Below are 72,089 nucleotides of genomic sequence, written 5' to 3' on the forward strand. Positions count from 1 at the left end.
GTTTAGGTTGTGTCGGCTAAAAACCGCTCGATCTAAAATTCGAGTTTTTAGTTGTCTACTGCTACGCCGAAACTTCGAAAAATCATAACTTCCTCATACGAAGTCAGATTTGGGCGTTCTTTTTATCGAACTTCTCGGTTTAACGAATACTACGACTTTCGTTTAGATTACTAAGGCTAAAAAGTAGTTTATCAAAAAATCACTTTTTACGACATTCAGCACCGTGCCGGTTTTGTCGCGAAACTTCGACAGGTCATAACTTCTTCGTTATAACTCAGATTTCGGTATTCTTTATATCCCCGAAATCCTTGTTTTGACCACTACAACTTTATGTAAAGATATCAGGCTTATCTCACACTTTAATTTTGACACTTATTTTTATTCTTAATTAATTAAGCCCGAATAATTAAGCATAAAACACATAATTCACATAAAATTCACATAACTCCTTTTCATTTCTTCAAAATGAGTTACAAAGGTTAACCTAGACTATCAACTCAATATAAATGCCTAGGCTAGAAACACGAGTGTTACAATTCTCTCCCCCTTAGGATGATTCCGTCCCCGGAATCACATATCACCAAACAACTGCGGGTAGCGACTCATCATGTCACTCTCCGTTTCCCAAGTGAGATTTGGACCATTCGTATGTTTCCAGCACACAAGCAGTAAATCGACCATCTTGCGTCGTAACTTCATAGTCTTACGGTCAACGATTGCTTCAGGTTCTTCGATCAACCTCTTGTTTTCATCCAACCTTAACTCAGAAATCGGAATTATGTCGGGCACATCTCCTGTGACCTTTCTCAAGTAACACACATGAAAGGTGTTATGAATACCTTCCAGTTCTTCCGGTAACTCTAGCTTGTATGCTTGATTCCCGATCCTCTGAAGAACTTTAAATGGTCCAATAAACCTTGGACTCAACTTCCCTCGTTTCCTAAATCTTATAAGTCCCTTCCACGGCGAGACTTTAAGTAAAACCAAATCTCCAACATCGAAGGATATCGGTTGTCATTTCTTGTCAGCATAACTCTTTTGTCGATCTTGAGCAGCTAACATCCTTTCCTTTATCACTTTCAACTTTTCAGCAGTCTCATGGACTATTTCAGGTCCCATAAACTGCTTTTCCCTAGCTTCCAACCAACATGATGGCGTTCGACACTTCTCCCCATACAAAACATGATAAGGTGCCATCTTAATGCTTGAGTGGAAACTATTATTATAGGAGAATTCTACTAAAGGTAAGTGTTCAACCCAGTTACCTTGGAATTCTAGGGTACATGCTCTCAGCATATCCTCCAATGTTTGAATCGTTCGCTCGCTCTGACCATCGGTTTGCGGATGGTAAGCTGTACTCAAACACAACTTGGTACCCAATTCCTCTTGTAGACTCCTCCAAAACCTTGAGGTAAAACGGCTATCACGATCGGACACAATTGTTAACGGAACACCGTGAAGCCTCACAATTTCCTTCACGTAAGAATTCGCAAGTTTATCCATAAACCATTTCTCTTTGGCCGCTATGAAATGCGCACTCTTAGTGAAGCGATCAACGACCACCCAAATCATGTAGTGACCGTTCCTTGTTCTGGGCAGTTTAGTCACAAAATCCATGGTGACGTCTTCCCATTTACCCATGGGTACGGGTAAAGGTTCTAAACTCCCATACGGTTTCTGATGTTGTGCCTTAACCCTAGCACAAGTTACACACTCGGCCACATACTTAGCAACATCGAGCTTCATCGTCGGCCACCAATAATAGGGTTTTAGATCCCTATACATTTTCATACTGCCGGGATGAATTGAGTACATGGTCTTGTGAGCTTCTTCCATCAGAAGATCTCTTATTCCGCCCGTCTTAGGTACCCAAATTCTATCTTGAAATACCTTCAACCCTTGGTTGTTTGTACCGAACACTAACGTTTTGCCCAAACGTTCTTCCTTTCGGTCATTTTTCTCTAAGGCTTCCTCTTGAGCTTTCTTTATACTTTCCACAATTGTCGAGACAACTTCAATTCTCAACGCTCTTGGCCTTTTCTTTTCAAGGTTTACCTTCCGACTGAGAGCATCGGCAACAACATTTGCTTTACCAGGGTGGTAAAGTATCTCACAGTCGTAGTCCTTGAGTAACTCTAGCCAGCGTCGTTGCCTCATGTTCAATTCCTTCTGATTAAAGAGATATTGGAGACTCTTATGATCAGTGAAAAGTTTACACTTGGTGCCATAAAGATAATGCCTCCAGATCTTCAAGGCAAATACTACCGCTGCCAACTCCAGATCATGAGTGGGGTAGTTCTTTTCATGTTCCTTCAATTGCCTCGATGCATACGCGATCACTTTATCCCTTTGGGTCAGAACACAACCTAACCCAACTCCGGATGCATCGCTATAAACTGCAAAGTCATCAACTCCTTCGGGCAATGAAAGAATCGGTGCTTCACACAATCTCTTCTTCAACTTCTCAAAGGCTTCCTTATGCTTCTCATTCCAAGCATAAGTGACTCCTTTGTGGGTCAAAGCTGTTAATGGAGTAGCAATCGAAGAAAAGCCTTGGATAAACCTTCGGTAATATCCAGCTAATCCTAAAAAGCTTCGAATCTCCGTAGGACTTTTTGGTTGTTCCCACTTCATTACAGCTTCAATCTTTGCTGGGTCGACCATTATCCCTTCTTGGTTAACCACATGACCTAAAAATTGGACTTCTTGAATCCAAAATTCACACTTGGAGAACTTTGCATACAGCTTCTCCTTTTTCAGGACTTCTAGCACTTCACGCAGATGCTTTTCATGCTCCTGCTTGCTTTTCGAATAAATCAAGATATCATCTATGAATACTATCACAAATTTATCTAAGAATGGTTTACAAACCCTATTCATCAAATCCATGAAAGCTGCTGGGGCATTGGTTAGTCCGAACGACATAACCAAAAATTCATAGTGTCCATATCTCGTTCTAAAAGCAGTCTTTTCGATATCCTGCTCTCTCACCTTTAGTTGATGGTATCCCGACCTAAGATCGATCTTCGAGAAATAGCTCGAACCCTGCAACTGGTCGAACAAGTCATCGATCCTTGGCAACGGGTACTTGTTCTTTATCGTCACTTTGTTCAGCTCTCTGTAATCGATGCACATTCTCATGCTTCCATCTTTCTTCTTTACAAATAACACAGGGGCTCCCCAGGGTGATGAACTAGGTCGAATGAAACCTTTGTCCAATAACTTCTGAAGTTGTGTCATAAGTTCTTTCATTTCGGTTGGCGCTAATCGATAAGGTGCTTTCGCTATCGGCGTCGTTCCTGGTAACAAGTCGATACGAAATTCTACTTTTCGATCAGGGGGCAATCCGGGAAGATCTTCGGGAAAGACTTCCGGATAATCACACACCACCGGAATATTCTGCACCTCCTTCTTTTCCATCTTGGCATCGATCACGAATGCTAGATATGATGTACATCCCTTGGCCAAACACTTTCTGGCTTTCATTAGGGAAATGATTCCAGAGTTTACTCCGCGTTTGTCTCCGTACACCATAAATGACTCTCTCCCTGGTGGGTTTACTTTTACTATCTTCTTTCTACATAGTATTTCTGCATTGTTGGCGCTAAGCCAATCCATTCCTAAAACTATGTCGAATCCATTTAACTCGATAGGCAATAATTCCTCTTGGAACTTATTCCCATCCAAGTCAATGAGGATGTTTTTCATACGATGGCTAACAGGTACAAACTTGCCACTAGCAATCTCGACTATTATAGCATTAACTAGCATATCTACAGGCAAAGCTAGCTTTCTACCAAATTCATGCGATATAAAGGAGTAATTGGCTCCAGAATCAAACAAAATTTGGGCAGGCAATTCGTTTACGAGAAAGGTACCTGAAGCGACATCGGCTTCTTCTTTCGCAGCTTCGAGCGTCATCTGGAAGGCTCTCGCCTTCAGCTTTGGTGGTAGATTGGGTTTTGCTGCGTCCTTCTTCTTCGGGCAGTCCCTCAAAATATGCCCTTCTTCATTGCACCCAAAACATACGTTTTTATTGAAGGTGCATTCATTGGCATAATGCCCTGGCCTTCCATATTTGTAACAAGTGACTTCCACGCTGCACTTCCCAGCATGTTTCTTCCTACACTTGTCACACCACTTGGCTTCGCTTCCTCCTCCAAACTTTCTCGAACCAGTCTTCGAGAATTTGTTCTTTTTATTGGAACCTGAAGTTCCTTCAAACTTTCTCTTTTCGCCAACTTTAACCTTGCTGGCGGCTCTCCCTTTTATCATATCTTCAACAGACTTGGCAGCCCAGATAGCTGCCTCCAAAGTAAGTGCCTGACGTACTGGCACCGCATACTCCCATGGAAGTCCCTTTGCGTACCTATCTATTTTTTCCAACTCATCTGGGACAATACGCAAAGCAAACTCCATTTTGTCTGTGAATTTATTTGTATATTCGTCAACGGTCATACTCCCCTTCTGCAACGTTAGAAATTGGTTTTCTAACTCAAGTACGTTTTGGGCCGAGCAGTACTTGCGCTTGAAGTGCACTAAGAACTCTGCCCAAGTTAATTGCAGTGGCTCATTAGGGCTTAGGGTTTTCCCCAAAGTGCTCCACCAACGAGCAGCACTACCCCTGAACTGACGTACTGCAAACGTAGTTTGTAACTTGCCTTGGCAATCACAAGTCATGAAAGCCAACTCCATTTCTGAGATCCAGTCCATTACTCCGACAGGATCTTCTTTTCCATTGAAGGTCGATGGCTTGCAAGTCATAAAGTCCTTATACTTGCACCCATTTCTCTCCACTCTACCCTCGTGGTTATTCCTCCCAACCACAAGTGGTTCACTATGACCCACCGATCTGCTATTGTTCCCTTCTTCAGATCGATCGTCATTTAGTTCATGTTGTTCAACAGGAACTGAAGGTTCATCCCTGTCGTTCAACAACATTTGCCTCAATTCCTCCCTCTGTTCAGCCAACATGGCCCGAATCATAGTTCGTACTCCAGCCATAGTGATGGGTTCGGGTGCAGCTCCTACTATAGGCACCTGTTCCACCACTGGAGGTTGAGGTTGTTGGTTTCTGTTTGCATTTCCAGCTCCACTCCGAGTTCTTGCCATTACAATCTATATACCGAATAAGGCGAAATTTAGGTCTTTATCCTTGTTAGACATGTCAATTCCCTTATCACTCCGAAACGTTTACATGTTAGTTCTAATCTCGTATTCATACACTTAGAATCCTACACACATAAGGTTTCCAGATCTGGTCAGCAACAGACCATAGATCCGAACAAATAATGGCACACATGGCAAACACATAGCATTTAGCACATAAGGGCATTTTAGGCATCTTCCCTAAAATAAACTAGTGCTCGTGTCCAAAATATGGTAGACACTCATCTCACAATCATCACTTAGCATTCTAAGTTCAAGTCTAGAAATTCTATAATTTCTTAGTTCGCTTAAACTAATGCTCTGATACCAACTGTGACATCCCCATATTTCTCGGCCAGAAAAGACCGATTTAATTTATGCTTTTTAAAATAAAATCAGAGAAATCTTTTTATAAGATATTGCGGAATTGGTCCCCAAACAATATATGATAAAAGTTTATCAAAATCCTTCATTAAGAAGGTATATATTTTCCATATATATATATCAAAACCTCGGGATGTCATGTTCCGATACAGATCAAAAGCATAAACAAGACATTATAAGCCTTTCAACAGTTATTTACAACTACTGGCCTATAATCCAAAAATCTCTCGTCGTCCTCCGACTATGCTCGGGGTCCACTACTTGTAATCATAAAACTGAGTGGGTCAGGCTTGGGAGCCTGGTGAGCATATAGGGTTTTCAACCCACAATAATAATATACTTATTAAGTTCACCAATCAACAATAACCCTGATTACCCATTCCCGTTGTCCTCACTTTACGTCCCTAAACACCTATCACAAGGGACCTAGCCTAAGGATTATCATCGGGATGGACACTACTGCTAAGGGGTTTCCTCAGCCATACATGTCCTTAAGGCAACCATGAGGGGGATGAAGTATGCCAATGAACATTTAATTCATCAACACCTACAAGTTGCGAACCTGCTAGTGTTCCACTGGACTATCTAGAAAGTCCGTGGTCGTCATCTATACTTTGCTAGATGACTACAACAACAACAACAACATCGACATCGAGGCCTCTCACCATTTTAACACACATCAACTATTTCATCTACCCATGTTTTACCCAACTAGATAAAAATCATATACAGTTTAAAACTTGTATAAAACATCAATTCAACAGTCACCTCGAATAAACAATTAGCATATTTACACATAACACGTATTTCAAGGTAAATACTTCATATCTATGTGTAAATTGAAAGTAACTACACACTCACATGATTTGATGATAATCGGGCAGCAATTCGTTTCCTAAAACGATCGTTTCTAATAAAACCGGGAGTTTTATTGAGAAACCGGGCTTTCTAAAAGTCGGGCTTCGAAACCGAAAAGATAAATTTTCCGGGCTTCTCGGGCACTTCGTGGGGTATTCCGGGCTTTACAATCGATACCGGGGCTTTGCGGGATGTTAATATGAAGAAAATATGGGTTTAGGGGCTAAATATGGCAAAATTCCAAAAATACCCGGGAGGTCTCGCACCCTTCTATTTATAGGGGCGAGGCTTCTGATCGGATGGTCAGGAGGGAGGCACGCGTCGCAGATCCGAAGCTCGTAGAGGGGGATGGCTCGGACATGGCTCGCACATGGTCTGCGCATGCGAGGGCTCGCTGGCAGCTTCCGATTGGACCGCGGCTTACTGGCGCACATGCGAGGTTCGGAGTTAGGTGCGAGGCTTGGAGCTAGGTGCGAGGCTCGGACACACGCGGCAGCTGGGCGAAGCTTCGGCTGGGGAGCTGGCTGCTTCGGATTGGGCCTCCTCCTCGGTCGAATCAGAAGAGGACACGGGGCAGTCTCGCATGCGAGGGAAGGCAACACGTCTTGCCAGGTGGCTTCGGTGACTCAGCAGGTTCCGGATACGTGGCACATGCGAAGCGAGGACACGTGGCACTTCCGGGTGAAGCCTATTTATGTGAAATTTCTCGAATTTTGTGCCAAAACCTTCTAAAATTCATAACTTTCGCATACGAGCTCCGTTTTTGACGTTCTTTATATGCACGCGTAGCTAAAATTACGATCTACAACTTCCGTTTAGACTTCGTCGGCAAATTTTGACTTTAAATTTTATATTATTATTTTTAACAGACCGGGACAGGAAATCCGTTAAAAATTCATAACTTCTTCATCCGACGTCCGTTTTCGTCAGACTTTTTACCATTGTGCTCCTAATGACGAGACCTTCAATTCTCGTTTAGGTTGTGTCGGCTAAAAACCGCTTGATCTAAAATTCGAGTTTTTAGGTGTCTACTGCTACGCTGAAACTTCGAAAAATCATAACTTCCTCATACGAAGTCAGATTTGGGCGTTCTTTTTATCGAACTTCTCGGTTTAACGAATACTACGACTTTCGTTTACATTACTAAGGCTAAAAAGTAGTTTATCAAAAACTCACTTTTTACGACATTCAGCACCGTGCCGGTTTTGTCGCGAAACTTCGACAGGTCATAACTTCTTCGTTATAACTCGGATTTTGGTATTCTTTATATCCCCGAAATCCTTGTTTCGACCACTACAACTTTATGTAAAGATATCGGGCTTATCTCATACTTTAATTTTGACGCTTATTTTTATTCTTAATTAATTAAGCCCGAATAATTAAGCATAAAACACATAATTCACATAAAATTCACATAACTCCTTTTCATTTCTTCAAAATGAGTTACAAAGGTTAACCTAGACTATCAACTCAATATAAATGCCTAGGCTAGAAACACGAGTGTTACAACAAGATCAAAATCACACAAGGATGAGGAATGTTAGGCTTTCTAGGGTTTATGAGTTTGAGGGACTGGTAAACAGGCTAGGTTTTAGGACATAATGATGTATTTATATGACTTAAACCCTAAAAATTAGGGTTTTGGGTCAGCTCGTGTATGCTGTGCGTACACACATCAACCCCCCACATCCAATGTTGTCACTACGCCATGCGTACGCCAAGCTTACGCCTAGTGTATGTCCTCATTCAAACCACTCACTAACGGACCAACTCAATAAGGTCCAACTCAAATAGTCCAACATTACTCTCATAGTCCAACAATTAATTACAAAAAAATAAATTATTTAGCATTACCTCGAACCACGGATTTTACAGGTTTTCTCCCTCACTATTTGGAGTCATTATTTGTATGGGGTTAGGTGCACTATTTATACTAATCACAAGATTCTGAGATATCTGATGGATTAGCCAAACCTGAACATGTGACAATGGATGTGGTTGGATGTGGTGAAGGATTATGATTACGAGATCTTGTATCACCCTGGGAAGGCCAATGTTGTGGTTGACGCCTTGAGTCACAAGGCTACAAGTACACCTATCGGAGATTTGTGTTTGAGAATAGTCATTGTTTCACCACTGTTGGATATGATCAAGGAAGCTTAAGTGGAAGGGTTGAAAAAAGGAAAATTGGAAGGAAGAAAGGATTAAGGGTTCGATTCCATTATTTTTTAAGGATAGTCGTGGGTTATTGACTCAGTGTGGCAGGGTTTGGGTCGTGGTCGCTGGTGAAGTTAGGCAAACATTACTGGAGGAAGCTCATAAATCAAAGTTCTTGATCCATCCGAGGGCCACAAATATCTATAGAAATTGGAGATTGAGCTACTGGTGACCCTGTATGAAGAAGGAAATAACATGGTTTGTAGATCGGTGCTTGAATTGTTGGAAAGTCAAGGCTAAACATCATATACCCCACGACAAGATGCAGTCGTTACCCATTCCCATGTAGAAATGGGAAGAGATTACTATTGATTTTATCACGAAGTTTCCTAGGATGGTGCGATGGGTAGCTTCTATCGGGATGATTGTTGATAGATTGACTAAAACTCATTTTATACCAATTACTGAGAGTATTTTTGCCGAGAAATTGGCGGACATTTACATCAAGGAGGTGGTTGTTCCTCATGGGGTTCCAGTTTCTAAGGTCTCTGACCGCGAAGTCTGTTTCACCTCCAAATTTTGGTGGAAGGTGCATGAGGAGTTGGGTACTCAGCTGCATTTCAGCATATCATACTACCCCCAGACCGACAAGCAGAGTAAGTGAACTATTCAGACTCTTGAGGATATGCTTAGGGCATGTGTGTTAGATTTTAGCGGGAGTTGAGATACCTACCTTCCATTGGTCGAGTTCTCCTACAACAACAGTTATCACGCCAGTATCAATCAACCTCCTTTCGAGATGCTTTATGGGAGGAAATGTTGGACCCATGTTTGTTAGGGTGACGTCGGGCATCGAGTTATGGGGAGTACTAAGGTAGTGCTTAAGACCACCGAGTTGATACAGTAGGTGTGCGGACGGCTGTAGACCATATAGAGTCGCCAGAAGAGTTATGCCAACTAGAAGCGTTTCAACCTTGAGTTCTAGGTTGGGGATTTTGTGCTTATGAAGGTGTCACCTTCGAAAGGGTCATTCGGTGTAACATCCAGATTCTCAGGTATATTATTTTAATCTTTTATTTTTGGAGGTTGTGAGGGGACTCGGCGAGTTGGTGCTTAGATTCGCCGAGTAGGGTCGCGGATTCTATCCGGGTTCATGGTTGGACTCGGTGAGTTCATGAGGTGGACTCAGCGAGTCCACACTGTTTAATGAAACCCTAATTTCCTGGGTTTGGGACCTATTTAAAGGCCCTTAGGGCCGTCATTTGCGGCTACGAAACCCCAGAGAGAAACCCTAAAGGAGCTAGAGCGTTTGTGAGAGAATAGGAGCCATTTCTTGATCTTTGTGGTTGATTCTTGCAAAAAGGAGGTGTTTCCAGCTTAGAGGAGACCAAGGAGGTTGTGCATCTGTGGATTTCGAGCAAGAGACTTCATCTTTGAGGTATTATATCACCCCTTTATCTGTTTTGTGGAAGGAATCCATAGATGTAGAGTTTTATGACCTTTATTGGGAGAAGATTGTGAGGATATGGCCCTATTCACTTTGATACTTCAGATCTGGACCCATAGTGGTCTATAGAGCTTATCTCAGCTTGCTTTATGTTGAGATATGGAGGTGTTGAGCTAAGAATATTACTTTTGGGGCTAAATCATCAAGTGAAGCCTCCTAGACGTCCCATGAGTGTCAAGATTCGAACTTTACGTGTTTATCATGCTTGGGAAGGTCAAATCTATGGATTCAAGGAACAGATCTGACCTCAGGAGGCCATTTGAGTTTGTGAATGGCATGAACTCGCCGAGTGCAAGGGTAGACTCGACAAGTAGGGTTAGGGTTTCCCGTGAATCACTCAGTGAGTGGACTTGCCGAGTTGGGGGAATAACTTAGTGAGTCAGTGGGGGATTAGAGGACTAGAGTTCAAAGTGGAACTCGCCGAGTTGATCTTGAGACTCAGCGAGTTGAGTCGGGGTGGCCCCGCGATTCATGCCAGGTGTGACTTGTCGAGCAAGGGGAGGAACTCGACGTGCCAAGCGATACTATAGAGTTAGTGGACACGTGTAGACTCGCCGAGTCGCCCAAGTGCACTCGACGAGTCGGGTCAAAGTTTGACCGTTGACTTTTGTTGACTTCTAGGATTTGGTCAATAATGTGGCCTTTGAGTCAAAGAGGGGTAAAATGGTCTTTTGCCCTTCTGAGGGTGCCAAGAGAGGATTGAGTCTAGTCCCGAGAGATATATTTATGAGAGTATTTACTTTATGTGATTAGGCGGAGGCTAGATCGCATTTCTACCGAGTCAGAGATTTACCGAGACAACTGAGGTGAGTCTTCTCACTATACTGTACCTGGAAGGGTACCTATGTGTGACCAGAAGGTCTGGTATGCTATGAGATGTATGTATCGTATGCTATGAGTTTCCTGTTTTGTATGCACTATGTATGTGATATGGATGCTATGCTTGATATGGGACGGAAGGCATTATGATGTGGACCGGAAGGTCAGGGAATTATGGACCGGAAGGTCGACACAAGTAGGACCGGAAGGTTTACCAGGTTGGGACGGAAGTCCCCTGAGACACATGGACCGGAAGGTCGTGTGGAGTATGGCCTGGAAAGGCGTATGTGTGTAAGTGGTATATTGGGGAACTCACTAAGCTTCTGGCTTATAGTGTTATGTGTAATGTGTTTCAGGTACTAGTGAGGACCGTGGGAAGGCGCCGGCATGACTCGTACACACACACATATGCGGACTGGATATGTTTGATCTTGGGATTTGATATGTTTTGTATTATGACCATGTTACATTAGATTTTATGGTTTGTCTTAAATGAAATTATGTTTAAAGAAATGAAAAATTGTTTTGAAAATTTACGTTGTTACATTCGGTCTCGGAAGTGGGGCAAGTTGGGCCCCAGGTACATTGGTCCTTTCAGGATTATCGCTCGGGTGGGCGAGGTTGCATACCGATTGGACCTACCTGACAAGCTCAACCAGATCCATAACACCTTCCATGTCTCTCAACTGCAAAAGTGCCTAGCAGATGATTTTGTAGTAGTTTCATTGGATAATATTTAGGTGGATGAGCATCTGAACTACGTGGAGAGACCAGTTGCGATACTTGACAGGAACACGAAGACCTTACACAACAATGTGGTGGGATTGGTGAAGGTGCAATGGCAGAACCGGAAGGGTTCCAAATGGGCATGGGAACCCGAGGAGGAAATGAGGGAGCATTACCCCCGAGTTATTTCCAACAGCGAACTTCAAGGATGAATTCTAATTCAAGTGAGGGAGAGTTGTAACATCTGTATCCTTTGAAGTATTCTTATTTTATTTATATAAATTAAATGTTAAGTATGAGTTGCCACGGCGTGGTGGAAGCACCACCACGGCGTGGCATGTTTGGAATGTTCGTAGGTCTTAAGTTGGTTCCAACGACGTGGAAACATGTTGGCCATTACCTGGTGACCATCTGATGATAAAACCCTATTTTTTGGGTATTTAAAGGAAAGTATGGGCTAGTGTTTGTTTACCCTCAGCCTCCATCACTCTCAAACCTCATAACCCTAACCCTAATCCCTTTTGGTGATCTTTGAATTCATATTGGTGATTCTTAAGTTCTGTTTGGTGTATTGGTACATTTTGAAGGAAGTAGAGGATGGTTTTGTAGCAAGAAGCCAGCAAGCAACACTGCCTAATCTCTGAAAGTACCTTGCTGGACTATTTGTATGGTTTCTTGTTCTAATATTTTAGTTCCTTCTTAGTGTATTTAAGGTTTTTTTTTGCATTTAGAACCCCTTGGTGGATTTTGAGTGAAGCAAAGAGATAAAGTTTACAACTTTATGATTTCTCTAAGTCCCAAAAACATTATATCTCATAGATCTAGGAATTTGTTGTGGTTTGTAAAACATGCATGAGTTTGAGTCCTTTTCACCCACATCTTTGACCTAAAATGGAAGAGGCATGCAAGGACACGTATGTCCATATATCACCAATCTTTATGACCAATTAGGTGAAGGAAAACCTTATGGAAAGTTTAGAGGAGTGTCTTTGGTGATTAAGGGCTTAATGGCTAGGTCTTGCTTCTTAAAGCCTTTAAGGGCCTCGGTTTAGAGATATTGTCTTATTGAGATGTCTTAACGGATAAAGTTAGAAACTTTATCCATCAAGACCATGGTAAGGATCAAACTTGGGTTTTGGAGCCCTTGGAATTAGCAGAAAGCAGCATTACTCAATTAAGTTGTTCAGACCAATTGCCACGACGTGGCGACTGGGGGATTAGTCGACTATTTTGTCATTTTGTGCCCACGACATGGCCACTAGGAGGCCACAATGTGGAGTATTGATTTTGGAAATTTTGACTTCGACTTGACCGTTGACTTTGAGGGTTGAAATTTTGACCTAGTTGACTCTTGGTCAAATTGCTTGTTTTGATGGATAGACTGAGGATTCATCTTGTGTGGTTATCTAGGTGGCGTTTAGAACCTATTTCCTGATTTTCTGATCCGTTGACTTTTGACTGCAATTGTGAGGTGGGTCTTCTTACTATACTATGTAGGATGCTATCTATCTTTGTGATACTTGCATGATAGACCCTGAGGTAGTCTGTGGCATTTTCATGAAATACCATGAGGGTAGCCCATGGAAATGGTATGAAAGACCATGGGTGTAGCCATGACTCTTGTATGCAAGACCTTGGGGTAGCCCATGTAAATGTATGTATGATATGTGGTATCTTGGGGAACTCACTAAACTCCATGCATCTGGTTTTGTGGTTTAACATTTGTAAGTACTTCCAGTTCTATAGGGAAGGGTCTGCCTGACATGACTGCACAACATCCTCCTTATGATTTCTGCATTGGTGGTTAGTTTACTCTGGTGATTTTGATACATTGTACTATAATTGGTTTGAAACACATGATGTATGTTTTTGATGCTTTTATAAATGAAAATTTTTATCAGTATTTTTGGGATGTTACACCTCCCTATAGCAATGCTAAAAGGAGTAAATGATTCTTTTAGAAAGAATACATACATGGATATCATACACATTTAGAAAAGGCTTGTAATAAAAGGACTTTCTCATACCCATGTCATTAACTATGGTCCTTATCATACTTATTACATTAACTATGATCAAACCTTTTAACGAGTAGCTATGATTAGATCAACAAGGATATTATTTACTATAACTTCATATTCTTAATATGAGGTATAGCTAATAGATTTCAGGAAAGACCGTTTTTCTGAATAGACATTTACTAGAAGATATTTATATAGCTTAACCCAGAGGTTTTCTTAATCCATATTATCCTAACAAAATGTGTAATGCTTAAGATCCACTTGTGGATATAAAGCAAACATCTGAAGGTTGGAATCATCATTTTAGTATGAAAACACAAGGTATGCTTTTATATCAAATTGAAGATAACATTTATGTTTACTAAGAACTAGTGGGAGCATAGTAATATTCCTAATATTGTATGAATGAGACATACTTAATCATGAGGAATTACATTCTGACCATGCCAGGCTTTTTCACCTTGACTTAGAATGTATTTCTAAGATGAAAGACTTAGGAATGACAAACATTCTTGGAATGTAAAATCTACACAGATAGATAAAGATGAATGTTTATGTAACACCTCAAATTTCAAGACAAACTTTTCATTTTTAATTCTCAAAATATTACTCATAAATTCAAGTCATCACATAAATTGTAAGTTATTATCAAAACAATATTAGAGTATCCCAAAATCCTCCAATCTCCATAAGCCGACGGATATGTACAATCATGCCTCCGCCTTTACGAAATCTACAGAAGTACCTGAAACACATTTAAATCAACATGGTAAGCACGAAGCTTATTGAGTTCCCCAAAATACCACATACACAAATAATAAGCCTCTCATGGCTATATCTCGGTACGGACCCTCCTGTCATGTGTCTCAGTGAGGACCCTCCGGTCTCACGGCTCGGTATGGACCCTCCGGTCATGTGTCTCAGTGAAGACCCTCCGGTCTCACAGCTCGGTATGGACCCTCCAGTTATAGCTCAACATATATACAGAATAATATAATAGCATTAGTCATAAACACAAAATGCATAATAACACATAAAGCAGATAAGACCCTCCAGTCAGTAATACAAATAATACCCTTCGGTCGATAATATAAATAAGACCCTCCGGTTAACAACATAGATAAGACCCTCTGGTCAATAACACAAATAAGACCCTCCGGTCACTCATGCATTACCACACATGTAAGAATAGTGAGAAAATACACCTCAATGCTTCACGATTAATCCTACATTGTCGTTGCTGCTGCTAACCACTCCCGATCTGAGCCAAACACCCAACGCCATGTATCTCTTCTTTTACTAGCCAAAAACCACGAAATTGTGGACTTCCCATCTCCATATTTTCTCTAGTTTTTGTCTCTTGTAGTGTTAAGATCAAAGTAGGAAGCATTTGATACTTTACTTGAACTCTCCTTTAGAACAAAACCTTTGTTTTGTTCTTAAAGGCTTAAGAGATTATTTTATTACAAGATATAGACTAACATCTTATCAAGTTTCCTAAATGTTGGTGGATATTTCTAGAAAGCTTCTTCCTTGTAGATTAAAGCCATCTTCATTAACTTCCTGATTTCCAAAAGGAACCAAAGTCTTCAAAGGTTGTTTCATTTCTTCTTCTTTGGTTATGTTTAATCTCTCTAAGTTCTTGCAAAATGATCTTCTGGTGGGAATAAAACTCGTTTTAATTGTACCCATAATACTAGAAAGTGAGTTAACCCCCCAACCCACCCACCCACACACAAATAAATCCATCTCTCAAAGCATGTTCTTAGTTCAAAAGGACGTCCCCAACTAATAAACTATCATAACGATAAAAAGTAACATATATTTTTAAATAATATACATATGTATAACATAGCACAAAAGGGAAAACACAAGTATAATACTCATTTTGGCGACAATTGTTCCAAGGTATGTGTATTCACCTTAAGTCATAAGCTTACAATCACCAAATATATTCTAATCTCGAGCTCTAACACTTCCAACTCCAAAACCTCCCAATCAACCACCTAATATCATTAGAAGGTGTCAAATGACCAAAATACCATTCTATGGGTCAACTTAACATTCTAATCTCAAATACTCTTAATTTTATGTAAGGTTAATTTAGGATGCCAAAAGAGACCAAAGGGTGATCTAGAATCTACACCAAAGATCACAATCATAAAAATGGAATAAACATGATTTCAGGATTATTTTTCATTTAGCCAACCAACTTCCAATAACACTCCAAAACAACTCAAATGACTCAAGGAAATTAACATGGGATTAAATACTTCCAAAGAGCATAAGAAATGATCACTAGTTGGTTCATATCCTTGATATCACCTTAAAACGTCGACATTTTATAAAAATTATTTTAATCGACAAAGAGGATAAAAACTCCAAAAAATAAAGGAGTCGCTTTAAAAGGAAAATTCTTTGATTCCATACTTACAATAAACACACCAAAACCACTTCATGAGGAAATAAGGATGTTATGAAAGCTTTAAAGTTGGAATATAACTTAATACCCAAACACAATATTTCATTGAACGTTTACAATTCATTTGAACACTAATTAAGACACCAAATAAGCTTATTAATTCCAATTCCTCAAAGAATTCTTGAATACCAAAACTAGACAAGATGATACGTTTAAAGTAGGAATTCAAGCTTGGAACATGGTTCCATAATCATCAAAGTTGAAATCCAGAATTAAAGTAAAGTTTCATTCAACATAGTATAATCTCACCATGAGACAAGGATTGATAATGTATCATATACTGGAATGGAAACACATAATATAACATAATATCAACTTAAATCATTATTTGAAACCATAAATCTCGATCTAGAACAGTTTGGGTTTGGAAATACCCAATTCATTACATGGAAGCAAAACTTGAATCAAACTCTACAAATCTCACCATTAGCTTTGAATTAACAAGTAGATCATGGATTTGAAAGGACATAAGCAATCTAATCACAAATCCAAGCTCATATCATTGCATGGAACCAATAGCCTGAATTAATAAATCCTAGAAAGGACAATACCCAAATTAACACCATTAGAACTCAGATTTGATTCAAACATCATGGAAACTCACCACAAGCCAAAAGGTTGAAAAATAGATCATTTATTGAATGAAAATGTACCATCTAACCATAAACTTAAGCTCATATAATTTCCTAAAGCTTCAAATTTGGATTTGAAGATCTGGGGTTTTAGAAACCCATGAAATCATATTCGAACTCACAAATCTCCTAACTGTTTGTTAGTTGGAGTTTGAAGATAAATCAAGGAGTTAAACTACATTGAAAATTTATCAATGATCACTCAATTTAATCATAAACTCGGATTTCACCATTGATGGTTAAGAAAATTCATCAAAACAACCCCAATCTCACAAATCTCACAACCATTTTTTTGGTTGGAGCTTGGAGATACATTAAGGAAAGAAACTACAAAATTAATTTTATATAAACATCACCAATAGAGCAATAAATTTTGGATTTTACTTCAACATGAATCCTATTCGAATTTAGAGAAAATAGGGAAGAAATATACCGTAGATGCAAGATTATTCAAAAGGTTTGAGCAAGGATTCATCAAGCAAATTCAATCACCAAAACACCATGATTTAAGAGGGAAAAATTGATTATAGAGGTGGGAGGAAGGTTGGACTCTAGATGGAAATAAGTGAATAGATAATAGGAGAAAAACAACAAAAAAATGTTGATATGCCTACACGGCGTTAAAAGCGCGGGCCGCGGAGCTCTTACTCTAAAATTTCCAGATTTACATTTTTGGTCCCCACTCAAAATTCTTTTCATATTTGGTGCCTAACTTGGCTAGAAATCAATTAAAAATTATCTTTTGTCTAAAATTGGTCATCCCCTACCATAACTTTACCAAACCTAGTCCGTGACACTTATTTTGTAACGTTTGCACATTCGGGCTAGTCAATTTAGAGACAATAAGCGTCAAAAATGACTTTTTGATGGAAGATTATTTCGAATAAATAATCTTAACCAAGTTATAGTATATGTCAAGGGTTCCGTACTTATAAAGAATACTGAAATCCGAGTTATAACGAAGAAGTTATGACCTGCCGCAGTTTCGCGACAAAACCAGCACGACGATGTGTGACGTAAAAAGTGAGTTTGCGATAAAATACTTTTTATCCTTAGTGATCTAAAAGAAAAACGTAGTACACGTTAAAACGAGATCGTGTATGAAAAGAACGTCCAAATCTGACTTCGTATGAAGAAATTATGATTTTTCTAAGATTTAGCATAGCAGTGCACAACCCGGAATTCGAATTACAGATCAATCGATTTTTAGCCGATACATCCTAAATGAGAATTGAAGATCTCATTAGTAGGATCTCAACGATATAAATACAGTCGAAAACAGATGTCGGATGAAAAAGTTATGAAGTTTTAACGGACTTTACCTGTCCAGGCCTGTGAAAATATAACTTTAAAAATAAAGTCAAAATTAGTCAATGGAGTCTAAACAAAAGTTGTAGAATACATTACCACCTACGCGTGGTTATGAAGAACGTCAAAAATGGAGCTCGTATACGAAAGTTACAAAATTTAGAAATCGGGAATGAGCTAATGCGAGGAGGTTGACATGGCCAAATCTCGGCCGTTGCTAGCTCCCCACAGACTTCGCTTCGGATCGCAACACGTTTCCCCTCATACACAGAGCATACCTCCGAGGAACACCCAATGTAACCGAGGATCAACGTCCTATAAATAGCACACGAGGTTCACTTATTTTGTTCACAACTTAGCCTTTCTCTCTCTCTCTCTCTCTTTCTCTCTCTCTCTCTCTAAGATCTCTCTAAACCCCTCCCTACCCTTAGTACTTGCTAAGAGGCAAGTCCCAGATCACTAGAAGGCTTCGAGAAGAATAGCTTTCGGTTCGGAAGTTTTGCCCCCTCAGAGCCCGGTTTCTAGCCAAACCTCCTAGTAAGTGAGTTATGCTTACCCTACTTTAAGTATAGCTTATGTTTAAGTTTAACATCATTATTATGAACTTATAGACATTATATATATATATATATATATATATATATATATATATATATATATATATATATATATATTGTAAAATATAATATACAAAGTGTTATTATAATATCTTTTAACTACTCGAGGTACAAGGAATCTCGTTTGAAGGGCCGCACAGGGTTGTTGGATTTCAGAACAACTTAAATGCCAAAATGGTCATGCCCTCCTGTGTTTCATGTTCGGCCACTGTCTATACATAATAGTTGAAAATTATTGTTTAACACTTATAAAATAATATTGCTCGTAAATCTAGACTAATAATTAGTCGTAATAAATATTAGACTAAAATTTAGTGATAATGATACTAGGTTTCGTCGAAGGAAAATAAAATTGTTAAAAGCGAAGCGCTGCCCGAGTTTGGATTCATCACTTTAACAAGTGAGTGCATAGTCCCTTTCATGAACTTGATTCTAATACAAGTATTTATTAAAGTATTAAATATATGTTTATGTGTGAAATATTTGTCATTGCCTGAAATACGTGTTAAAAGCATATCTGATAATATGTGATGATTTAGGATACATAACAAAATTAAATAAATTGATATGGATATCGGGTAGTATCCACTTATGAGTGTGGGTGAAATATACACGGAGGGTTGAACTTTAATATTTGTCATTGATCTGAGAGCATTGATTAGACATAGTCATTTGTCCTTAGTCTGAGAGTATGGCGATGACATAGTTATTTGTCATTAATTCGGAAGCATGGATTAGACATAGTCAATTGTCCCTATTCCGAGAGTATGGAATGGGCATAGTTATTGATCCGAGAGCATGGATTAGACATACCTGATCTGGAAGTATGGATTAGGTAAAGAGGTTACTTTTAGATCCGAGAGTATAGATCATGTCGTTGTAAGGATCGATGGGGTTGGGTAAAATTGTTTATATGAGGTGAAATTGTATATATTATGAGTTCTAAAACACACACACACACACACACACACACACATATATATATATATATATATATATATATATATATATATATATATAACACTATGGGATTGAAATCCCTATATACTCACCAGGTTTCCTAACTTGACCCGCTCAGTTTATTTGTATCACAAGTATCGATACGAATACACATTACACTGAGAGATTAAAGGATATGTAAATCATTATTGTAAATGAATGTAAGGTCTATTGATGCTTATATTTATGTAGTGACAATGACATCTTAAAGTTTTAATATAAACAAAATACATTTCTTCGAAAATGTTTTGATAATATATTTATCATGTTTTCTGGAAACAAATTCCACAATATTATTCTTTAAAATGGATATTATGATTTTTTTTAAATAAACATAAATAAAATTTTTAAAATGACACTGAATTAGGGGATGTCACATATTTGCTCAGTTTTTGGGTCAAACACGGGTTTCTACAAATTGACACTTTTACCCCTAAAAGCTAAAAGTTTTCTTTAGAAGCCCAAACTCTTTCATAATTTATTTATGACTTGGTAAGAATGTTTATGAGGTTTATTAATAAAAATCATTTAATTGCATCTATTTATTTATTTCATTTCAATTTATTTTATTTTAAAATAAATAAACTTTTATTTTTACCAAAATGCCCAAAACTTCTATCCTCAAATACATGATGTTACAATTATCCACCCCTTAAAATGATTTCACCCTCATAATCAATGAGGGAAGAAAAATTTATACTCTTCCAATCTAACTTATCAAACACCTGATCGCGATCATCATAATTAAATCTTGTTGTAGAAATTGAAAAATGGTGTATACCCAACACGAGGACAAATATATATAAAAAAACCACACTCGTAAAAATGAAAATATCATGAATGAGAAAGTTCTTCAAGTTATGATAATGACTTCCCTAGACATTAACTATACATGTTTTCTAATCATTGCAAGTCATGTTTTTTGTATGTTGCTATTATGCAAGCTTCCTTACAAGCCATTGCAAGCGACTCCTCAAGTACCCAAGGATCAGTAGATGATTTTTCAAATGAAGACTACCCTAAAGTTAACGGTCCTAAAAAAATGAAGGTATATTCGATGCGTTGGAAGGATGCCTACCATAAAAGAGAAGGTTGTTTCTTGTTCTACAGATCCAAGTGTTGAACGACTAAAAACTATGGTGAACGTGAATATCATCGAACAATGTATCCCAAATGCAAACTTGTCTAGACTTAGAAATATGAACATACACATACATATGTTATCTATAATTGTATTGTTCTTTTCAATTACCATATAAGCGAAAAAGTATACATGCAAATTAGTCCATTATCATATTTCTAATCAGACTAATTTTTTCATCAATAATGACTAGTTTTTGTCATATACCACTTTTTCCCTTACGAATAATCTTTTTGGTGCACATTTATATATCTTCTTAAATGCGTTATTTTGTGTCATTCATAGTAGAAGGTATATATATATATATATATATATATATATATATATATATATATATATATATATATATATATATATATATATATATATATATATATATATTAAAGTGGATATTTTTGTAATTTTTTTTAACAATGACATTATAGCAAACTAGTAGTGGTCTATGTTTTAATTAATTTATTTTAGATGTCAGATATCATTTCTACAATTTCGTGTAACTCTAATCCAGTCAACTGGAGATCATATTATGAAAGTCATCATAAAGATTGTAATCAATTTTTTGTATCTTTATTATCCGTTTGTTCTTATAGACATAGTTTATTTGGCCTCATTGGTATATTATTTATTTTCTAAACTATGTCTTATTTAACTGTATTTTAAATTGTATTTGTTTGTGTTTGGATAAGAAAATTGATAGTATTGATTATAGAGCATGAGACAACACAGTTTATTCTACCAAGCATGTCTTTTGTTTCTTTTTTCTTTTTTCATTACTTTATGTTTTGCATATACTTGGTTCCACAATTAGACGTATTTTATCATTTACTTAGATATATTGATACAAAATTTTAAAAAATATCAATGAAAAACAATAATTTTTTTTTGCATCCTGAAATTTAATTAATTACTTTATTATACTATAGATAAAAATTGTGTAGATATAAATAGCTTAAATTATAGAATCTCATGTGTATTTACATGAGCTTTTAATGGCATAAATAAAATATGTGTCACAAGAAACTTTTCTTCTACTGTGACATATAAAAAATATCACTAAAAGCTTAAAAATTGCAGCGACAAACACAAAAAGTGTCACTAAAGGGTTCTAGTAATTGCATTTCTAATGAAATTTATTATGTGTGTCGTTGATTATGTGGGAAACATGTAATGACTTTTTTGGGTTTTTAATGATATTTTTTGTATGCTACTAAATGGCTTATTTTTTGTAATTGAATAAGCTAAAAATTGTAGCATCAAATAAAACCTTAATGATAAGTCCCATAAAAGAGAGAATTTTTTGCATCTTAAAATTAAAACAATATATGGGTTTTTCTTAGGAGTGTGTTACCACCATACTACATGGATAATAGAAATGACCACTGAGGGCATCACAAGGTATTAGACTTCATTGAGTTCAATGATTGTCACATCATCATTGTCTATTCCATATAATCCTATCATTTTTTTTCTACAATTCATTAAACTCTATAAAGTTTAATGAAACATACGTAAATATTTAGACAAAATTGCAAGAACGGTCCTTGTGGTTAGATTGAAATTGCTACTTTGGGCCAAACAGGTTTGGACTAGTACTCATGGTCCAAAGGTTTTCATTTTCTTGTCATTTTGGTCCATTTTACTTTAAACTTTTTTGTAATGACGATTTTGCCCTTGGATTTTATTTTTTTCAATTTATTTATTTATTTAAATACTTTTATAATTAAAAGAAAAATAAAAAATACATATCTCTCTCTCCCTCTCCCTCTCTATCTCTCTTTCTCTCTCTCTCTCTCTCTCTGTGTGTGTGTGTGTGTGTGTGTCTTCTTCTTTATTGTGTCTTCTTCTCCACCCAAAAAACGCTTTTCATCCTACTCATCTTCAAAACAATTTATTTTTTTAAACCCAAACGCAAAATCTAGAGCTTGAAGCACCGATTTCGACATTTCATAAAAGAATCCTAGTAATTACTTCTCAAACCCTCCTCAACGAACTTAAATCTCCAAATCAAAACCAGAAATTGAAGTGGAAATAGGGAATGACCGTCGATTTAATCATTGAGGATGGAGCATCGATTTAATGGCGATGGCGGAGCAAATCAAGTGCTTGAGGTTGACGAGGTGAAGAACAGGCAGAGGAAATCACGTACCCATCATCTCCATCATGGAGAACCCAAAATTTGGGTTTATTCTTGGATCTACACAACTGGCATCCCCAATCAATGACTTTTACCCATATGAATAATGGTTTTAACCCTATTGCATACAACCACGATGTTGATGGGTTAGTTTATTTTATTTATGTTGATGCAGGGAAGGGGGATATGTCGAAGGTGTGACCAAGTTTTCCATTTGGAGATGGAAATGAAGACTAAAAGAGAGATTGTTGTCCAAACTCGAGATTGATTCTACTCATCAATGTCATTGCCTTCGAGGGAACAATTAAAAAAACATAGACATACCTCATGTTCTTCAGATTTGGAATATTGAAAAAGAAAGGAGTCGTCAGAGTTTTGAGGTTGGTGATGTATCGAAACCATAAAGTTTCTGATAGAGAACAAGATGAGAGAGGGACATGAAGAAGGTGGATGAGATGAGAGTTAGAGTTTTGGATGTCGGAAGATGTGCAATGATGGATGAAGAAGGGGTGGCGGGGATGAGATGCGTCCGTGAAGGTGAAGTTAGGGTTCCGACATTATGGTTATGACGGCCGACTCCGGTGGTTTGGGTGGTGTTTGTCAAGTAAGGAAACAAAGGACGATAAATGGTTTTTAGAGAGAGAGAGAGAGAGAGAGAGAGAGAGAGAGGGGGAGGGAGGGAGACAGAGATATGTTTTATTTTTTATTTTTTTAATTATAAAAGTATTTAAATAAATAAATAAACTGAAAAAAATATAATCCAAGGAACAAGTTTTTCCAGAGATGGTGTTAACTTAGTGCCAAATGCCATAGGAACCTTCACTGTTGAGTCACCCGTCATATCGACTTTCGTCATTAAGTTCTTTGTATAGGCCTCCTGGTTGATAAATATACCTTCTGTTCCCTGTCTAATATTTAAACCAAGGAAAAAATTAATTGGACCTATTGCGCTCATTTCAAATTTAGTCTCCATCAACTTCCTGAATTCTGCTGTTAAGCTAGGATTCGTAGAGCCGAAGATGATATCATCAACATAAATCTGAACTATCATAAGATGTTCGCCTTCTTTCTTTCGGAATAAGGTTGGGTCAACCGAACCTTGTTTAAATTTTGACATTTTTAAGAAGCGAGTTAAAGTTTTGTACCAGGCTCTCGGTGCTTGCTTTAATCCATAGACTGCTTTATCCAGCACATAACAATGATCAGGGAATTTCTAGTTCACAAACCCAGGTGGTTGCTCAACATAAACAGTTTCTTCCAATTCTCCATTCAAAAAGGCACATTTGACATCCATTTGGAAAACTTCGATGTTTTTATGAGCAGCATACACCAAGAAGATTCTAACTGATTCCAACCTAGCTACAAGAGTGAAGGTTTCTTCATAGTCTATTCCTTCCTCTTGGCAATAACCTTTGACCACCAACCGAGACTTATTGCGAATGACATTCCCTTGCTTGTCCAATTTTTTTCTGAAGACCCACTTCAAGCCAACCACAGACGCATCCTTTGGTGTAGGGATCAGCATCCAAACTCGGTTGCGTTCGAATTCATGAAGTTCATCTTGCATTGCTTGAACCCAATCTGAATGATCAAGTGCAACATTTACAATTTTCAGTTCAATCTTGGAAACAAACGAATTAAACATACACAATTCAACTTTAGAGAATAATGCAGTTTGTTTCGATTTCAATTGAGAACGAATAAGAACTTTTCTGAAGTTTCACCAATAATATGTGCTTTGGGATGGTCCTTGGTCCATTTTACTAACGGATGATAGTTTGGATCATATGCTGGATCTAACTCAGCGTTCACTTCAACTTCAAATTCTGATTGATCATCATCACCTTCGTCAGTTATATTTCCTTTCTCCCCCTCGACTGGCGAAGTGTAATCTTTGGCAGCATCAAAGTTTGCATCCTCTGTGGGAGTGGGATTCTCCCCCTCGATAGGACTACTATTGGGTGGTTTTGGAGCAGAACATTTCCCTTCACCTAAACCTTTATGAGGTGGGGACGGAATTGGATCCTCCCCCTCGAAAGATACTTTGTTTGTTTTTGATGCAGTTGAACTTTCCCCCTGAAACTTTGAGTCAGTAGATAGTGGATCACCCTTAGCTTTAGGAGGTTCACTTTCCATCTCTTTGGCAGCTTCATCTATAATCTTCTTGAGATTATTAATTGTGTTGTCTACTACTTTCGCTTCTAAGTGTGCTGCTTTCTTTGGTTCATCAAATAGCCGCATGTATTCTTCAAGCAGGTTGGCTATTGGAACCAAGACTTGTCCAGATTCTGGAAAAATTTCTCCTAAGTCACTTTCACTTCTTTGAACTTTCTTCATGTAATTATCGTCGAAGGTGACATAATAGGTTTCTGCAATCCATTTTGAGCGTTTATTCAACACTCTGTATGCTTTTGATGTTAGTGAATAACCCAGAAAGATTCCCTCATCGGCTTTGACGTCAAACTTATTTCGGTTCTCTTTAGAATTGAAGATAAAGCACCTTGAACCGAATATGTGGAAAAATTTGACGTTTGGTTTTCGGTTGTTTAAGATCTCATATGGAGTAATTGAGAATCTCTTATTTAGCAAGGACCGATTCTGAGTTTAGCATGTGGTTGCAACTGCATCAGCCCAAAAATATAACAGAAGAAAAGCGAAACTGAGCATGGTTCTGGTTGCCTCACATAAAGAGCGGTTTCGTCTTTCAACAATCCCATTTTGTTGGGGTGTATAAGGGGCCGAAACTTGTCAGCCAGAAAGTTCTCAAAATCACTATTCTTGAATTCCAGACCGTTGTCACTTCTGATATTCTTTACCGTCTTCCTTAGCTGCACTTCCACTTGCTTGATGAACGTCTTCAACTTGGCAGTTGCATCTGATTTTTGCTTAAGAAAGTAAACCCAAGTGAAGCGTGAAAAGTCATCTACAATAACAATAATGTACTTACTACCACCTAAGCTTTCTATAGTCGAAGGTCCACATAAGTCGATGTGTAAGAGTTCAAGAGCTTCAATAATCTTTTTATTGATTCTTGTAGGGTGGCTCTTTCTGCTTTGTTTTCCCATCTCACACGCTGCACATAGATGTTCCTTTTCAAATTTGAGAAGAGGGAGTCCTCGAACGTGATCACCAAACACCAACTTATTAATGTCTTTGAAGTTCAGGTGCGATAATCGTCGATGCCACAACCAACTTTCATCTGTATTTGCCTTTGACAGCAAACATATTGCTGGTTTTCCTCGTATTGGGTTGAGATTTAAAGGGTACATCTCTCCCTGGCGTTCAGATTACAACATAACCTTCTTGGATTGTTTCTCAATTATCTCAGAGCCCTCATCATCAAATAATACTTTCAGACCTGTTCCCACAACTAATTGTGACACGCTGATGAGGTTATGCTGCAATCCTTCCACATAAGCCACTTTTTGAATCGAGAAATCTCCATTTGTTATCATACCGTATCCCTTGATTGTTCCATAGGAGTTATTTCCATACTTTACACACCCACCATCTTTTAGGGACCGAAACTCCCTAAGCTCTTCCTTCCTTCCCGTCATGTGACGCGAGCAGCCACTATCTATATTCCATTCATCATCAAACTGCTCGTCACTGATTACCTACAAATTCAGACAGATTTAGGAACCCAAAGTCGCTTGGGTCCTGGTGAGTCTTTCACAGAAAATGGAATTGCAGTAGAAATATCAACCAAATATGTTCTTTTTACTAAAGTGGTTTGATCTTTTCTTTTAATTGTATACACTTTGATTTTAGTTTTATCTTGTTTAAATTTTAGTGCATTTGTTGGTTTGTTAGATAGTATTTGATTTTTCTTTTGACTCCTAGGGTTAGCTGATGATTTCTTATTATGGAGCTTAGAATCTGATGTTAGCTTTCTCTTTCCTTTGATGTCCTCCATAGAATTTGCTTTGCATTGGGACTTAGAGGAACCGAAACTAGACTGGGGACCAAAACTGGGTTTAGGACCAAAACTGGGTTTTGGACCGAAACTAGACTGGGGACCGAAAGTGGACTTTCGGTTTTGAGTGATGTTCGGACCGAAACTAGACTTTCGGTTCTGAGACTTGGAATAGTAGGAACTTGGACTGAAATTTTCCTTTAGTTTTTCCTTTCCTTTGTGCGCTGATGCTCTCTTAGGAGGGACATAGTTGGGATTTTGAGATTGCCAGTAACTTTTTCGCTCATTTAGATTCTTTGCATATCTTTGATTTCTTAAGCGTTTCTGTTCAGTTAGCTCCTTTTGTGATTTATGGATGTTGAAGTTGGCCTTTGGCTTCTCTCTTTGAGTTTCGGTTGTTTTGGCTGGAACTTTCGGTTCTTCCTTTGGTTCTTCAGGGATTTCTTTGGTTCCACTCGTGCTTGGTTTGTCAAAACTCGAGGGTTGTTTTATGGGTTCAGCAACGTATCTTCCTTTAATCCTCCAAGAAGTCTGCTCAGATAAGCCTACAGTTTCGTCTGCATTATCAATAGGAGCTGACCAGAAGTAGTCGTCGCACCCTTCAACATTATCTTTGTCGACCGTGATTCTTAATTCTGACGTCTGCTTTGGAGTGACCCCTGTAACTGCATAAACTTGATTTAGCACAGTTTGAACCTTTTGATAAACCATAGCCTTTTCTTTGAGTTTATGTTTCTTATCTTTAGACAGGCGAGCGAATTCAACCGAATTTTCAGAAATTAGGGGTTTCTTATTCTCGGTTTCGGTCTTCATAAACTCAGAGCAATCAACCACATCTTCTACTGAGATTTCAATCATCTCACTTTCATCATCAAATTCGGAGGTATTTTCTAAGTCCATTTTATTATCAGAAGTTAATTTGGCATTGGATTGGTTAAATGATTGAATAGTGTCTGACTTAATTTTCAGCCTATCATTTTCATCTAAAATATCTTTTAGCATACATTTGTGTTCCTTAGAATCAATGAAGGTTTCTATTTTGTCCAGTCCAATTTTGTAAGACATGGATGTCTCTTCTGATGACACTTCTGATTCACATTCTGCTATGACCTCATCTTCCTTAAATTCAAGAAATGGCAAAATCATCTTATGAATTTTCTTTCCTATCTCACAACTTAAATGCAACCGAGCTATATTAGTATATAAACGCTTAGCAATTAAACAAAAAACATTCCTTTGTTTTAAAAACTTTAGATTGTCTCTTTGCAAATAAATACTTTCATCCCTAGTCCTAACTAACTCTTGCTCCTTCAGCTCTATCCACATTCGTCTTTCCTCACTCTTCGTTGTCACCCTGCTGATTTGGTCAGTTAGGTTAGAATTTGTTAATCGAGTTTGCTTGAGACTACCGCTTAGATTAGAAAATTTAAGTTTTAGTTCATTTAATTCTTCTTCATATTATGTTATTGGAACGTTAAGAGATTCTAGGATAGATTGTACCTTTTTGATCAAATGATCGCAGTCGTTGATCTGCTCACTAACTGGATTTGCTGCAAAACATTTGTTTTCAGTCAGGTTCGGTTCCTCACTAGCACTTTTGGTTGATGAACTAGCTGTGACAATCAGGTACTTTCCAGCCGAACCTACTTCCTTTTCCACATAAGCCTTTCCATGAGTGGGCTTTCTCACCTCTTCATCTTCATAGTCGGTTGACCAAACTTCGACGCCACCAAACTCATCTTCATCAGCATTCTCCTGTACAATCAAGACATTCATAGAACTGTTAGTTGCCTTCTTTTTATTGATCTCTTCCAACTTGCGCATATAGTACGCCTCGTCATCTTCATCATCTCTTTTCTCAGCCATTTTCCTTAGCATGCAATCCTTGGCAAAATGGTTCTTGCCGTGACAGTAATTGCAGTCGTATCCTAAGTCTCCTGCAAGTTTGCTCTCTTTCTTATCTTCATCCTTTTTAGAGGAGATTTTTGTTTCATCCTTCACCTTCTTAGAGCTATAACTTCCCTGCCAGTTTCTGTTCTTGTTGAAGGGAAATTTTCTCCTTGCAAACTTCTTTGGATTGGTGACCATCATAGCATACTCCTCGCTTGTAAGGTCACACTCAGACATATCAGAATCTTCCTCTTCTTCTGTAACACTTTTTCCTTTTGAGACAAGAGCCAACGATCCCACACCAGAAACCACTTTCGCTTCTTTGGTTACTACACGTTCATGGGACTTAAGTATTCCCACAAGTTTCGCTAGCGAGTAAGATTTAAACTGTTCATGCGCTTTCACAGTAGAAACCACAGCCATCCATTCCGGTCTCAACCCGTTCATGAAAGTCACCTTCTGCTCAATCAACTTTCTTTCTATTCCGTGTTTGATCATATTGCTTAGGAGATGATTGAACCGATCGAAATTTTGTATGAGTTTCTCCTCTGGTTTCTGTTCGAAAACTCCAAATTCTGACAGCAGCAAGGTTTGAATGGAGTGTTCCAAGTCTTCATCAGTTGAATAGAGTTCTTTCAACCTATCCCAGATTTCTTTGGCCGTCGTGCATGAACTAACTAAACGAAACGTGTCAGATTGCAAGGAGAATCTTATCATTCTTATGGCCTTCACGTTACACAATAGCTTGTCTATCTCATCCTGTGGCATCTTATGTTCATCCGCCACCAGCTTGTTATATTCTTTTTGGGTCTTAACTGTCGTGTTTGTTCCCGAATGAACAAAAGGTCCAAGTATGATGGCTTCCCAAATGAGATAGCCATTATCTTCAGATCCAACCACGTAGTCTTCAAAGTGATGCGCCCATGCTTCATAGTCTTGAGTGTAGAGTATAGGTATCCTGGTAGTAGATCCAATGTTGTTTGAGATGTTGATGGGATTTGTTTGCGAATCTTCGTGAGACATGGTGAGCCTCTAGAATCAAACCTATAAACTTGATATTAGGGTTTTATCTGAAACATAATTGTCATCGAAACAAAGAAGATGACTTCTATTTATACGATAAAAGCGGAAACCATAAGGAATTCTGAATACAGAAGGAATGTGTATTGATCACACAGTCTCTTGCTCTGATACCAATTGATAGAACAAAAGTTCTTTAAGGATCGTTAGATTCTATGCAAGCAAGCAATTATGAAAGTAAATAAGAACACGAGTATGGCTTTGAATGCATCGAATGATTAATACTTCAACACCTCATAAGAGCTCGATTAAGAACTTCGACTGTAGAGGTGTTTAGGGTTACAAACAATGAACGTGAAAAATTACCTCTTATTATGCATACATGCATGCATTTTTATAGTTTAACCCTACTAGATAATCACGGATGGACAGGCCCAATCCGGATACAAAACATGAGGCCCATGACGCAACACAAATAGACTCAACAAACACAACATAAATAAACAACTATGGGTTATCAACAACTTCGTGGACTATCAGCAGTCGCATTGGGCAACAACACTATGGGTTATCAACAACCCTTGAGACTATTTGACATCTGCAGTCTCAGTCACACATAAATTGCATAACCAAAATAACAATTAGGACAAGCTAGTCATCACAAATACAACTATTCTACCACACATGTGAGAATAAGTGAGGAGACTCGCCTAATACTGACGATAAGTAAAACTCACACCCGAACTTCCGGAACTAGACTCCACCTAATTAACGAAATAATTAACCCTAATTAATAATTAAGGTCCATAACTCAAATCGCAAGTCCAAATCCCACAACTAATTCCTTTAAGGGCAAAAAGACCATTTTGCTCTTCCCATGGCCCAAAACCCTAAATCTTGACCAAAAGTCAACAGTCAACGAAAGTCAATTGCCCAGTGTGTATGATGGGCGTACTCTCTCTTACGCAGGGCATACTGCTCAATCAACGACCAATCGGGGACGGAACTGGTTACGCAGGGCGTAGCCAGGAGTACACTCGACGTACTCCGTCTGATCCATCTTCACCAAGTTTTATGTTTTAATCCGTTAAGACATCCAACCGAACTTCATATCTGACCAACCTAGAGTGTCTTAATTCATAAAATTCTTGAACTTTAAGCCTTTGCATGGCTAGAAAGGATCCAATGCAACAAACTCTAACTTCCATTACATTTTAAGTCACTTTACTCATGCATGGACCATACGAAATTATCAAGCAACCATTTTTATGAATCTACAAGTCCCAAAATGCATGAAAGGACAACTAATACTCTTTGGAGTGCTCCAAGCTCATAAAGGTCCAAACTTGGGGACAAAAATCTCATAAAACTCATCCATGGAGATCAAAATGAATACTCATCAAGGTATAAACTTTATACCTAAAAAAGATACACAAAGAGGAGTGGCTTCTGGATCTACAAGCTTGCAAGCAACAACTCCTTCTTCTCTAGCCTCCTTCTTCAACAATATGCACCAAAATCACTTAATAAGCTCCCAAACTCTCACTAACAAGCTTAGAATCGAGATTAGGGTTTGAGGGGGGAATGGTGGCTGATGAGAAGTGTCAAAAGGAGGCATAAGGTGGTTTAAATAGGGAGCAACCCTTAAAATTAAGGTTTAGAGACTGGGCTAGTACGCCTGACGTACCACACGTACGCCCAGCATACTAGCAGGACACCCGCGATCCCGCATCACTCGGGTACGTTGTGCATACCCTCAAGTACGCCTAACGTACGAATCAAATGTGAAACCTTTACCAAAAAGGGACCAATTATGCAACATCGATAAAGTTAAGATCTAAAATAAAAATAACTGAAAATCGGATGTTACATTGTTACTTTGATACATGTTACTTAAATTCGAAGCGTAAGGAATATGAAAAAAAAATTGCCACTTATCATGGTGTATCATGAAAAAGTCATGTCATTTATGATTGTTTCAAATTTTCTTGTCCTGGACATTGGTGCACATGCAAGAAATAAGATACATTATTTAGGCACTAGGATTCAGGTTATGTCTCAGACGAATCATGGTGCTCATGAATAAAAGTCATGGTTGATGACTTATGTTTCTATGGTTTTATGAGGAAGAAGCACTAGCTTGTACTCTAGTGAGTGGGGCTTAGTTGATTAAAGTATGATACATATATAAATGAATAACATGACATTCTTAAGTTTTTTAACGCAAAATAACATTGCAATCAATATAAATATACAATTTAAAGGGTTATTCAAATAGGGCGTAAGATATTGTTGACTGTGTGATTGATTAACATTCCTTAGACTTACTCTTAATTTATGATATTGATTTTGCTAGATCGACCATAAACATAGATGAGCAGTCTAACGTTTGTGTCTCATCTGTTGGTAGCGGATGCACTTTTTGAATATTGAACCCTCCCCTTGGGATGAGATATTATTAGGGTTTTGTAGACATCCATCACGGCGTTTGTCCATTAGTAAGGGTAATATTTTCATCACTTCACATGCTTGTTCGTATTTAGTGGGAGGTGGCACATGATACATGACCTCTATTTATGTAACTTGATACACATATGTCGTGAAAAACGTCTCAATCATTTTATTGCAACGTGGAAATCATAGGTATTTGAAAGTAAATATCATGTGACCACATGACTACCGGAGCATTTGCATTTCCTACAAGTACTTTTCTCTTGTTGGTCAACGATATCATTCTTCTTGTGGTTAGTTACTTGATAGTTGTTGTTTTTTGATCAAGTATACCCTTAATGTTAAAGAATTATGAATCATCCTTTCAATCATATTTCTTGCATACATATACAAGGTAATTGGTTTTTGAAGTTCCATTACAATTGAAAATACAAGATTTTTTCGAGCAATGGTAAAATATAGTTATACTATTATAAGTGTTGTAAAACTCAACCTACCCGGCCAAGTACTCAGACTTGGACATGCCACGAGACGTTTTATTAGAAATTGGCCAAAAACACTTAGACTCGGTCAACTTCAGTCATAATCAGTCAACCTCGATGCTACTTGGTCAAAGTCGGCTCCAATTCAGTTTAACTAGGAGCAAATTGGTCCAAATCGGAAAAACTCGGTTAAACTCAAAATTTTTTACTTTTAAAAGAATATATAATTGTTATTGATATTCATCTATTTCATTGTAAATTTTAATAAACTTGTGATATTTGTTATATATATAATTTTTCCAAAATCAATTTCTTATAATTTACCTAATCCTAGTACCCCTCAAGTACTCGCTACTCGCTAGTTGACCGTCGTAAGAACGCCTAAAGACTTTTGAAACATTGACTATTATAGATGTTTAATTTCATTACATTGTTGACACTATCATTTTGGATTGTGAAACGGAAAAACTCAATAAGCATTATTATTATTATTATTATTATTATTATTATTATTATTATTATTATTATTATTATTATTAACAGTTTTTGTTCATCTCTTAATAATACATTAACTAAATCCACACTATTAGAGGTCACTAGATTATAGCAAACCCCATAGAAGTATAGCCTAGTCATGATTTCTTCTGAGTCAAAGATTATGTAACCCTAACATGTCTCCCATAACATAGTTTCCATTCTTTTATTTTTTTCTGATCTTTGTGCACAAGTTCATTAGAAAAAGTTAACAACAAAGCTTGTGACATGCATTTGAGAACATAATTTTAACGGTAATGTCAATAGAATAAGTCTTAGAGCATACCGTGTGGGTCGTGTTACTTCTTCTTGTGGCTGAGTTGGCAGCCCATAACGCCGTTATAACATCAAAAACACCCCCCCCCCCCCTCCTTGTTGTATCTTGTTGTGGTGCTTCTTGTTGTCTCCATGACAAGAAGAAACGTAATCACCTATTGGCTGCCAAATTATCTCTCTCTATCTATCTCCTCTTAACATGGTGTTATAACACCATAAACACCATCCCTCATCTTGTTGCTTCTTGTTATAACACCACTTCAAGTTGCCCATACCATATGCTCTTATGGGATATGATATGTAAACCCTCTATTTCCACAATATATTCCTTCACCCTTGAAAAAAATCATGTTCATGATTCTTCACTTTCTTTCTTTTTTTCACCTTCGAATGTATATGTCGGGATTTGGTTGTTTTTGTCCGTGTCCAACACTAGGAACATAATTCCCAAGCATTTCTGTTTTAGGTGAGTACAATCAATCACAAGAAGCGGACATAATCAATTTTTAAGTCTACTCGGTATGGGCAACGCCATAAGGCGTTATGCTGATTTGGCAACTCCCATAACGGCGCCATAACACCGGAACACCGCCCCCCTCTCATGTTATTTGGTGTTATGTTAAGAAATGTTACCATGGCCATAGGAAGTAACGTGAGAATCAACCAATCAAAAGTCATTATCTTACTCTCTCTCTAACTCTCTTTGTATCTCTTAACATGTTATAACATTTGCACACCATTTCCTACATAAATCAAATGGTGTTAAAGATGACATGGCATATGAGTTGGCGAATTTTGGGTATGATAACATGTCTTAATATGTTGCCCACACCCACCAGCCTAAAAGTACAAATATACAAATTATTTAATAACTAATCATGTTACTTTATTGGAACGAAACTTTAAAACTTTTTATTATCAATGTCAAACCATAATAAACTATAATCACTTCAAATAAGTAAATCGAAACCCCCCTTCATCTATTGTGTTATAATTGGATCCTTGATTGAGGACGTTAAAAATTCTAAAAAAATAAAAAAAATCTTCTATTGTGTTTTATTTATGATGGTTTTGTACTCTATCTCCAACAGTTGTATACAGTGGGGTGTTTGGAATTGTTTTTAAGCATCAAAAGTTCTTTTTGTAGAATGACTTTTCGCAAAAGATGTTATTTAAAATGTGTTTGGATTAACAAAATTAGTTTTGGTGTAACTTTTATATGTCAAGTCACAAAAAGTCACAAAAGTCATGTTTTTGTGACTCTTTGAAACCCCTTCTTTTACTCTTTGCAAAAAGTCATTTCAAAAGAATTTTTCTATTATCCAAACATTTTTTGACTTTTTTGACTTTTTGAAAAAGTTAAAAACTAAAAACTATTTCTAAAAGCAATGTCAAACACTCTCATAGATCACTAAAATTAAATAATTTTTTATTTTTTCTAATTGTGTTGTTCATATTTTTGATGATAGTCAAAATTAGTTTAATTCGGAAAACTACGGTTTCATAATATTTTGATAATTTAAATAAATTTTTAGAAAATATTTTGATAATAAAGCTTTTGGAAGAATAGATCACTAAATATAGATTATTTTTTATTGCTTTTTATCATGTTATTCATAGTTATAGTCAAAATTAGTTTAATTCGGAAAATTGGGTTTTCATAATATTTTGATAATTTAAATAATTAAATTTTAGAAAATATTATTGTGATTGTTATTACATATACACGATTTAGTAATAAAATAATTAAAATCATTTTAAATGATAATTTGTTATATTATGTATTGTTCTTGACAAATTGCTTTTATTGTGGTTGTTTATACTTTATAGTTCTCGTTGATGTTAAAAGTTAAAGATCTATGTTTTTGGTTATTGTAATAGATAAGTTTATTTATTTATTTATTTGTAATTACAAAAATTATCAAGACGAAGAAAAACAAACCCAAGTGGCCTAATATCATTCATTGAATCACAAGCCTGATTGGATCAAGATGACAGGCCGAACAAAAGCAACAAGGTAGTAGGCCGAAAGCAGGAAGCCCACCAACAATAAAAATGGAATTTACTCTAAACTTTTAATTTATTCCCCAATCCAAAAACAAAACATTTACCATATACTTTATATATTTTTTTGTAAAGAACTACGCAAGTTTCATCAAAACCTTACTTCTGCTATCATTGTGATACTCACCGATACTACACTACAATCCGCTTCCCGCACAAATATCGAGAAAAAACTATCATACAAAATTTCAGTAGAAATCGTATATGAACAACTTCTTACTGTTAAATGAAAGGGAAACAGCAATAAAGCAAAAAAGATGGAATGTAAATCATTTGTTGTTGTTGTTGATGATGATCAACAAGGTATGAAGTCAAGAAACCATAAGACAACATCTACAGGAAGCTTCACAAGGATTACAGCAAGATTTGCAAGCAGAACACAACAGATGCAGCAAGGGCATATGCAACTCAATATTATCCTGCATTTGCACAACTATGAATTTTTAATCTATAACTTGAAGGATAAATATGTAAAAGAAAAAGGAATTTGTAACAGGTCCATGGATTCGGCAATTTGATTAAGAAACAAACGTAGTTTAAAGTTGGGCGATGATTTCGATCGATAATCATCGAAAACGTTAGAAAAATAATCGCTACAGAATCCATACAAATAATTGTAACTAGATGAAAAACTGCTATGAATTTGGAAATTTAATCTATTGATGAGATTCAAGATTCAGAAGATGAAATCGATTAGGAGAGGGAGAAGGTGACCATTGTATAGAAACGTACCCAAAGACATAGAATATGGAGCCGATGATAGACAAAACTGAGGCAATCAGAGCGAATGGCAAGCTTATTAAGAACGCCAATGGCCTGCATCTGCAACCCATCGTTTAATTGATTGAATGGGATTTTTTGCATGATAAATTGAATTTTGTCCTTCACGAAAAACCTAGCGCACCCCACATTTTTTGTTTTACAGGACGAGCGATCTTTACGGCGATTGCATTGCTTATAACCGTTTTAATGGCGGTTTCGGCGTTGGTCTGTATTCCTTTATCTTTGGATATTCCGTTTCCGTACAACTTTTCCTATGCCATCGAATTCAAGAATTAAGTTTTTTTTTTTTAATCGGTAAAGTTGGATTATAGACTATGGTTGATGTATTATAGTTGTTTGAAGTTTTACAAGTTGTTTAAGTTTTTAATAAGTTTTGATTATTTAAAAAAAAATAACATCTACCAGTGCGATCGTGTGTAAACCACCTAAAAAGAAAAAAATGTGTAAACGGCCTAAAAATAAAAAGTAAGTGGGTGTGGGTTGTATGGGGGATGGATTGGTGAGGGTTCGGCTCATCATCAACATTCAATCTTAATTTGGAGTAGATTACGATTTCGACGTTTCGATTCGATTCCGATGTTCTGACTAGATTACGATGTTCTGATTCGATTCTGACACACACCTTCCATCTCTGACACGCATCGACATCCATCTCCGACATGGAAGACGAGGACTACGACCCCGTTATTTTACAGGTATGTTCTTCGTTTTTTACTGTACTTATTGTTCCGGATGTAGCAGACCACCTTCGGAATGAACTGAAAATGTTTCGGTAAAGATGTTATTGTTGTAGGACCAACCGAAAAGTAGTTTAGATGTTTAGTTATTGTTGATTTACATCGAAATGTCGTGTTACAGATCTTAAAACTTCATTCCGGAAGCCTTCGGAACGCGAAGAAGCATTCCGGAACACGATGAACTCGTCCGGAACATGAAGAACAGGTCCGAAACTGGTTCAGAATATTGGTCATTTCCATTTTAAAATGAGTGAACGCCTTTTTTATTTGTGTAGCACGACATGATTATTGATGCATCAATTACACTCTCGTGTAAACCCAAAATCGGCGGGGAATCCTTGCGGCATTCAAAAACAGACCTGAATGCGAGACTATGTTCCAGAATACATGTTTCGGGAGGTAGTTAGACATTTCTAATGTAGATGGAGATTATTTGCTTCTACATTGCGTCTTTTGCCACGAAGTTGTCACCGAACCCCGAAACCAAGGAGATGAAATGGTTTTTGAGATTAGGGGTTACGAGCTGTCTTTCGAGAAGAAAGAATTTTGTCTCATCACCGACTTCCGGTTTGGTGACTATTTTCCTACTTTTGCATCCGGCACTGCCTTCCGTTCCCGTGCCTTTCCTATGGTCCCGAAGAATGTCTTGGTGAAATTACACCATGTTACGGATGTGTTTGAACAATCACTTAATGAGTTATTGGACGAGGATGCAGTCCGTGTATGTCTTCTATACCTCTTAGAGAAGGGTTTCGATGGGCGGTTAGCTAAACAACTTGTTACATAAGAGTATTTCGCTTTGCTATCCAACCTTGATGAATTCAACATGTATAATTATTGATTATAATTACTTATCGTTACTAAAAAAATTTTAAAAATTTAATTGTTAACTAAACTTTTATGTGGCAGATATCCATGGGAGGGGATAATTTGGGATCAATTGTACAAACAGTTTTTTACTGTATTCAATAAGGTTGAGAAACTTATACATTCGGAATAATCGAAAGAGAACCAACCTCAAAAATTGACCTACACCCTACAAGGGCTTTTATACACTTTTAAGGTAAGTATATGATGAAAAAATTATTATTTATTTTTGTTTTCTAACATTCTAACTATTTTTTATTTATTTGTTTGCTAACATTCAGATATGGATTCTTGAGACTTTTCCAGTGAGCAGTGGATTGTTGCATGGTCAAAACTGAGGTCGTTACAAATGACTCACTACAACCAGTTTTTACGAATCGACGATGTATGGTTACTTTATTATTTAAATATTTATTTATTTTATAATTTATGTTTATTTATAATTTTATAATTTTTGTTAGTAGGGTAATAGACTCGTACAGAGGTTGGAGCCGACAGAAAATGAGATGCGTGTTGAATGGCGGATTGTTAGCTCCGTGTGGATTGATTGCCCTAATATTCCTGACACTGAAGTTCACAGGGCACCTTCCCTAACACCACTACCAAAAAACTCCCCTACAGATGAGCCTTGAGAAAAGAATGCACGAATAGATGAACCATCTCACCTGCCACCACCACCACCGCCGCCGGTCATTGAACCATCAACTAACAAGGAACAAATTACTAGTGAGTTGCAGTAAGAGGTCGGTCAATTGAAAAACGAGGTCCGTGAATGTCGCAAGCAGTTGCGGTCTTAGGATGAGCGTTTAGCAGAGCATGAGGCTACTTTAGCCATGGTTCTAAAACTTATCAATAAAACTCACGGAGACAATGTTAGTACCTCGAAGGGGATGGAGGTACATTTTTAATTATTTTGTTGTTTATGGTCGTTATGTTTTTGCATCGTTTACAAGTAAACATTATTGAACCGTACAGGTATACTATAATGATAATGACTTATGAGAGCATGATTATGTCTTAAGCAGCCCCGAAAAGCCATTGAATGTCAGCCCTGAACAACCACTAAATGATGGCCATGAGCAACCGCTGAATGTCAGCCCTGAGCAGCCGTCTTCGTTCATTCCCTCGTCGGATGTAATAGAGATTCTGTGAGATGAATACAAAACACCGGCACAAGCACCTCTTAGGCATTCTAAACGCGAAAAAGTTATGTCCATATGGTATAAGTCGCCATGGATACAAATGAAGAGGAAAGGTGTTACAAGGCAACAACCAGCACTGTTGGACAATCTTGTAGATCCTACCGTACACAATGTATATAAAGAACGGGATGGTTCGTTGTTATTTGGTCACAATTATTTGACCGGTTTTGCTACGCTTGAGATTTGGACACGGTTATATGCGGATAGTCATGGAGGATGGTTGTCATGTGCTGTAAGTTATATAATTATTTGCTTATTACATATTATGCATCTAATAATAATACTTACTTTACTGCAAAAAAAAATGGTAGCACATCATGATGTGGATCTCATTGCTGCTAGAGCGTAGAGCGGATGATTGTAACGACCCAAATTTGACAAAGAAATTTTTCATTTTAATTAATCAATCGTTTTTGCATAGATCATAACGCCCCAATCTTAATTGTTTTCAAATCCACTTTCATTACAATTTATTTAAAAGAAAGCATCAAAGTGTCCCCCGATTCATATCAGTGAAAGAGAGATAAAGTGCACGTCACGTCATCACGCCTTGGCCTTGCCCTTGGGCTCCGAAGTACCTAAAACAAATCCACAAACGGTAAGCTGAAAAGCTTAGTGAGTTCCCCAGAGCATACCACACACAATCAGATACTCATAACCCATTAGCAATTAAGCTACAAACACATCATATAAGCTATGCATACATAAAACCTGAGGGAATGCCATGGGATACCCCATATGGTATTACATCCAATGCCATGGGCTACCCCACATGGTCTTTACCTAGGGACGCCATGGGCTACCCCACATGGTCTTACACTCAATGCCTCGGGCTCCCCCTGGGGTCTTCCATTCAGAACACACAATCACATAGCATATCAAAACACATAATGACTAACACATATACAATAATCACATAATGGGCCGGCCTTGGTGCCTTAGACCCATAGGTATGGTGAGAAGACTCACCTTTGTCCGCTGAAATACAAAAGCTGCTCTCCTAACAGCCTGAAACCTCCAGTGCTGAATAATAGCAATAAATTAATGTCAGGACCTTACTTAGTCAAAAGAGACCCAAACTCCAACCCCTTCATGAGGCCCAATTATCTTTTCCTTGCTAATGGGCCCAAAGTCTAAGTTCAATATCATTAATTGGCCTGTTGGATCATTAAATCCCAATCAATATATCTAAGGCCCATAGCAGATGAAATGGCTCACAATTTACAGAATGCAATCCAAGTCTAATAACCAAGTGTGGCCCAATAGCCCAAAAGCCCAAAATAGGTCCAAGCTCGTCTATGACGCGTACGCTTAGCGTACCACCCTAGTACGCGCAGCGTACTGGGGCTCGGGGACTTACACGCGGCGTACGTAGATCTACGTCCGACGTACTAACAAATTAATCACTTTTTTCCATTAAGTGCTTAATGCTCGATTCTTTTACGTCCAGAAGTCGAATCTAGGCTTATTAAGACGACCCAAGGTATAAAGTTGGCAACTTTATGCCTTTGTGTGTCCCATATGATCCCAACACCCTCATAAAGACCATTTTGAAGCTCTTAACCCATGCATAAGGTCAAAACTCTCACACAGACTCCATTTTTATTTTGGAAAAGGACTAAGGGACCTCATATATGTCATCTCCTTCCTCTGGAGTTGCTTAACTCACAAGAAAAGGGTCCAAGATCAACCAAAGGGACAAGACTAGAAACCCTAGCTAGATCTAGTGATTAAAATGAAAAGGTACAAGCTTTATACCTCCAGAGGCTCCTCAAGGTCGACAATAATCAAATTCTTGATGCCAAGTGACATGCAACTTCCTCTTCTTGGATGAACACTAAAAGAACCACCAATTCACTCTTAAAGCTCAAGATACACTCACAAATGATATTAGGGTTTTTAGGGATGTTTGAAGGTGAAGGAGGCTGTTAAAGGTGAGGTTCACATGAGTTAAGGATGTTTATATAGGTCTCAAGTCCGATTTTTAGGGTTTGAACATGCTGGCACGTACGCCTAGCGTACATGTTGCTCCTCCGCGTTTCTCCTCACCAAGTACGCTAAGCGTACTCTTAAGTACGCCTAACGTAATTAAGGGTCTCTTATGCCAATATCAAGATACTTCAAGGGCTATAAGGTCATACCTGCTTTTTGGGTGTTACAACTTCCCCCACTTGAACTAGACTTTGTCCTTGAAGTCCGTAGCTGCAAACAAATCGGGGTAATGCTCCCGCATCTCCTCCTCGGGCTCCCAAGTCCATTCGGAACCCTTTCGGTGCTGCCATTGCACCTTTGCCAATTTCACCTCCTTGTTCCGAAGACCCTTCGTCTTCCAGTCTAATATGGAGACCGGCCACGTAATTCATGCTCCCATCCACCTGAATATCGTCTAAAGAAATGATTGCAGACTCATCAACAACACACTTCTGAAGTTGAGTCACATGGAAGGTGTTGTGAATCTGACTAAGCTCCTTTGGCAGCTCTAAACGATACGCCACCTTGCCCACTCGGGCTGAGATCCTGAACGGGCCTATAAACTGAGGCCCCAACTTGCCTCTCTTTTAAAACCGGATAATCCCCTTCCAGGGTGACACCTTCAGCAGTACAAAGTCCCCAACCTGGAACTCAAGGTCTGATCGCTGCCGATCAGCATAACTCTTTGGCGGCTCCGTGCGACTCGCAACCGGTCGCGCACCTGCTGAATCAATCAGGTAGCCTTGAGCACTACCTCAGTGCTCCCCATGACCCGAAGCCTAACCTCGTCCCAAACACATCGGGGTCCTACACCTCCGTCCATATAACATCTCGAATGGAGCCCGGTCGATACTAGCATGATAACTGTTATTGTACGAAAACTTTGTCAGTGGGAGGTACGTATCCCAACTCCCTCCAAAATCCAGTACGCATGCCCGAAGCATGTCCTCCAACATCTGGATCGTCCTCTCACTCTGACCGTCTGTCTGAGGGTGGTATGTCGTGCTAAAATGTAGTCGAGTACCCAGTTCCTCGTGGAACTTCTTCCAAAATCTAGATGTAAACCAAACATCCCTGTCAGAAACCACTGACACTGGCACCCCATGCTTAGCCACCACCTCTCGAACATAAATATCCGCTAGCTTTTCTGGGGATATACTCTCGAAAATCGGAATGAAGTGGGCACTTTTCGTCAATCTGTCCATGATAACCCATACGACATCCACGCCCCTTGTCGTCCTCGGAAGCTTTGTAATGAAGTCCATAGTGATATCTTCCCATTTCCACATGGGAATGGGTAGCGGTTGAACCCAGTGTTGTAAAACTCACCGAGTTCGCCGATTACTCCTCCGAGTACTCGCTACTCCCCCCTTGCCGAGGCGAGTTACATAATCCCGAGTACTCCCCGATCGGCCCCTTACGAACTGAGTAGTGTTGTGAAATTCGGTCAACTCGGTGATTAATATGTATGATATACTTAATGATTTATTATTTAACACACACACATGTGATTATTACTACATATATATATCTTAAATTTTCAGTAATTATTCACGAAGTGAGACCATTATGTGTTTTTCATTTTTTGTGTATTCACATGTATCCGGTTTTGTTATATATTTCAATGAACTTATGATTTTATATTATGATTTTGACATATATAATTTCCCTAAAAATATTTCTACACAAATTTCCAAATCCGAGTACTCCCCGAGTACTCTCGGGTACTCCCGAGTACTCGCTACTCAGTGGTCGGCCGAACAGGTACCGAGTAACGAGTTCTACAACCTTGGCTGAACCTTTCCATGAGGTTGCTGATATCCTCTGCCTCACTCCCCCAGTCATCGGTACCCACACTCAGCCACACTGCATCAAAAGGTCACGACTATCCTTAACAAACAAATGATACTACCCCCGAATCCACTCTATCTTCCAATTCTCCTTCTTCACCCCATCAACCTGAGTCTCCCTGATCATATCTAACAAAGGCGAAATCATAGTCAACCTCATACAAATGTCCCCAATCGGGGACCCCGTTTCCTTACAGCTCAATGCATTGGCCACCATGTTGGCCTTCCCTGGATGGTATAGGATCTCGCAATCATAATCCTTCAACACATCCAACCATCTCCTCTATCGCATATTGAGGCTCTGTTGATCCATCAAATACTTTAAACTCTCATGATCGGTATAAATAGTGAATCGTACTCCATACAAGTAGTGCCTCCAAATCTTGAGGGCAAACACCACCGCCCCCAGCTCCAGGTCGTGCGTGGGGTAATTCGCCTCGTGAGGCTTCAACTGCCTCGAAGTGTAAGCAATCACATGCCCCGTCTGCATCAATACCGCACCTAATCCTGAAATCGATGTGCCACAGTACACCACCAAATTGTCCAACCCCTTGGGTAGTACTAGAATCGGAGTCTCGCATAACCTCCGTCTCAGGGTCTCAAAAGCCATCTGTTGATCCTTACCCTACCGAAAAGTCACATTCTTCTTGGTCAGACGGGTCAAAGGCACATCAATCTTGGAGAAATCCTGGATAAATCTCCGTTAGTAGCCCGCTAAACCCAAGAAACTATGAATCTCTGATGCATTCCTCGGCAATACCCACCGCATCACAACCTCCACTTTGGCTGGATCAACCGAAATACCCTCCTGATTGATGACATGCCCCAAAAACTACACTTCTCAACCAGAACTCACATTTGGAGAACTTTTCATAAAGTCTCTCCGCCTTCAGGGTCTCCAGCACCTCCCTCAAGTGCTGCTCATGCTGCTCCTTGGTCTTAGAATAAACCAGAATATCGTCAATAAAAACGATCACTGACTGATCCAGCATCGGCCTACACACCCGTTTCATGAGGTCCATGAACGTTGCTGGGGCATTGGTGAGCCCAAACGACATCACCACAAACTCATAATGCCCATACCGAGTCCTGAAACTCGTCTTCGGTATTCCTCATCCCGAATCCTCATCTGGTGATACTCGGACCGAAGATCAATCTTGGAGAACCAAGACGCACCCTGAAGCTGATTAAATAAAGCATCGATCCTCGGCAACGGATAACGATTCTTTACCGTTGGTTTGTTCAGCACCCTGTAATCAATGCACATCCTGTGCAATCCATCCTTCTTTTTCACGAAAAGGATCGGCGCTCCCCATGGAGAGCTGTTCGGACAGATGAACCCTCGGTCTAGCAGCTCCTGAAGTTGTGCAGATAGCTCCTGCATCTCGGGTGGTGCCAACCGATACGGTGCCTTTGCTATTGGTGCAACACCTGGTACTAAGTCAATGCGAAACTCCACTTGCCTCTCCGGAGGCACTCCTGGTAACTCTTCGGGGAAAACATCCCAGAACTCCCACACAACCGGCACACTGCCCATATCTTTCGTAGTCTCAACCCTCGTATCTGAGATATAAGCCAGATATCCCATACAACCCTGTTGTAGAAACGTCCTTTCCCTCGCATCTGAACAAAGAGTTGACCCATGCGAGGCTCTCTCACCATGTATCACCAGTTCTCCCCCACTTGGGGTTCGAACCCTCACCAACTGGCGCTCGCAATCAATCATTGCCTCTTTGGCCCCCAGCCAATTCATCCCAACAATCACCTTCAATCCACGCAATGGTATTGAGACTAAATCAACGTGAAACCTCTCTCCAAGCATATTCCGGACCCAGTCCTGGTACACCCTCGCAGCACTCACAGTGCGGTCATCTGCAATCTCTATCTCGAGCAGGGAATCCAGAGTCCCCAGCGCGTCCCGGAACTTCTTGCTAAGTGCAAGAGACACGAAAGATCGGGTAGCACCCAAATCAAACAAAACATGAGGCACCATACCATTAACCAAAAAGGTCCGTATACAAGCATAATACATACATATAAGCACTACGAATAAACAATAATCAGGAAAGAATAAACATGTACCAACCACAACATATGGCGCTACCCAAGCCTCCTCGGTAGTCAGCTAAAATGTGCGGATATTCACCGCTGGAGCTTCCTCCTTAACAGGGCGACCCTCAGTAATCCTCATAGTGGCGGGCACGGGCGCCGCCCCTGCTCTTCCCCCTCCCTGCAACGTTGGACAATCGGCCTTCTTATGACCCTTCTGGTTGCAGTGGAAACATATCAAGCCTTTCTTGGGGTAGTCCTTGCTCATGTGGACCTGCTGGCCACATGAGTAACAGCCTGACACCCCAGCGGTCCGATAAGCCCCGCTATGAAATCTCCCGCACTTGGCACACCAGCCTCAGCCCTGTTGACCCCTGCTGGAAACATCGGAAGTCTTAGGCTTCTTAGCCTCACCCACTGCTGCTTACGCCTGCTCTAGCTTCCGCTTGGTGCGGAAGTCCAGCTCCATTTCCCATTCACGGGCCTTCTCCACCATCTCATTCAAGGTTTTGCACCGCGTAAAGATCACAAACTCCCGGATATCATCCCTCAGCATGGAATGATACCAGGTCCGGCTCATCTCCTCATTGGTAGCATACTATGGGATCAACAAAGCTCGTTCTCGAAACTTGGCGGTGATCTCCGCCACAATCTCGGTGGTCTGCCGCAAGTCAAGAAACTCCCTCACTAATTGTTGCACCTCAATAGGCGGTGCAAAAACCGAATCAAACCGCCGAACAAACTTGGCCCATGACATCTCAGCCACTCCGGCTGAACCCACCTGGCTAGTAATCTCGCCCCACCAATCTTGGGCTCTACCCCTCAGCATACAAGAAGCAAACCCAACCTTTGTCGCATCCGGGCAAGAACTCGTGTGCTGGGCGTTTTTAATATCCGCCACCCAGCGTCGGATGACAACGGGGTCCCTGACCCCGAAGAACTCTAGTGCTCCACATGCCTTGAACTCCCGAAACGAGGGAGTTTAGGCCCCAACCTGACCCGCCGCCATCTCAGCCCTGAATGTCCTGAATCTCTCCTCTATAATCTCCATAATACCCTCTTTGACCATCCCAAAAATGACTGGGGTAGAGTCAAGGATGCCCCTAGTAACTCGGCTGCAATAAGCTCCCGTAACCTCTCATTAAAGACATCAGTGGGGTCGCCTGACCCAGTCCCGGATCCAGATCCCGATACTGATCCTCCTGCTCCAAATCTTGTCACCACCATGCTGAACTGAAATGTTATATGTTACAATGATCAGGATTTTATATACAAAAAGTCGCAGGGGAGGGGGGGTCTTCCCACACTGGTCCTCCTTGAAGTCATCATATCTAACACTGGTTCGGGTACAGGTCCTGTGCTTCCAGTAGTACGGGCCCAATAGTACCTTCCACACCTACATGTACCTTGCCCCACTGCCCTACCTGCTAACTCCAACTCGACCCACAACTAAACCATAACCCACAATTACTGCAATAATGATCTCAGGTTGTCCTAAGATTCACCCTACTCATATCAATCGAATCAATCGCAACAGGTTGCCTTTATGCATGCAAATTATACACATAAAGGATCAAATAGACTTTCGAATAAAAGATTCTACCCTAAGATCACATCCTACAAGGAATAGAAAATAAGGCTAAACCAATCATTCTTAGGCTATAAGCTCCTAACCGTATATAATTTAAAAAAATACACATAGCAAGTTCCATATAATCAACACAACTCAACATCAGCATAACATAGCTAATCATATTGGGGAACTACTTACTTGGCTCGGCGGATCACGTGCGTTGCACTCTCATCTTTTCGTTTCTTATAAAACCCTTTTTATGTTATTTTTGAAAACCATTTTACCATTTCCTTAGTTTGAGTCTTGACACACCCAAGGGTGTGCCCGAATCTCTCAAACCAAGGCTCTGATACCAACTTGTAACGACCCAAATTTGACAAAGAAAATTTTCATTTTAATTAATCAATCGTTTTTGCATAGATCATAAAGCCCCAATATTAATGGTTTTCAAATCCACTTTCATTACAATTTATTTAAAAGAAAACATCAGAGTGTCCCCCAATTCATATCAGTGAAAGAGAGATAGAGTGCACGCCACGTCATCATGCCTTGCCCTTGCCCTTGGGCTCCGAAGTACCTGAAACAAACCCACAAATTAATGTCAGTACCTTATTAGTCAAAAGAAACCCAAACTCCAACCCCTTCATGAGGCCCAATTATCCCTCCCTTGCTAATGGGCCCAAAGTCTAAGTTCAATATCATTAATGGGCCTCTTGGCTCATTAAATCCCAATCAAGATATCTAAGGCCCATAGCAGATGAAATGGCCCACAATTTACAGAATGCAATCCAAGTCTAATAACCAAGTGTGGCCCAATAGACCAAAAGCCCAAAACTGGTCCAAGTCCATCTGTGACGTGTACGCTCAGCGTACCACCCTAGTACGCGCAGCGTACTGGGTCTCGGGGACTTACGCGTGGCGTACGTAGATCTATGCCCGACGTACTAACAAATTAAGCACTTTTTCCATTAAGTCCTTAATGCTTGATTCTTTTACGTCTAGAAGTCAGATCTAGGCCTATTAAGACGACCCAAGGCATAAAGTTGGCAACTTTATGCCTTTGCGTGTCCCATATGATCCCATCACCCTCATAAAGACCATTTTGAAGCTCTTAACCCATGCATGAGGTCAAAACTCTCACCAAGACTCCATTTTTATTTTGTAAAAGGACTAAGGGACCTCAGATCTGTCATCTCCTTCCTCTGGAGTTGCTTAACTCACAAGAAAAGGGTCCAAGATAAACCAAAGGGACAAGACTAGAAACCCTAGCTAGATCTAGTGATTAAAATGAAAAGGTACAAGCTTTATACCTCCAGAGGCTCCTCAAGGTCGACAATAATCAGATTCTTGAAGCCAAGTGACACTCCAAGCTTCCTTGGCGACTTCCTATTCTTGGATGAACACTAAAAGAACCACCAATGCAATCTTAAAGCTCAAGCTACACTCACAAATGATATTAGGGTTTTCAGGGACGTTTGAAGGTGGAGCAGGTTGTTAAAGGTTGCGTTCAAATGAGTTAAGGATGTTTATATAGGTCTCAAGTCCGATTTTTAGGGTTTGAACATGCTGACACGTACGCCCAACATACTCCAGGTACGCCCAATGTACGTGCTGCTCCTCCGCGTTCCTCCTTACCAAGTACGCTTAGCGTACTCTTAAGTACGCCCAACGTACTTAAGGGTCGCTTATGCCAATATCAAGATACTTCAAGGGCTATAAGGCCATCCCTGCTTTTGGGTGTTACAATGATGCTCGGTGGACGGTTGTGTCGTCAGCTTTCAACACTGATACATATGACTAGAGTGACATGGCTGACGGATCTGTTTATGCAGCTTAGGCAGAGTATGATACGATATAGTTTTTTTTGGATTACATTACCTGAGTATTTATATACTAATTAATTATTTCTAACCTTTTGTACCTTTACATCCCAATCAACATACCACAAGCTCATTGGTTTTGGGTTCTTTGGATTTGAAGACTTTCAAAATGACTATATATGATGGTCATTGGAAGGGCAACCACTGTTCGGAAAATGAGGATTGGTTTATAGGTAGGACAACCCGCATCCACAAACTGCTAGCGGGAGTCAACTACTGGGGTACCGAACCAACCTATTCAATTCCACTTGAGAGCTTCAAGATGACCCTGGAAAAGGCCCCAGACATACCACAACAGATTGACATAGAGGAGATTGTGGGGTGTTTTGTGTTGGTTCCTGGAGGCGTTGATCACCGGGAAATCGATATCTATATAGGGTAAAACCACCGGTCCATGGTCTATGGGTTATAGAAAACGACTAGCAAAAATATTTTCTGGTACAAGGACAAAGATAATTTGAACATCGTATTTGTAATATAACCTACAGACACATGCTTTATTTAGTTTATGTATTTATTAGTTGTTTTTTCATTTTAATTGCATTTTATATTTTATAAAACCAAAAATTATACATTTTATGAAAACAAAACTTATACATTTTATGAAAGCAAAACTTACAAGCAAAAAAAAGAGTCAAATCATTTCCGGAAGCATGGTTCGGAATCATACTCCGGAATTTCGAAGACATCTCCGGAACAATGTGTTCTGGAGAATGTGGTTATTTTACCAAAATAATTATGGTCACTTTTGTCAAAAAGGTCGTTTATAAGGGTTAGATTACTCAATTTGGCAAAAAATAAATTTCTTGAGGGTTGGGAAAAAAATGAAAAAAAAATGTGAAGAATATGTGGCAAAAGAGTTGGAGGGGTTGTGAAAGATGGGTTCTCTCTGCCTTAAAATAAACATATATTAAATTATGAGATATTAATTTATTAACCAAATGAACCAAATTTTAAGTTAATAATAAAAAATTACCTGATTTTTTAAGCAAATTTTAGATCACCCTTTTGAACTAAACTCACAGTACTGACAGCAAGAAGAATGGTAGTAAAACTACCGGCCCGCTCTGAAGAATTCATGGGTTGGGCGGGCGAGACATAATGGGCGGACACTACTAACCAAGTCGTTTTACCAACATGTTTGTGATGGGCCATTCCAGATACCATCGAAAGTACTTATTCCGAAGAAAAAAACATTACAGGCTAACATTTTAGATTCCAGTTGTAACGTCTCATTTTCACAACAATTTTTTTTATTTATTTTTATTTAAGTAAATCCTCCCAATTATAAATCCAATATTGAGAAAACATTTATTTCGGATACTGATAGGTGCATTTTATGCTCCTATTTTGCATGTTTATTTCCGTCTTTTTATAGCATTCTACTTCATAATTCTTGCATTTAGTTGATTATTAGGGTAATTGCATATTTCATTAAGAATGCCTGGTACTTCACTATTTTTGATTTATTTTGCAGGCATTTTGGAGCATGGAACGTGGAGCTTGGATGCATGGAGCTTGGATTCTTGGAGCTTTGGAGCATGCAGAGAAGATGAACCGGTCATTCCATGGAGGAAAGCATGAAGACATAACCCGAGTCATTGTTGCATTATCATCATAGCAAAGGACTACGTTTGAAATGCGGTTCTTGTCACACTGACACGGGTCGTGTTTGTCCTTTATCATCTCATATTTGAGCAACATGACTCGTGGTGAAGCTAGATTGAAGATGGAGTCAACACTGAAGACGTTTTGGAATTTTAGCAAAAAGCATGGGCCATGCCAAAAACACATGGTCAAGACAAATGGCCATGCCAAAAAAAACACATGGGCAAAAGGCATGGCCATGCCAAAAACGCATGGCCTCATGGTATGCATGTGAACATTAATTAAAACAGGAGGAGACGTCATTTTGAAGAGAGAACGGTTTTGGGAGCAGTTTCTGGCGATCTAGGGCAATTTTGGGAGAATTCTTGGAGCTTTTGAGAAGACTTAATCATTGCAAACATTTGGATTTCATTTTTGTAAGGATTAAACATTCCAATTCCATCTTTATTCTTGTTTGATTTCTTCTTAGCCATGTGTGGCTAAGAAACCCTAGTTTCTAGTTCTTGTTCAAAACATGTTGATTGCTTGACTTGAAGCATATGATTTGATGTTTGATTTATGATTCTATTCTTGTGATTATGTTTTTGTTTAAACTAGAATCCTTGAATTTGATTTGTGTTTGATTGGCCACTTTCATGAATTGAATTTTTGTGCAGTTAATTAACTTTTAGGGCACCTAATTGTTCTATTGAGTTAATAATTGGTAACAAGCAATAAGTTTTCTTATTGTAAAACATATATCACATGTTTTCACACTTCCGAGCGTATGAGAAGAAATGAACATTGTTGGGAAGCTTGTACAAAACTTAATGCAGTTTTTCAATACAATCTAAGAGCGTGTTTAGATTGAATTAGTAAAGCTAGGTCTAATCAAAGAGCGTGTTTTGGTTAGATAATTTGGCAAGCGAGAGGTATTAGAGCGTGTTAATATCTTTCAGTACCAACATAGAATAGCAATCTTGAATTACATCAAGTCATAATCAAGTTGAACAACATCATTGAGAACTAGAACTAGAACCATTCAATCAATTTGTTTACAAATCTATTTCATTTTGTGCATGCTTTTAAAGTAGATTGTTATTTAGTTATTTACTTTTGCAAACAAACCCCCCCTTTGTGACCAAAGTACCTTGCGCAAAGAGGTATAGACTTTTGTCCCGTGTCTCTGTGGTTCGACCCTGCTTGCCTTGTACTACTTTTTAGTGCATTAAAGCAATGTATTTTGGAGTATATCGTACCCCTATTATTTGTTGGGTCTGACACGCCTAACAGATGCATTTATTAAAAATCGGAGTAATAGTAAAGTGCGGGAATCTTCATCGTTGCCGATAAATGTGTACAGTCACGCCTTCGCCTTCTCATGATGACCGATGATACCTGAAACAATAAAACAACTAGGTAAGAAAAAAGCTTAGTGAGTTCCCCCCAAAATACCCCATAGGATAAACATACAAGCATGTATAACGTCCCACAACCTCCCGGTTGGAATTCCCAGGCCCAATCAGTCCTCAGACTGGAAAGCCAACATTTGACGGGTCCAATCAGCCATCGGGATGGATAACCTAGGGTTTGTTGGCCCGTCGCCTCAACCCATCCGCTCTTCCCGAGCCTTCGTGACTTCAGCTTACATCTGGCCCACACCAGGTATATTAGCTTACAACACAAAGCAGGACTGCCTCAACCCACAACTACCATATATCGACATATAAACAATGATCAAGTAGGCACATAATACAGACAAACATCAATCATACAAATCACTCCCGCCTACTAGTCCTCTCACAACACACAGTCTCACAACCAGCTAAGCTCCATGAAATACGTAATCATAAGTAGCCAGAAGTGAGATAGCCACCTGAACAGATGATCCTACTCTAGAGCCACAACCAAACAAGGAATAGGCAAGAAAACCTAGATCAAGAGTTCTCAAGCTATCCTACATGACCACAGATAATCCATAGGGAATTCCACTAGATGATAACCAACAAGTATAGATAACATACAGATCCAATAGTGCACCATAACAACATCCTACATACCAGGATACTGATCTACCAGATCACCACAACATAACAACATCCTACATATCAGGATATTGATCTAGCAGATCACTACAACATAGCAACATCCTATATAATAGGATATCGATATAATAGATCAATACAACATAACAACATCCTAAGTATCAACAATCCAAGGAATTCATGACCATATATATTCAGAGGTGAGATAGCCACCCGAACAGGTGGTCCTACTCTAGAACCACAACCAAACAGAGAACTGTTGGATTAATGTCTAAGTCCATAACTATAATTGGTAAGACTTGACCCGACCCGACATGGTCCATTTGGGTTGCATGGCATCATGCACTTGGCTAGACTACAATGAGAGAAATAAGACACTTATGGTTATTAATATATTATAAGTTCTAGTATATTAATAATAAGAATAATAAGATTATTTAATTAGTATTGATCAAGAATTAATCTAGGATTAATTAAGTGATCAAAAGAAGACTAATTAAATATATGGGTTGATTGTGCAAATCATCCATACTTATATAGTGGGCTAATGCTTCATGGATTATCTAGTTGGGCTAAAACCCATATGATGCTCCATGGTGTATTTGAACCCATGGATCCAAGGAAATGGAAAGTCATGACAATTAGGGTTTACCCTAATTGTAACACTATATAAAGATCTTATTCTTGACAAAATCGGCGACTAGTATCATTCTAGAGAGGGCTAGCCGATTTTCATGAAGTGTAGAATTCTCTCAAGTTATTCCAAGTGTATTTGGTGTTGTGTGAACCATTTGAGGTGTCACACTTGGGGCACTAGGCACTCAAGCTTCATGAAGACTTTCTACATCAAAGAGGTATGTATTCTATCTTGTTATATTGATAGTTTTATATGCTTGATTAGGATAATACCTTGGATGTTCATATTTGCATGTATAATAGAGAAAACATAGATCCAAGGTATTTAGGGTTGCATGTACACATAGGAGTGTTAGAATGCTCAAGACCCAACAGTGGTATCAAAGCCTAGGCTTGTTTTCTTGTTATACTTGCAAAAGAAGTTGGAAAATCGAGTTTTGATGCTGTCTGCCCAGCAGACTCGCCGAGTCCAAGGCAAAAAGCATCCAAACCGTCGAGTTGGTTCATGCACTCGACGAGTTGGACCCCCAGACAGCATAAATTCGACTTTTTTGGCTGGAATTGGACTAGGAACATTAACCTAAGATGTTTTTGAACTTATAAACTTGTTTTTGATGTGGTAATGTTCATGCTAATCCAATTTCAAAGATAATTGCCAATAGATTCATGTTTTGTATTAGTTTAAGGTTTAGACTAATTACATGAAAAAGTTTGATTTGAATTATCTTGTTCTTATGAGTTGCTTAGATTAATAGAAAAGTTGAGTGAAATAGTTGTTTTCAATCCAAATTAATCTAAGAGTTGATTCTAAAATGTGTTTTTGTAACTTGTCCTCAAGTTATATGAAAAGTCACATTTAAGTTTCATAAAACTCATAAAAGTTGGCAAAGGTTACAAAATGAAGAGTCTAGTTCTAATTAAATGGTGTTATGACTCCATAATTTGTCCTCAAGTTATGGAGGACCAAGAGTCTCTTCATTAAATAATAAATTAAAAAAAAAAGTGTAACTTTAATTAATTCCATAAGTTATAAAATAAAGAAAAGTTAATTCTTTTATTAGTTTAAAGTCTTCCATAACTTGTCCTCAAGTTATGGAACTTGAAGAGTTTTTGGATTAAAACTACTTTAAACACATAAGTTATGGAATTAATTAGTTTTGAATAGTTTCAAAACGTGCCCTCAAGTTTTGGAATTTGTAAAGTTTTCCCCATGAATACTTTAATTCCAATTTAGCCCTTAGAATTTTAAAAGTTAAAATTCAATCCTTATACTTTATAATATTATAAGTTAATAATATATATATATATATATATATATATATATATATATATATGTATAAGAGTAAAGTAGTCTTACCGCTAGTACGCCTCATTCACGAAGCCGGTCTATAAGGTGGGTATAAGGTTGTTGCCTATAAAATGGCAACTTAATGGGTGTCCACTCTCACCCACCGCTTGCTTGACTGGTGGAGGGTCGTTAGCCGAACTGGTTTGACAGGACTATAATTCTCCCTTTATTAAAAGTATTAATGATAAATACTAAGTAACTAAACTCTTAATAATACCCAATCTTAGTTACTTAGGAAAATGTGAATAAGGTGCTAATCCATGAAATTACACTTTGCACTTTGCTTAAGTCGGTTAGTGGAGCGTGTGTGGTTAACCGACACACTAACTCGTATTTAACAAGGTAGGCAAAGGGTAACTTGATGTTTATCATAGTATCGATGGAGCATGTGTGGTTAACCGGCACATCGATTGAGGGGTAAACACTTAAGGGTACCAAGTAATTTGCATGGTTACTTCACACCTTGTTTTGTTATCCTCGGCATCCCAGTCACAAAACCTGAAGGGCACACTCGAGATTGAAACATGCCATTGAACAGTTCAATGAATCTCAAAAGATCTAGGAGTTTCAAAATCCAGTTAAAACCTAATAATACATTTCGTTTATCTTGGTGGAAATTGGTGAATCGTCATTCACCTACCTTCAAATATTTTATAGCTTGAATTACGGCATACCTCTTCTAAGTTATAAAATAGTTTGTTGGGTCCTAGCCTTAATATTTCATATTGGGTGTCATATTAAGGACTTAAGATCAACTATCTTGAATATCTCCCAAAAGATGTCTGGTTTAGACATTTATGATCTTCCCAAATCTCTTGAAACAAGCTTTCCTAAATGAAGATGATGTCCCTTGGAAATCATACTTCATTCACCTCCTCCAATTATTCTCCCCAACCCACAAGTTCATGAAAAGTTTAAGGTCACTCAAGCCCAATTGGCAAGGCAAGGTCTAGGTGTGGTCACGTCTTGGAGATGTAGTCACATATTGACAAGCCGGGAGAGTTGGGTGTCAAAGTCTTGAGAAAGTTGGTGGTTCAATCACTTTCTAAGTCACATAGTGAGTTCCTTTGGGACACCTATGAAACAGACTATGACAAGACCCTTAATGATCTTATCTATTTGTTAAGATCAACTTCCTTAAAACTTGATGGACATTGACAATAGTGACACAGGAAATCCAGGAAAGCATTCTCTTCCCAATGGAAAGGGATCAGCCATAGTCAACTCGGTTGACCAAATGGTAAAGAGAAAAGCTAAGTCTATGATAGTCCCGTGTACCATTATCAAAGGGTCCATATGTTTATATTGCCAAAGAAAGGGGCATTGGTTGCGAAGCTGCCAAATTTACCTAAGGATGTTAAAGTCAATAAGTTTGACTCTACTTCAGGTAAAGTCCACTATCTAACTATGTTAAGTTTCTATTCTAAGATTCCTGAAACATGATGTGACTGGGTCACATGGTGATGTTTTAAGAATCAAAGAAAGGTGAAGAAACTTAAAGAAAGAATATGCTGAATCTGATGGCGTAGATGGATTTCTATCGCATAGTTTGAAGATCGGATTCTTGAGCTACTTCTTAGGAGTTATGATATATTGCTTAGGAATAGATAACAACAAGTTTTCATATGGATTGTAAGGATAAGTTTTTCCGAAAAGTTTTAAAATAAAAAAAAATTTTGATTTTATTTATTTTAAAATATTCTTATAATGGCATTTGAGGAAAAATTGTTGCTTATATGATTCCATTAATAGCAAGAGTGGAAATATGAAATTGATTCTTTCATTTGTGGTAAAGTCTAAATTTACCAAATAAGGAAAGATTCTCGTCACCCAAGTTTCAATTGGACCGGGACTTGGAATCATGCAAGGTGTATAGCATGATGAATGAGAACTTTCAAGTATTGGAAAATTAAGACTAATTACTTATTCACATGGATGTGTGAGTCAAGTAATGGACTAAGGGATCGAGTACACATTCTTGTGCACTTATTAAGTCCACCACAAAAGATCGATAAGATTATTCGTCATAATTTACTAAAGCTTAGTAAATATGGTTATACTTACAAGCTTAAGTGTAATTCTGAGACATTGGAAAAGGTTCCAATGTAAGGCAGAGCGAATAAGAAGAATCAAATTGGAAAAGCTTAAGTGTAATTCTGAGACATTGGAAAAGGTTACAAGCTTAAGTGTAATTCTGAGACTTTAGTATCAGTTTTGTGATCATCTTAATGATTAAGAAACCATAGCACAATTAGTTCTCTAAGGAAATCTTAGTGCATTCTTATGACTAAGAAGAGGGATCTTGAATTGTTGAAATGGTTAAATCAAGAAGATGAGTCATACTTCGTTCCAATACAAGTCTTAGAGTCATACTCCAAGATTGTAACTTGAGTGACATGTCTTAAAGAAAGTTTAAAACACTTGTCAAATATAAGAGTAAAAGATTTCTACTCTTGTACATTTGAAATTGGTGAGTTGTGATGTTTTGGATAAAACAAAGACCAACTAAGGCCAATTGTGTGAAGTTTTTGTCTTGATTAGAATCCACACTATCTCTTGAATATCTGACAAGAGAGTCTTATATGTCAAGAGGACAGTGGGAGTCTTAAAGGTCTTGAAAGTCTCAAGAACTAATCAAGAATGAAACCTGAAGTTCCTCACTAGCACACGACTTGAGGTTCATAACCTATCATGATGACATATCCTGTGCCCATTCCAGTTAAAGTTGGCTTTGCATATTTGTTCTTAGAGTTCTCAATTAGTTTCACAACAACTTGGAAGCAATGGCAGGCCCTTGAGCTGCCAGGTGGCAAGAAATTAAGATTGAGTTCAATCCATATGAGTGTGGATTTGTCATTATCCTTGTCTTGTGTTTATGGTTTTGACAATTCACATGGATAAGAACAACTACACTATTAAATCTAAGTGTCATAAGGTTTCTCTCCGATTCATGAAAACGATGGTGAGGAAACACTTTCACTAAGTAGATTTTAGCTAGATGGCAATTGTGATATTTGCATTCTCAAAGTCGTTAGTGGAGCGTGTGTGGTTTACCGGCACACTAACCTGGACTTGTTAGAAGTGGCAAAAAGTTCTAACCATTATGATTACGGCATCCCTCTTCATAATTGTTTAGAAACACAAGTGTGCTATCTAAGGGAAGGTGTATGATTTTGATAAAGTCTTATCAAAACAATCTAGTATCAGAAATCCAAACTTTGGTAAGAAAGTCAGCTGATTTCTGAGTACATGTCAAAACTAGTGGGAGCATAAGTGTTATGCTAATAATCATCATGTTAGTGGGAGCATGACAATTATGATAAGTATTGCAAGCTAGCAATGTTAATTATAGAAAACAAAAGTTTCAATTGGGAAAGAGTTGTTTTGCTATAATTAAGGGAGAGGAAATTATACTTCATCTCAAATCTATAAGCTTAGATCGTGAGGTTTTAATCATTTAGTCAAGGATATATATGAATTTCATGTTGGAATGGCTCAACATAAGGAAATTCTATATATGGGTCCATTATTTGCGTTCTAAAATTCGATTATGATTACGGCATCCCTTTTCATAATCTGAATTATGAGAACTTGGCAAATTGAAATGGACATGTTATAGCAAAAGACTGGTTTAGTCTTTATGTGAGACATCATGAATCGATTCCCATATGCTTCGGATATAGGATCGATTACATGTGCTATATTCATCCTTTCTAAAATTTTCCAAATGCCTGGGGCATTAAGAAGGGAAAAGGTTTAGAACTGGATATGACTAAAAGGATTAAACAATTGTCGAGGACAATCTAAGGTTTACCAAAGATTGGGTGCTCAAGGACAATTGGAAGTATAGTGATAATTTTGGAAGGACCATATTGACATAATCTGTAAGGAGGCAACTCCTGTTCAGAAGTGATAGTCAAAATGGAATATGGAAATGTTTCAAAGTTAGAAATTTTCAATCTGTGTAAGATTAAGGAAACTTAATGCAAGAAGGATGTTTCCAAGGAGTTGATCTCCTTTGGAATGCTCTGTAATGATTGTTGTCAAGTCTTTCTGACTTTGTGAATAATCATTACAAGAAGATCAATGCATATAAGTTTATAATCTAACAGATTTCAGTAAATGGAAAGAGTTTGGAATTCTTGCATTTGCAGTAAGGATTTGGGAGTGTGAAAAGAGAATCATTGAAGTTATGTTCAATGGATCTAGTTCACAAAGTAAAGATCATAGACAAACATAGTATGCATACTTGGTGTATGGCATGACTAGTGTTTAGAAAACATAGTGTACATGCTTGGAGCATGGGACACCTATTGTTTTAAATTCAAGAATAAAGTTGATAGCTGAAACAGTATACAATGAATAATGTGTAATCATATGGTGATAAATAAAAGGTGTTTTATTTATGTTCATAGGTTTTGATACCATATTGGATTCAATTATTATTGTGTTTCATTTTGCATGTTTTGACTTCTAGAATAAACTAGGTTATTCTTCCGGAATGACTAAGTTATTCAAACCATCCACAGTCGGTCATATGTTGGAAGTAGATATGAATTAAGACTGTCATGGATTGGCTTGTAGAGGTCTAAGGTGTTGGACAAAGGGCTACAACACTCATGAGTGATCATAAGTTCTGAGTATTGGATTCAACCCGCGCTCATTGGAATCACTTCATGGATTTTATCACGAGTGATCATGAGACGATAATATCTTATATTCTTCAAACCTAGAGATATGAGTTGTTACTATGAGTTGGTTGTACATTGATTGCACGAAAACGCATTTGGTAACTCGGTGCTATAAAACGTGCCTTTGTGTATGATTCAACAAGTAGTAGAACAAGCCATATGAGTCGAAGTTTATCCATTTCTTTTACCTTAGGGATAAAAGCGATATCTGTGGGCCCCTCGATGATTTGATGATGACAAATGGAAGTGCTCGGCCGGGCCAGGACTGATTTGATTTGTTCAAATAGTCAGTCGTCATAAATCGGAAATCGGGAAACAACAAATGCATAGAGAGAATGATTATAATCCATGTCTCAGTCCATATGATATCTAGAATGGAGGAATATATGATCCCTTATCTAATGGACAAGTTATTGACAAAGGTTAGAGTTCATCTACAAGGTCAGAGTTCGACAGAAGCTTTTGAGAGCTACGATTGCCAGTCGGTTCCTGAAGTCATACGCAATATTAGTTTTAGACTTATCCAAGTGGGAGACTGTTGGATTAATGTCTAAGTCCATAACTATAATTGGTAAGACTTGACCCGACCCGGCATGGTCCATTTGGGTTGCATGGCATCATGCACTTGGATAGACTACAATGAGAGAAATAAGACACTTATGGTTATTAATATATTATAAGTTCTAGTATATTAATAATAAGAATAATAAGATTATTTAATTAGTATTGATCAAGAATTAATCTAGGATTAATTTAGTGATCAAAAGAAGACTAATTAAATATATGGGTTGATTGTGCAAATCATCCATACTTATATAGTGGGCTAATGCTTCATGGATTATCTAGTTGGGCTAAAACCCATATGATGCTCCATGGTGTATTTGAACCCATGGATCCAAGGAAATGGAAAGTCATGACAATTAGGGTTTACCCTAATTGTAACACTATATAAAGATCTTATTCTTGACAAAATCGGCGACTAATATCATTCTAGAGAGGGCTAGCTGATTTTCATGAAGTGTAGAATTCTCTCAAGTTATTCCAAGTGTATTTGGTGTTGTGTGAACCATTTGAGGTGTCACACTTGGGGCTCTAGGCACTCAAGCTTCATGAAGACTTTCTACATCAAAAAGGTATGTATTCTATCTTGTTATATTGATAGTTTAATATGCTCGATTAGGATAATACCTTGGATGTTCATATTTGCATGTATAATAGAGAAAACATAGATCCAATGTATTTAGGGTTGCATGTACACTTAGGAGTGTTAGAATGCTCAAAACCCAACAAGAATATGTAAGAGAGTCTAGACCAAAAGTCCTCAGTCTATCCTACATGACTATATACAATGCCTAAGGCATCCTTTTACTGACAGATAAACAAAACTAGTGGATCAGCATTGGTTCCTTCACCCCATGGTACAATGAGGCGAAACTCACCTGAATCAAAGAACTTTGAACACTGCGGTGCGACCCCTTTTTAGCACTGTTTTCTCTCGCGAATCCACTAACACCAGAACCAGATAGAATTTCAATCAATAGCCCAAAATCCTCAAGTTTGACCTAAAGTCAAACTTGGTCAAAAAGTCTACTGTCAATGAAAGTCAACGGTCAGCAAACCCTCATGATGTGACCATCTATGGCTCGTGCCGTGAGCCACTATAGGAAAAAAAATACTCGAGTATGACCACCCTCACGTCGTGACATGCATCTCCTCACGTCATGAGGTATGTCTGAATGTCATATTGATTCAAAAACCTCTTAATCCATTAAGCCACTAATCCATAAGTTCTAAGAGGCTTCCAAACACTCCAAGGATCATAAAAATCGATGCTTTAAGGTCTTGTATGTCTAATACAAGACTTGGGCTCAAACTAGGTCATTCATGGAGAAAAAGAAGATAATTTCTCATGCATGAACTCCAACATCATTCGAACTTCAGATCCATGACATATAAGCATCTAGGGACCCTAAGGACCCATAAAGTTGCCAACTTTATGGAGTCCCAACACTCAAACTCTTAAGATCTTGGATAAATATGCATAAAACCTTAGATCTAGTGTAACATCCCGATGTTAAGGTACTTCTAATTTTACCCCTTTAAGTTTATTATATGAAATTTTGGCCCCTAAGTCCAATAGAATATGCCTTGAAGCCCTAGTGGCATTCTCATAATTTTGGGCAGAAGAAGTACGCCAAGCGTACATGTGTGTACGCTGAGCATACTAGGGCGCGACCTAGTACGCTGGGCGTACTAAATAAAGTTGGAAACCCTAATTTTTAGGGTTTGGGTGGTATTTAAGCATCTTTATGGCCTCATTTCTTTTCACCTAATCAGCCTCTACCCTCTCTTTGTGATTTGAAACCCTAGAAGCATCTTGTGAGGCCATTTCAAGCATTAAAAAGTGCGTTTGTGTGATTAGAAAAAGAAGGAAGAAGATCAAGCTCAACTTGGAGGAAGAGGCACCTTATATCTGGGATTCATCTTTCATTTTCAAGCCTTTCAAGGTATAAAGCTTGCACCTTTGTCTCTTAATCTTGTAGATCTAGTAATGGGGGTTTTATGTCATTTTTTTGGTCCCAAAAGTCTCATATTGAGCATGGCATATTCTAGACGTTTTGAGTTGTCCTTGGTCGTTGTTGAGGCCTGTTGGGTCAAAAATATGGTTTATACTTTGCTTTTCTAAGCATTTATTGTTTTTATTATTTGGGCCAAAAATAGTATAGGATTAATTGTAGTTTGGACCGAGCATTGGATTATTTGTATTTTGGGCTTGGCCTTAGGTCCATATATATATATATATATATATATATATATATATATATATATATATATATATATATATAGGGTGAGGAGTGCATGTGAAAAAAATGAACCAAGGAGCGTAAGTGTGTGTATTCTAAGGTGTGAGAGACACTAGAGAGAAGAGTGTGTGTGAACTATATGTATGGAGCTTCAATCATTTCATTGAATACATCATAGATTCATCTTCTTCTTCTCCTTATCTTCTATTTGATTTGACATCATCCGTTTGATTGGGATCCCACGCCATCAGACGGATCTGATTGATACACAAGATTTTTGGGGACTTACAAGGCCAACAAAAATAATAACCCTAAATATTACACACTAAAATAGTGTATAGTGGTAAAGGGGTTGAATCCACGGAGATTGGTTCAATTTATTGTTGGATTAATGTCTAAGTCCATAACTATAATTGGTAAGACTTGACCCGACCCGACATGGTCCATTTGGGTTGCATGGCATCATGCATTTGGATAGACTAAAATGAGAGAAATAACACTTAAGGTTTGTTAATATATTATAAGTTCTAATATATTAATAAGGTTATTTAATTAGTATTGATCAAGAATTAATTTGGAATTAATTAAGTGATCAAAAGGAGACTAATTAAATATATGGATTGATTGTGTAAATCATTCATTCTTATATATGTGGGCTTGTGATCCAAGATTCCTTATGTTGGACTAAGTCCATGGGGTGAACCATGGATGCTCCATGGAGGTTAAAATCCATGGAGCATAAGGAATGGGTAAAGTCATGAGTTACATGGTGTAACCCTAATAGCCACCATATAAAAGAATCCCATGGCTCAAGAAATCGTGCACTATGTGTGAGTGTGAGGGCTAGACGATTTCAAGGAGTGTTCAAGTTTCTCTCAAGTTATTCCAAGTGTATTTGGTGTTGTGTGAACCATTTGAGGTGTCACACTTGGGGCACTAGGCACTCAAGCTTCATGAAGACTTTCTACATCAAAGAGGTATGTATTCTATCTTGTTATATTCATTGTTTTGTATGCTAGATTAGGATAATACCTTGGAAGTTCATATTTGCATGTATAATAGAGAAAACATAGATCCAAGGTATTTAGGGTTGCATGTACACTTAGGAGTGTTAGAATGCTCAAAACCCAACAGTGGTATCAGAGCCACGTGTTGTTTTCTGTTATATTGATGCAAATATTTTATTTTCAAAATTGAAAAAAAAGGAAAAAAAAAACATGAAGTTTGTCAAATTTTAAGATAATTACTTGTTATTGTGAAAAAACTAATTATTTGTAAAATTTGAATAATTTGCTTTATGAGTTGAATTAGGTCAAATTTAATAAAAGATAAAATGATATGATTATTTTATTAGTTTTAAAAGTTTGATCTAAAGAGTTTTATTTTTTGGAAACCTCCATAAGTTATGGATATGAAAAAGTTTTAAAAAAAAGTTGATTCAAAGTTTTTATGGAGTTACAAAATTTGGTGTTAATGTTTTAAAGGATTCCATAACTTAAGAATAAGTTATGGATCACCAAAAGTTTTTTGTGTTACCTTGTTTTATGAGTGAATTTAGATTAATGAATAAAATTATGTGATAGTTGGTTTTAATCCAAATTAATCTAAAAGAAGTTCATAAAATGTGTTTATGTAACTTATAAGTCACATTTATGAATCTTAAAACTCATAAAAGTTGCCATATGTTACAAAATGAAGAGTCTTTTTCCTCATTAAATTGTTTTATGACTCCATAACTTGTCCTCAAGTTATGGATGTTCAAGAGTCACTTCATTAAAGTTTTTAAAACTTTAATTAAACTCATAAGTTATGAAAATCCAAGAGTTTTGAATTGTTTCAAAACTTGCCCTCAAGTTTTGGAATTTGTAAAGTTTTCCCCATGAATACTTTAACTCCAAGTTAGCCCTTAGAATTTTAAAAGTTAAAATTCAACCCTTATACTTTATAATATTATAAGTTAATAATATTTATATATATATGTATAAGAGTAAAGTCAGTCTTACCGTTAGTAGGCCTCATTCACGAAGCTGGTCTATAAGGGGGTATAAGGTTACTCCCTATAAAATGGCAGTTTAATAGGTGTCCACTCTCACCCACCGCTTCCTTGACCGGTGGAGGGTCGTTAGCCGAACGGGTAGAACAAGGACTAGAATTCTCCCTTCATTAAAAGTATTAATGATAAATACTAAGTAACTAAACTCTTATAAATACCCAATCTTTGTTACTTAGGAAAATGTGAATAAGGTGCTAATCCATGAAATTACACTTTGCACTTTGTTTAAGTCGGTTAGTGGAGCGTGTGTGGTTAACCGACACACTAACTTGTATTTAAAAAGGTAGGCAAAGGGTAACTTAATGTTTATCATAGTATCGATGGAGCGTGTGTGGTTAATCGGCACATCGATTGAGGGTTAAACACTTAAGGGTACCAAGTAATTTGCATGGTTACTTCACACCTTGTTTTGTGATCCTCGGTATCCCAGTCACAAAACCTGAAGGGCACACTCGAGATTGAAACATGCCATTGAAAAGTTCAATGAATCTCAAAGATCTAGGAGTTTCAAAAACCAACTAAAACCTAATAATACATTTCGTTTATCTTGGTGGAAATTGGTGAATCGTCGTTCACCTACCTTCGAATATTTTATAGCTTGGATTACGGCATCCCTCTTCTAAGTTATAAAATAGTTTGTTGGGTCCTGGCCTTAATATTTCATATTGGGTGTCATATTAAGGACTTTAAATCAACTATCTTGAATATCTCCGAAAAAGATGTCTGGTTTAGACATTTATGATCTTCCTAAATCTCTTGAAACAAGCTTTCCTAAATGAAGATGATGTCCCATGGAAATCATACTTCTTTCACCTCCTCCAATTATTCTCCCTAACCCACAAGTTCTTGAAAATTTTAAGGTCACTCAAGCCCTATTGGCAAGCAAAGGTCTATGTGTGATCACATCTTGGAGATGTAGTCACATATTGACAAGCCGGGAGAGTTGGGTGTCAAAGTGTTGAAAAAGTTGGTGCCTCAATTACTTTCTAAGTCACATAGTGAGTTCCTTTGGGAGTCCTATGAAACAGACTATGACAAGACCCTTAATGATCTTATCTATTTGCTAAGATCAACTTCCTAAAACTTGTGGACATTGACAATAATGACATTAGATATCCAGTAAAGCTCTCTCTTTCCAATGGAAAGGGATCGGCCATAGTCAACTCGGTTGACCAAATGGTAAAGAGAGAGGCTAGGTCTGAGATAGTCCCATTATCAAGGGTCCATAGGTAACTATTGCCAAAGGAAGGGGCATTGGTTGCGAAGCTGCCAAATTTACCTAAGGATGTTAAAGTCAATAAGTTTAGCTCTACTTCAGGTAAAGTCCATTGTCTAACTCTATTAAGTGCATGTTGATTCTGATCACGAAGATGGATTTCAATTGCATGGTTTGGTGATCAGAATTTTGGGCTATTACTTAAGAGTTATGATATTTATATTGCTTAGGAATAGATAACAACAAGGTTTTCATATGGATTGTAAGGATAAGTTTTCAGCAAAGTTTTAAAATAAAAGAAAAAGGTTTTGATTTTATTTATTTTAAGTATCCTTACAATGGCATTTGTGAAAAGTTGTTGCTTATAAGATTCCACTGATAGCAATATTGGAAAGTGAATTTGATTCTTTCATTTGTGGTAGTGTCTAAATTTACCAAATAAGGAAAGATTCTCATCACCCAAGTTTCAATTGGACCGGGACTTGGAATCATGCAAGGTGTATAGCATGATGAATGAGAACTTTCAAGTATTGGAAAATTAAGACTAATTACTTATTCACATGGATGTGTGAGTCAAGTGAAGGACTAAGGGATCGAGTACACATTCTTGTGCAGTGGTCAAGTCCACCACAAAAGATCTATAAGACTATTTGTCATGGTTTAGTAAAGCTCAGTAAATATGATTATACTTACAAGCTTAAGCGTAACTCTGAGACATTGGAAAAGGTTCCAATGTATGGCAGAGCGAATAAGAAGAATCAAATCAGGCAGAAGGATAAAAGTTTCTCAAATCTGAAAAGATGGGAGAGTACTTTAGTATCAGTTTTGTGATCATCTTTAAGAAACCATAGCACAATTAGTTCTCTAAGGAAATCTTAGTGCATTCTTATGACTAACAAGAGGAATCTTGAATTGTTGAAATGGTTAAATCAAGAAGATGAGTCATACTTCGTTCCAATACAAGTCTTAGAGTCATACTCCAAGATTGTAATTTGAGTGACATGTCTTAAATAAGGTTTAAAACACTTGTCAAATGTAAGAGTAAAAGTTTCCTACTCTTGTACATTTGAAATTGGTAAGTTGTGATGTTTTGGATAAAACAAAGACCAACTAAGGCCAATTGTGTGAAGTTTTTGTCTTGATTAGAATCCACACTATCTCTTGAATATCTGACAAGAGAGTCTTATATGTCAAGAGGACAGTGGGAGTCTTAAAGGTCTTGAAAGTCTCAAGAACTAATCAAGAATGAAACCTGAAGTTCCTCACTAGCACACGACTTGAGGTTCATAACCTATCATGATGACATATTCTATGCCCATTCCAATAAAAGTTGTCTTTGCATATGAGTTCTTAAAGTTCTCAATTGGTTGCACAACAACTTGGAAGCAATGGCAGGCCCTTGAGCTGCCAGGTGGCAATAAATTAAGATTGAGTTCAATCCATATGAGTTTGGATTTGTCATTATCCTTGTCTTGTGATTATGGTTTTGACAAATTCATATGGGTAGGAACTCATACACCATAAAAATCTAAGTGTCATAAGGTTTCTCTCCGATTCATGAAAATGATGGTGAGAAAACACTTTCACTAAGTAGATTTTAGCTAGATAGCAATTGCGATATTTGCATTCTCAAAGTCGTTAGTGGAGCGTGTGTGGTTAACCGGCACACTAACCTGGACTTGTGAGAAGTGGCAAAAAGTTCTAACCATTATGATTACGGCATCCCTCTTCATAATTGTTTAGACACACCTATGAGCTATCTAAGAGAAGGTGTATGATTTTGATAAAGTTTTATCAAAACAATCTAGTATCAGAAATTAGAACTTTGGTAAGAAAGTCAGCTGATTTCTGAGTACATGTCAAAGCTAGTGGGAGCATAAGTGTCATGCTAATAATCATCATGTTAGTGGGAGGATGATAATTATGATAAGTATTGCAAGTTACCAATGTTAATTATAGAAAACAAAAGTTTCAATTGGGAAAGAGTTATTTTGCTATAATTAAGGGAGAGGAAATTATACTTCATCTCAAATCTAAAAGCTTAGATTGAGGTTTTAATCATATTTAGTCAAGGATATATATATATATATATATATATATATATATATATATATATATATATATATATATGAATTTCATGTTGGAATGGCTCAACATAAGAAAATTTTGTATATGGGTCCATTATTTGCGTTCTAAAATTCAATTATGATTACGACATCCCTTTTCATAATCTGAATTATGAGAACTTGGCAAATAGAAATGGAAATGTTATAGCAAAAGACTGGTTTAGTCTTTATGTGAGACATCATGAATCGTGTCCCATATGCTTTGGATATAGGATCGATTACATGTGCTATATTCATCCTTTCTAAAAAATTTCAAATGCCTGAGGCATTAAGAAGGGAAAAGGTCTAGAATTGGATATGACTAAAAGTATTAATCAATTGTCGAGGACAATCTAAGGTTTACCAAAGATTGGGTGCTCAAGAACAATTGGAAGTATAGTGATAATTTTGGAAGGACCATAATGACATAATCTGTAAGGAGGCAACTCTTGTTCAGAAGTGATAGTCAAAATGAATCTGGAAATGTTTCAAAGTTAGAATTTTCAATCTAAGTAAGATTAAGGAAACTTAATGCAAGAAGGATGTTTCCAAGGAGTTGATCTCCTTTGTAATACTTTGTAATGTTTGTTGTCAATTCCTTGTGACTTTGTGTATAATCATTACAAGAGGATCAATGCATATAAGTTTAGAATCTAACAGATTTCAGTAAATCGCATGAATTTGGAATTTTTGCATTTGCAGTAAGGATTTGGGACTGTGAAAAGAGGATCATTGGAGTTATGTTCAATTGATCTATTTCACAAAGTAAAGATCATAGACAAACATAGTATGCATACTTGGTGTATGGCATGACTAGTGTTTAGAAAACATAGTGTACATGCTTGGAGCATGGGACAACTATTATTTTAAATTCAAGAATAAAGTTGATTGTTGAAACAGTATACAATGAATAATGTGTAATCATATGGTGATAAATAAAAGGTGTTTTATTTATGTTCATAGGTTTTGATACCATATTGGATTCAATTATTCTTGTGTTTCATTTTGCATGTTTTGACTTCCAGAATAAACTAGGTTATTCTTCCAGAATGACTAAGTTACTCAAACCATCCACAGTCGGTCATATGTTGGAAGTAGATATGAATCAAGACTGTCATGGGTTGGCTTGTAGAGGTCTAAGATGTTGGACAAAGGGCTACAACACTCATGAGTGCTCATAAGTTCTGAGTATTGGATTCAACCCGCACTCATTGGAATCACTTCATGGATTTGATCACGAGTGATCATGAGATGATAATATCTTATATTCTTCAAACCTAGAGATATGAGTTGTTACTATGAGTTGGTTGTACATTGATTGCACGAAAACGCATTCGGTAACTCGGTGTTATAAAACGTGCCTTTGTGTATGATTCAACAAGTAGTAGAACAAGCCATATGAGTCGAAGTTTATCCATTCCTTTTACCTTCAGGATAAAAGCGATATTTGTGGGCCCCTCGATGATTTGATGATGACAAATGGAAGTGCTCGGCCGGGACAGGACTGATTTGATTTGTTCAATTAGTTAGTCGTCATAAATCGGAAATCGGGAAACAACAAATGGACAGAGAGAATGATTATAATCCATGTCTCAGTCCATATGATATCTAGAATGGAGGAATATATGATCCCTTATCTAATGGACAAGTCATTGACAAAGGTTAGAGTTCATCTACAAGGTCAGAGTTCGATAGAAGCTTTTGAGAGCTACGATTGCCAGTCAGTTCTTGAAGTCATACACAATAATAGTTTTAGACTTATCTAAGTGGGAGACTGTTGGATTAATGTCTAAGTCCATAACTATGTTTGGTAAGACTTGACCCGACCCGGCATGGTCCAATTGGGTTGCATGGCATCATGTATTTGGATAGACTAAAATGAGAGAAATAACACTTAAGGTTTTTTAATATATTATAAGTTCTAATATATTAATAAGGTTATTTAATTAGTATTGATCAAGAATTAATTTGGAATTAATTAAGTGAGCAAAAGGAGACTAATTAAATATATGGGTTGATTGTGTAAATCATTCATTCTTATATATGTGGGCTTGTGATCCAAGATTCCTTATGTTGGACTAAGTCCATGGGGTGACCCATGGATGCTCCATGGAGGTTAAAATCCATGGAGCATAAGGAATGGGTAAAGTCATGAGTTACATGGTGTAACCCTAATAGCCACCATATAAAAGAATCCCATGGCTCAAGAAATCGTGCACTATGTGTGAGTGTGAGGGCTAGACGATTTCAAGGAGTGTTCAAGTTTCTCTCAAGTTATTCCAAGTGTATTTGGTGTTGTGTGAACCATTTGAGGTGTCACACTTGGGGCACTAGGCACTCAAGCTTCATGAAGACTTTCTACATCAAAGAGGTATGTATTCTATCTTGTTATATTCATTGTTTTGTATGCTAGATTAGGATAATACCTTGGAAGTTCATATTTGCATGTATAATAGAGAAAACATAGATCCAAGGTATTTAGGGTTGCATGTACATTTAGGAGTGTTAGAATTCTCAAAACCCAACATTTATAACTCTATGAAAAATCTCTTTGTAAAAATACTTGAAAAAATAACAAAAATAAAATAAAATTGGAGGGGGTTTGGTCTTTTAAAATACTTGAAATAAAACTAGAATTAAACTAAGATTTAAATGGACAATTCAACAAAAATAAGAATTTGATATAAAATCAATAGGGGAAAGATGGTTGACTTAGGGTATCCTCACTTTGACTTTTTTGATGAATATATAATTAGAATCCAATGGTGCAATACTTGTTTTAAATCCTCAATTTGGCCATAGTAATCCAAGAAGTTTGAAATCACCTAGACTTTTCTTAGTTTTTAAAATGGTTAGAGAAGCTCATAACAATTTCCTTAGTCAAAGTCACAATTTCCATTAAGCATGTAATTAGTGAAAGTCAACTAGAATTAAGAACTAAAAAGTCACCAAATCCAATAGGAGTCAATTGCTTTCACTACCATGTTGGAGAAAATGTTTTTATGATTGTGTGAAGCAAAAACAACAAAAAAATCATTTGTTTCTTGCTAATTTGAGGATCCTTTACTTAATCAAGAAATTAGCCAACTAATCACCACAAACACATTTAAACTCATGAATAAAAAAATACTAGTAGTGATAATATGTTAAAACACAAACATTTCCATAAAGATTTAAGAACAAGTTCATGGATTCTTCAACATTCAACAAAAGTTCAAAGGATTCAACAAAAAGTCAACCAAGATTAGTTTAGCCAAGCATGACTAAACTCAAAGAAGCAAAGTTAGAGAAGATTATACCAAACATTTTACAATAATCAAGATGTGAAAAGAAGATGTTCTTGAGGTGTTCTTGGCCTTCAAAAGTGCTCCAAACTCCAAAGAGAAAGTGTCAAAATCGGACATCCAAGATCAGGCTGAAAAGGCACACCAACCTTCCCAATATAGAGCTCTAGACAAAATCCCGAAATTTCCCCTTTCAGGAATCCACGCGAGCCGTGTGACTTTGACAGATTTTTGGTCTCCTTCATGTCTTGGGCCCCCATAGCTTATCCATTGGCCCAGTTCGAGTCTAATCAATTTCTAGCCCATTTTTCTTCAAGTTCTCTTCAATTTGAGCCCAATTTGACTTTTCCAAATCCTCCAAAGCTCTCGACATCGCCTGATCATCAACTTCAGCACACTAGAAAATTCTCCTGTATCTTGCAAATTTAAAGTTTAATTCTTCCAAGCCTTCGAGTAATTGACAGACCCACTCCATGCATCATCTCCATAGTTATCAAGCCCAAAATTCTTAATGACTTCTAAGCCCAATTGCTTCCCAAAGATCCCGCTCCGCTACTCTCCATAAAACCTACAATTACGCTCACAAAATTCGAAAGAACCCGAAAGTGGTCATAAAATAACAAAAAGGAAAATATGCATGGAAATTAACTAAACTGTGAATGAAATATGCTAAAATAAACTATAAAAAGAAGTAAATAAAATGAAACTATCAGTCCTTTCAGACCCTAGGAGGGGTCCTTATCCATAAAATGAAGTCCTTTTGGTTAGTTTTGCTTCATGCATCTGTAGGAGGTCTTAATTGATTAATACCTTGTGTTAAGCTCTTGTTAGACTAGTAAAGTCATAAAGTTGGAAACTTTATGACTCTAGGGTGTGTTTTGGTCATGGATTTGAAATATGGGCTTAAGTGCTTAAGCCATTATGCACTAAATGGAGTCTGGAAACTGCGAGGGTATGCCCCGCGTACATGGGAGTACGCCATGTGTACTCGGTCAACCACCCCGATGGTGGTCTTATACGAGGCTTCGCGTACGCTAAGCATGCCTTCGGAGTATACCCTGCATACTTGCATGGGTCAGCCTTGTTGAGTTGACTCGGTTGGGTTGAATCGGTTGACTTAATGGGTTTGAGCAGTTGACTTTTACCAAGTTTGACCTTGAGGGCATTTTGGTTATTTTGGGATTTTAATGGAATTGGTTATTTGGTGGAAATAGGTATCGTTTAGAGAGCTGAGATGCGGAGTTGGACCTCATCAGTTATGTTCAGTTTGTGAGGTGAGTTTTCCTTGTTGTACTTGCAGGTCGAAGGCAACAATGTCGGCCCATTGGATTGACATCCTGTTATGCATGCTATTGTACTGTAGTGATCTGTTAGATCGGTATCCTGGTATATAGGATGATGCTATGCTTAGTGATCTGTAGATATGTTTGACTGTCTATAGACTGTTATATGATTATCTGTTATATGTGCACAAGTTTGGTCGGTGGCTGAGGCTTCATTGCTTTGTATGTAAGCCAACAGATCGGGGCATACCAACCCGATGGGTGAATGGGCCTGAGGGTATTCCATCCCAAGGATGATTGGACCCATAGTATGTTGGCATTCCAAACCGATGGTTGAGGGCCTGGGGTATTCCAACCCGGTGGTTGAGGGCCTAGGGTATTCCAACCCGAGGGTTGATTGGACCTATAGTATGTTGGCATTGTATATGTGTTATTTTTTGTGTGTTGGTACTTTGGGGGAACTCAATAAGCTTTAGGCTTACAGTTTTGGGTTATGTTTCAGGTACCTCAGATGATCACGGGAAGGCGAATGCGTGATCGTTCACCTCCTCGTTTTTGA

At 37.9% G+C, this 72,089-nt stretch overlaps 1 protein-coding gene across 1 annotated transcript; it reads right to left on the reverse strand.

Moving 5' to 3' along the window:
• Window positions 1–28,079: 28,079 nt before the first annotated feature.
• Window positions 28,080–34,763, reverse strand: LOC128126302 (uncharacterized). Its single transcript, XM_052764045.1, has 3 exons — window positions 33,513–34,763; window positions 28,350–29,783; window positions 28,080–28,203 (listed from the first exon to the last, which is right to left on the reverse strand). The coding sequence occupies exons 2-3, from the start codon at window positions 29,760–29,762 to the stop codon at window positions 28,186–28,188; spliced, it is 1,431 nt and encodes a 476-aa protein (XP_052620005.1). The 5' UTR covers window positions 29,763–29,783; window positions 33,513–34,763; the 3' UTR covers window positions 28,080–28,185.
• Between the last annotated feature and the right edge of the window lie 37,326 nt (window positions 34,764–72,089).

This window comes from Lactuca sativa, chromosome 5 (assembly GCF_002870075.4).
Source record: "Lactuca sativa cultivar Salinas chromosome 5, Lsat_Salinas_v11, whole genome shotgun sequence".
Lineage (NCBI taxonomy): Eukaryota > Viridiplantae > Streptophyta > Magnoliopsida > Asterales > Asteraceae > Lactuca > Lactuca sativa.

What these genes read in the sequence shown, in the direction of transcription:
- LOC128126302 (XM_052764045.1), bottom strand. Translation starts at nt 29,762, where the DNA reads ATGTCTCACGAAGATTCGCAAACAAATCCCATCAACATCTCAAACAAC.